This window comes from Jaculus jaculus, chromosome X, assembly GCF_020740685.1.
Source record: "Jaculus jaculus isolate mJacJac1 chromosome X, mJacJac1.mat.Y.cur, whole genome shotgun sequence".
Taxonomy (NCBI): domain Eukaryota; kingdom Metazoa; phylum Chordata; class Mammalia; order Rodentia; family Dipodidae; genus Jaculus; species Jaculus jaculus.
Genome location: NC_059125.1, coordinates 108,841,263 through 108,913,351, shown reverse-complemented (window position 1 = coordinate 108,913,351; position 72,089 = coordinate 108,841,263). Strand labels below are relative to the sequence as shown.

General features: G+C 41.9%; 1 protein-coding gene and 1 pseudogene across 1 annotated transcript; both read left to right on the top strand.

Annotated features, from left to right (window-relative positions):
• The first annotated feature begins 42,939 nt into the window (after positions 1 to 42,939).
• Positions 42,940 to 47,648, top strand: LOC123456565 (40S ribosomal protein S27-like). Its single transcript, XM_045139926.1, has 2 exons — positions 42,940 to 43,245; positions 47,565 to 47,648. Exons 1-2 carry the CDS (start codon positions 42,940 to 42,942, stop codon positions 47,646 to 47,648), a joined length of 390 nt encoding a protein of 129 aa, XP_044995861.1.
• A 7,982-nt stretch (positions 47,649 to 55,630) lies between these two features.
• Positions 55,631 to 69,502, top strand: LOC123456564 (annotated as a pseudogene).
• Positions 69,503 to 72,089: the final 2,587 nt, after the last annotated feature.

Below are 72,089 nucleotides of genomic sequence, written 5' to 3'. Positions count from 1 at the left end.
CCAGGACACAGAACACACGGGACCTGCAAGGCACCCTGAATTGGTCTTTAGAATTTCTCCAACTTACTGTTGTCCTTTTGCTAGAAAATGGGTAATTCAGTGTTTGAAGACACCCTGAGACTACATAGTGAAAACTGAGCTAAAGTGAGATCCTACCTCAAAGAGAGAGAGAGAGAGAGAGAGAGAGAGAGAGAGAGAGAGGGGGGGAGAGAGAGAGTTTCAAAGTAGGGAGTTATTAACCAGATAAAATTAAGAAATATAAGATTTTTTTTGTTATTGTTAATTTGTTTTTTTTTTAATTTTTATTAACATTTTCCATGATTATAAAATATATCCCATGGTAATTCCCTCCCTCCCCACCCCCACACTTTCCCGTTTGAAATTCCATTCTCAATCATATTACCTCCCCATTACAATCATTGTAATTACATATATACAATATCAACCTATTAAGTATCCTCCTCCCTTCCTTTCTCCACCCTTTATGTCTCCTTTTCAACTTACTGGCCTCTGCTACTAAGTATTTTCATTCTCACACAGAAGCCCAGTCATCTGTAGCTAGGATCCCCATATGAGAGAGAACATGTGGCTCTTGGCTTTCTGGGCCTGGGTTACCTGACTTAGTATAATACTTTCCAGGTCCATCCATTTTTCTGCAAATTTCATAACTTCATTTTTCTTTACCGCTGAGTAGAACTCCATTGTATAAATGTACCACATCTTCATTATCCACTCATCTGTTGAGGGACATCTAGGCTGGTTCCATTTCCCAGCTATTATAAATTGAGCAGCAATAAACATGGTTGAGCATGTACTTCTAAGGAAATGAGATGAGTCCTTTGGATATATGCCTAGGAGTGCTATAGCTGGGTCATATGGTAGATCAATCTCTAGCTGCTTTAGGAACCTCCACACTGTTTTCCACAATGGCTGGACCAGATTGCATTCCCACCAGCAGTGCAGGAGGGTTCCTTTTTTTCCACATCCCCGCCAACATTTATGATCATTTGTTTTCATGATGGTGGCCAATCTGACAGGAGTGAGATGGAATCTCAATGTAGTTTTAATCTGCATTTCCCTGGTGACTAGTGACGTAGAACATTTTTTTAGGTGCTTATATGCCATTCGTATTTCTTCCTTTGAGAACTCTCTATTTAGCTCCTTAGCCCATTTTTTGATTGGCTTGTTTGATTCCTTATTGGTTAACTTTTTGAGTTCTTTGTATATCCTAGATATTAATCCTCTATCAGATATATAGCTGGCGAAGATTTTTTCCCATTCTGTAGGTTGCCTCTTTGCTTTTTTCACTGTGTCCTTTGCGGTGCAAAATCTTTGTAATTTCATTAGGTCCCAGTGGTTAATCTGTGGTTTTATTGCCTGAGCAATTGGGGTTGTATTCAGAAAGTCTTTGCCAAGACCAATATGTTGAAGGGTTTCCCCTACTTTTTCCTCTAGCAGTTTCAAAGTTTCCGGTCTGATGTTAAGGTCTTTAATCCATTTGGACTTAATTCTTGTGCATGGCGAGAGAGAAGAATCTATTTTCATCCTTCTGCAGATATTTATCCAGTTTTCAAAACACCATTTGCTGAAGAGGCTGTCTCTTCTCCAATGAGTATTTTTGGCATTTTTATCGAATATCAGGTGGCTATAGCTACTTGGGCTTACATCTGGGTCCTCTATTCTGTTCCACTGATCTACATGTCTGTTTTTGTGCCAGTACCATGCTGTTTTTGTTACTATGCCTCTGTAGTATAGGTTAAAATCAGGTATGGTGATACCACCAGCCTCTTTTTTGTTGCTCAGTATTATTTTAGATATTCGAGGTTTTTTGTGATTCCAAATGAATTTTTGGATTGTTTTTTCTATTTCCATGAAGAAAGCCTTTGGAATTTTGATAGGGATTGCATTAAATGTGTAGATTGCTTTAGGTAAGATTGCCATTTTCACGATATTGATTCTTCCAAGCCAGGAACAAGGGATGTTTCTCCACTTTCTAGTGTCTTCTGCAATTTCTCGCTTGAGTGTTTTAAAGTTCTCATTGTATAGATTCTTTACTTCCTTGGTTAGGTTTATTCCAAGGTATTTTATTTTTTTTGATGCAATTGTGAATGGGAGTGATTCTCTGATTTCATCCTCTGTGTGTTTGTTGTTAGCATATATGAAGGCTACTGATTTCTGTGTATTTATTTTGTATCCTGCTACATTGCTGTAGGTTTTGATCAGCTCTAACAGCTTGCTAGTAGAGTCTTTAGGGTCCTTTATGTATAGAATCATGTCATCTGCAAATAATGATAACTTGATTTCTTCCTTTCCAATTTGTATCCCTTTTATGTGTGTCTCTTGCCTTATTGCTATGTCTAAGACTTCCAAAACTATATTAAATAGAAGTGGAGACAGTGGACACCCTTGTCTTGTTCCTGATTTTAGTGGAAAAGCTTCCAGTTTTTCCCCATTTAGTAATATGTTGGCTGTAGGCTTGTCATAAATAGCCTTTATTATATTGAGATATGTTCCTTCTATTCCCAGTCTCTGTAGGACTTTTATCATGAAGGGATGTTGGATTTTGTCAAATGCTTTCTCTGCATCTAATGAGATGATCATGTGATTTTTGTCCTTCAACCCATTTATGTAATGTATTACATTTATAGATTTGCGTATGTTGAACCATCCCTGCATCTCTGGGATAAAGCCTACTTGATCAGGGTGAATGATCTTTTTGATATACTCTTGTATTCTGTTTGCCAATATTTTGTTGAGAATTTTTGCATCTATGTTCATGAGGGAGATTGGTCTGTAATTTTCTTTTTTTTGTTCTATCTTTGCCTGGTTTTGGTATCAGGGTGATGCTGGCCTCATAGAAGGAGTTTGGTAGGATTCCTTCTTTTTCTATTTCCTGGAAAAGCTTAAGAAGCAATGGTGTTAGCTCTTCCTTAAAAGTCTGGTAAAATTCAGCAGTGAATCCATCCGGGCCTGGGCTTTTTTTAGTTGGGAGATTATTGATAACTGCTCAGATCTCCATGTTTGTTATAGGTCTATTTAAGTGATTAATCTCGTTTTGATTTAATTTAGGTAGGTCATATAGATCAAGGAAATCATCCATTTCTTTCAGATTTTCATACTTTGTGGAGTATATGCTTTTATAGTATGTCCCTATAATTTTTTGAATTTCTCTGGAATCTGTTGTGATGTTACCTTGTTCATCTCTGATTTTATTAATTTGTGTCTCTTCTCTCTTTCTTTTGGTCAGATTTGCTAAGGGTTTATCAATCTTGTTTATCCTTTCAAAGAACCAACTCTTTGTTTCATTAATTCTTTGGATTGTTCTTTTTGTTTCTATTTCATTAATTTCTGCCCTAATCTTTATTATTTCTTCCCGTCTACTACTTTATGGTTTGCCTTGTTCTTCTTTTTCCAAGGCTTTAAGGCGAAGCATTAGGTCGTTTACTTGCGACCTTTCTAATTTCTTAATATAGGCACTTAAGGCTATAAATTTACCTCTTAGAACTGCCTTCATTGTGTCCCAGAGATTTTGGTATGTTGTGTTCTCATTATCATTTGACTCTATAAATTTTTTGATTTCCTTTTTGATTTCTTCATTGACCCACTCATCATTTAGTAGTGTATTGTTTAGTTTCCATGATTTTGTGTATGCTCTATAGCCTTTCTTGCTACTGATTTGTAGTTTAATTCCATTGTGGTCAGATAGAATGCAAGGAATTATTTCAATTTTCCTGAATTTGTTAAGATTTGCTTTGTGTCCTAATATATGGTCTATTTTAGAGAATGTTCCATGTGCTGCTGAAAAGAATGTATATTCTGCAGCCTTTGGATGAAATGTCCTGTATATATCTGTTAGGTCCATTCCTTCTATGACCTCATTTAGTCCGGATGCCTCTCTGTTTATTCTTTCCCTGGATGACCTGTCAATTGATGAGAGTGGGGTGTTAAAGTCACCCACCACCACTGTGTTTGGTGTTATCTGTGACCTTAGTTCTAATAGTGTTTGTTTGACGAATTTGGGAGCCGCCATGTTAGGTGCATATATGTTTAGGATTGTAATGTCCTCCTGTTGGAGTGTGCCCTTAATCAATATAAAGTGACCTTCCTTATCTTTTTTGACTAACGTCGGACTAAAGTCTACCCTGTCTGATATTAGGATAGCAACCCCTGCTTGTTTTCTAGGCCCATTTGCTTGAAACACCGTCTTCCATCCTTTCACCCTAAGATAATGTCTATCCTTTGTAGAAAGGTGAGTTTCTTGGAGACAACAAATTGTAGGATCCTGCTTTTTAACCCAGTCTGCAAATCTATGTCTTTTCGTTGGGGCATTGAGACCGTTGATATGAAGAGATATTATTGAAAGGTGTGTATTTATGTTTGCCATTTGTGTGTGTGTGTGTGTGTGTGTTACTTGTTCTACCTGTGCTCTCTTCTGTTAACTGGTATTTGGGTATAGCTGGTTTTTTCTAGGTTCCTTATATGTGTGCTTTTCCTTTTGTTCAGCATGGAGGATTCTATCAAGTATTTTCTGTAGAGCTGGTTTTGTCTTCAGATACTCCTTTAACCTGATTTTGTCATGGAATGTCTTTATTTCTCCATCTATTTGGATGGATAACTTTGCAGGATAAAGTAACCTTGGTTGACAGTTGTTATCTTTCAGAACTTGGAATATATCACTCCAAGCCCTTCTGGCTTTAAAAGTTTGTGTTGAATAATCTGCTGTAATCCTGATGGGCTTGCTTTTGTAGGTAACTTGATTTTTCTCTCTAACTGCTTTCAATATTTTTTCTTTGGTTTGTGTGTTTGGAAGTTTGAGTATAATGTTGCGAGGAGAGTTTCTTTCTGGGTTTTGTCTGGCTGGGGTTCTAAAGGCTTCCTGTATCTGTATTGGCACCTCTTTCCCAATTTGGGGAAAATTTTCCTCTATGATTTTGTTGAAGATGCCTACTATGCCTCTGGAGTGGAGTTCTTCTCCTTCTACTATGCCCTGAATTCTTATATTGGATCTTTTCATAGTGTCCCGAATATCTTGAAATTCCCACTCATACTTTTCTATAAGTTTGTCTTTCTCTTTGTTGGACTGCATTAGGTCTGCCACCTGATCTTCTAGCTTAGATATTCTGTCCTCTCCCTCATCCATCCTACTGGTAAGATTTTCTACAGAGTTTTTTATTTCATTAACTGTGTTCTTCATTGCTAGTAATTCTGACTGGTTTTTCTTTATTATTTCTATTTCCCTATTTATGTCTTGTATTGCCTTCTTTATTTCATTAAATTGGTGTCCTGCCTCTTCTTTGATTCATTTGATTTCCGCTTTGATTTCCGCTTTGATTTCTCTTTGATTGTTTTCATGTGTTCTTTGACCTCTTTGACCATATTTATAATTATTCTTTTGAACTCTTTCTCAGGCATTTCCTCTAACTCTTTCTCACTGGAGGACATTTCTGATGCATTAATACTTTTAGGTGGATTTATATCGTCTTGCTTTTTAGTGTTTCTTGTGTTATAATGTATATATTTTTGCATCTTGGATTAAGTTAATGCTTGGATTTTCTAGCTAGCTGTGTATTCTTAGCTGTATCAATTGATTTGATGTAATATATTTTCAGGGTAGGACCTTAAGGTATTAGGTGTGGCTCTTAAGACTCTCAGAGTATCTACAAAGATGTTCTTAGGGGTTGAGTTTCCCTGCTATAGGAGTATTCAAGCAGGCTGAGTGGAATAAAATACTGGTAGATTCTAAAATTTAACTAAACACTGTACACATTCAATCAAAAACAGCCCCGAGTATGTATGCAAGAGTAGTTATTATAATGACCAGATCCTCTATCAACAAAGAGGTTTAGATTTCTGGTCTGTTGAGGTATCCAAGTCAGATTGTGTCCAAGTGAGACCCTTCCCTGGTGCAATCCCAGTTACCTTGGGTGATTGTGGTCTCAGTCAAGTTGCTACCTGGGTCGTCGGGCTGCTGTTCTGATTTCTGGAGCTGGGCACTTGCTTTTCCTACGGGGCAAACTGAGCCGCTGCTGCTGCCCCGAAGCCGCTGCTGCGGGATCTGCCGCAGCTGCCGCTCCTGGGTCCGCTGCTGTTGGGGCCACTGGTACCGGCGCTGGAGCCGCTGAAGTTGCTGCCGAACTCTGCTCCTGCTTGGGTCCCGCCGTCAGCCCAAGTTGGTGTGGCCGGGTCCCGGGCCGCTGCTGTGTTCGCTGGAGCTGGGTTCAGGCGGTGGGAGAGGGGAGGGAGCCGCGGCTGCTCTGGTTGTATCGCTGTTCCACGTGTGCTTCTACCTCACGGTCTGCTCTTCCCTCCGGTGCTCGCTGCCGCTCTCCCCTCACGTTTCCCGAGTTGCGGAGAGCGCGGTGTGGGGGGAAAATCCCGCACCTGGCTTGTCCTGCGGCTCGAGCCGAGAGTCCGGCGGCTTTCTGCCGCTCCGTGGCTGCGGCGGGTGGCCGAGCCGCCCCGGAGCCGCTGTTCCCGCCTGTGCAGGCTCTGGATGCTCTGGAACTCTTCTACTTCTCTGCTGCCGCCTCAATTTCCTATACACCTCACTTTTTAGTAAAAGTGTGTATTTTGCTGAGTTTTTTTGGTCTTTTTCCCCCCTAGGCTGCTTTGGCGTGGTACCTACGCCGCCATCTTAACCGGAAGACAAGAAATATAAGATTTTAAGACTTAAGAGAAATGGAGGCCTCCTAATACCCAGTGCTCAACACAACTGGGTGTAGGGGAAGCTGGCCCTCAGCAGGACATTCTGTGGAAAGAGAGAGGAGAAAGGCATGTCGATCTCAATAAGAATCCATCCTCTAGCAAACGTACAGTTCAAACATCTGCAAACCCAAGATCTGCATAGTGAGACAAGGCTTGGTGAACTTGGTATGTTCATATGTGGCCAACTGGGAGCCCTCTTCAAGGGTTCTTTGTCTTCTGACCTTACAGCTTGGAGATTCAGAAGCCTGTGTATTTTTCTACCATTATGATCTGACACAAGTTCTGGAAGTGGATTAGATGGTGCACAGCAAAGCATGGGGGACAGCTGTTCATAATTAGCAATTCAACCTCTGTGAAGAAGACTGAGACCTGCTATAAGTTTTGGAGCCTTAGAAACAAATGAAAATATAAACCCAACATACTAGAACATGTGGGATATGGCTAAGACAAGTCTAAGATGGGACTCTATTTATTTATCTACTTACATTCATTTACTTGAGGGAGGATCATATGCCTACTACAGGAGAAACTTGGATGCAAGTTTTTACCTTCCACCTGGTTTGAAGTGGTGCTTGGAGGAGGAAGACGCAGGGGCACAGAGAAGGGAGAGAGGACTGGAAGGTTTGGGAGGGGAAGAGGAAGGGACTGCCCCCAGTCTAGAGGGGAAGCACTTGCACATGCATGCTCAGTTCCTTGAGCCACTATGCAATTAGTAGCTTTATTATATAAACTGATAGAGGAAAAACCAGGACAATAATCCTATTCATAACAGCCACAAATAAATAAGAAACACACAAAAACAGATTGAGAATGTAGTTTAATTGCCGAGCTCTTGCCTGGCGTATATGTGTCCCTGGATTCAGTCCAGAGAACTGAAGAAAAAGACATCCAGAGCCTTCCAATAAGCTTACCAAGGAAACTGAAAAACACACTAAAAAAGACCTACCCTATACACAGACTGCCAGAATTAATATTGTAACAATGGTTGTATTACCAAAAGCACTTTACAGATCAAATGCATTTCCACCAAAATACCAATGATATTCTTCAGAGAACTATGAAATCTTGAAATACATATACATTCCAAATATCTACTGTAATCTTGAGCAAAATAGCAATTCTCTATGTATAAGAATATATGATTTCAAAATGTATTGAAAAGCTATCATAACAAAAATAATATGACAATGACATAAAAACAGGCATGTGAACCAATGAGTTACAACATCCAGAAATACCCCCCCCACACGCAATTATAGCCATCAAATTCTTAATAAAGTTGATGAAAACACATTACTTGTACGAAGTTCTAGGTTCTGTCCCCAACATTGCAGAAAAAAAAAACATGCATCAAGGAATAAACCTAACTAGGAATATGAAAGAACAAATTGCATTTCAGGCCATTAAAAAGCTTCTGCATAACCAAAGAAAAAATCACCTTAAGTACTCAATCATCTCTCCAGCCCTATTTTTAATTATGTTCATTTATTTATTTGAGAACTGGATTCTTCAAACTCACACTAGACCTGCAAAATCAAAACAATGTGAAGGAGGAGTAACTACAGAGCAATAGTAACAAAAATAGCATGTTACTTGCACAAAACAGACATGTAGATCAATTGAATAGAGAATCCATATATAAATCTGGGAAGCTACAGTCATCTGATTTTTGACAACAATGCTAAAAGTATTCAGTGGAGAAAAGACAGCCTCTTTAACAAATGGTGCTGGGAAAACTGGATATCTATATGTGGATGGATGATACAAGATCCTTCTTTCTCTCCATGCACAAAATTTGACTCCAAAATGATCAAGGACTTTAATGCCAGACCTGAAGCTTTGAAACTGCCACAGAAATTAGTATCAGAAACACTTCAACATCTAGGCATAGGAAAAAATACTTTCTGAATAGAAGCCCAGTTGCTCACAGAATAACACAACTAAACAACCTTTAGAACCTCATGAAATTACAAGTTTTTGTATGGCCAAGGACACCGTGAATAGAGCCAAGAGGCAGCCTCCAGAATAGCAAAACATCTTTGCCAGCTATGCATCAAACAGAGGATTAATATCTATGGTATACAAACAACAAAATAGGCAGGTGTAGCATGCTTTTAATCCCAGCACTTGGGAGGCAGAGGTAAGAACTTCACTGTGAGATCAAGGCCACCCTGAGACTAAATAGTGGATTCCAGGTCAGCCTGAGTCAGAGTGAGACCCTACGTCAAAAAAACAAACAAACAAATAAAAAACACCTCAGTAATAACACATTATAAAACTGGAAAATAGCTTCACAAGGCATTTGCCTGAAAAGCATAAGGACACTAGTTCAACTCCCCAAGGAACCATGTAAGGCAGTTGCACAAGGGGGTGTATGGGTCCGGGGTTCAATTACATTGGCTGGAGGCCCTGGCTTGCCCATTCTCTCTCTCTCTCTCAAATAAATAAAATATATTTTAAAAATATGGACTGTTCCTCCTCCTTGTCATTGATTGAGGAATTTGGGGGTGTCTTTAAGAGCACTGGGGCCTCTCTTGGATCATAAGTGGGTAATAACACAGGATCTGAAGTGCCAAAAGGCAATGGCCACACACAGCTTGCATTGGGTCAGTGACCTCTAGTTTCTTGTCTTATAAATTCAACAAATGAATTTCACATATCATTGGAGGGTGAAATTTATTTAAAACACTATTATAACTTGGAAGGTAGGGCTCCTGTGAGACAGGAGGAAGTCTCCATAGATGAGGAGGGGAACTCCCCTCGTGATTCTGATTGGGATTCGTAAGGAAAAGGAAATTCCTTTAGGGAAGGAAAAGGCTGGTCCATCAGATTTCTGTTTGTTTTTGAGGTAGAGTCTTGTTCTAGCCCAGGGTGAACTGGAATTCACTATGTAGTCTCAGGGTGGCCTTGAACTCATGGCAATCCACCTACCTCTGCCTCCACAGTGCTGGGAATAAAGGCGTGAACCACCACCCCTGGCTTCCATCAGGTTTCTGGAGAAGGGGTCTGGTACATGAGATAAGGGGCAATTTTCAAGAAATCTTAACTCTCTAGGAAAGAATGTGATCTCCTCAAAGGGCCTATTTCTAGTAAAATCATAGTTATCAAAAAAAAAAAATGTAGAGAGATCAGGAAAGGAACCAAATTGTCTTTATAGACTCTAACATATTACCCATATTTAGGCAGTTTGGAGATCCTGTTACCCTCTGAAGACATAGCCCTAACTACTATTATGGAGTTGGAGTGATGATTGATAGCGTCTTTGGGCTGATTGGGTTGTTGGGTGTGGCAGTTGGTGTGCCCTCCAGTAGGCCTTTCTGTAGGACCACAAAAGTGTATTGGTGATATTATTTGTGAAGTGCAAGAGGAAACCCTCTGATTCCTGGATAAAGACATTGAGGGGGAGAATAAAGGTGGGAAAAGTCAGAAAAAGTGAGCAATTGGTAAATGGGGACACAGAGAGGTCTTTAATGTTCCCATTCTTGTAGTTTCAGACCTTGAGGGGCAATCCAACGGATGCAGGTAGATGGAGCTAGATTTTTCAGGACCATCTGAGTGCAGAAACACTGTAAATGAGAACAGATTTGGTTAAAAGAGCAATTGAAAGATGGTGACCGCCTAGCTGCGCTGAAGATACTGGGGAAAGAAAGGCAAGAAATTAAGGGTTATCAGGGTCTTCTTGCCAGTGGGAGGGCACAGAGTGTGGAAAAACAGGGAATCACGGATCCCGTCTCAGGTGTGTAGTCTACCCCACCCATATAGCCGCCGAGCCCCACACCCTAAGCGGCTGTGCTCCAATGGCGCAACTGCCAGCCCATTGCACACCCACCAGCCTGCTGCGCTGACCACATGGGGACCTCCACCGTTGTGCTCTGATCACACGCGTGCTGACCCGCCATGCTGTGCTCGGTTTGCACACCCGCGGGGGCCACCTCTGCTTTGATTAGGTGGCTGCCAGATACCCGCTGCTGTGCTCCAATTGCTTGCCCACCGGCCAGCCTCTGCTGTGTCCTGATCCTGTGCCCGGATCAGCTGCCTCTAAACTACAATTGCACGTGCAGCAGGCCCAGTCCCACAGCAAGGGCCACACAAGCCCACACTGACTCACTAGCACCAGCTCAGGTGCCATCCCCTACCTGTCCGTCGCCACCCATCCCCCACTCCCCTGAGGCGGGAGAGTGCAGACTGTTTGTAGGTCCCAGTGTTCCCAGCCAGAGTTTGGGCAGCTTCAGGGCTCGGTACCTCAGTCCCCTTTCAAGCTCAAAGGCAGGCAGCTTTGGTGCATTACTGGGTGAGAATTCAGGCAACTTTGGCACCCCCGTCAGGCAGTAGATAGGCGGCTTTGGCAAGAGAGAGCAAAAACCAAGGCTGCTTGCAACTGCCCCAGGATGCCTTGGATTCTCATTGAGCTAGAGCCCAGGCTGCTCCACCCACCTACCTGCCCATACACTGACATGGGTAGACCACAGCGCAAAAGAAATAACATGAAAAATAAAATGCAAGAAAATCCAGACAGATCACCCAGTCCAACAAGGATTACATCTAACCAAAACATAGAAGAGTGTTTAGGATCAGAACATCAAGTGGAAGCTATGAGCAATACAACCCTGACCAACCTACTGCTAGAACTTGCAGGAAAGCTACAAAGGACAGATAATCGTGTGGATGCTACCATCACTAAGCTAAAGCAATATGATAAGACACTGGAAGGAATTCAAAGAGAGCTAAGAGAGTCGAGGGAAAGTGAAAAAAAAAAGAGGACCTTAAAAATCAAGCCGGGCTTGGTGGCGCATGCCTTTAATCCCAGCACTAGGGAGGCAGAGGTAGGAGGATCGCCGTGAGTTCGAGGCCACCCTGAGACTACATAGTGAATTCCAGGTCAGCCTGAGCCAGAGTGAGACCCTACCTCGAAAAACCAAAAAAAAAAAAAAAAAAAAAATCAGCTGGCCACACTAAATGAAAACATAAAGAAATGCAATGATGATTTCCAAGAATCATCAAGAAAATCAGAAAATGAGGTGAAAACGGAACTGGACAGAGCGATGGAAGTGATACATAGGAAAGTAGTAGAAAATGCAAACTTAATTGAACAAGTCCAAAACTTGCTAGAGGCTCTCAAGAATAGTCAGCGAAGTGGAGGATAGAAACTCTGATCTGGAAGACAGGATGGAAGAAACAGTTCAAGAGTCCAAAAATTTCAGTAAGTTCAAAAGTTCCTGTGAACAGAACATAAGGGAATTATGGGATACGCTTAAACATCAAATATCAGAATCATTGGAATACCAGAAGGAGAAGAATTTCAGACCAAAGTCATGGAGAACTTATTTAACACAATAATTGAAGAAAACTTCCCCCATCTCTTAAAAGAAAGGCCCATCAAGATACAAGAAGCAAACAGAACTCCTAACCAACTAGACCAAAGGAGAAACTCCCCCAGACATATTATCATTAAGACTCTAAACATTGACACCAAAGAGAAAATCCTAAAAGCATCTAGGGAAAAACAGCACACCACTTTCAAAGGAAACCCCATTAGAATTACTTCAGACTTCTCAATGGAAACCCTGAAAGCTAGAAGGGCCTGGAATGAAGCTCTCCAAACTCTAATAAACTATGGCTTCCAACCCAAACTACTCTACCTGGCAAAAGTCTCCCTTATAATAGATGGTGAAAGGAAAACTTTCCATGATAAAACTCAGCTTTACAATTATATGAACACAAAACCAAACCTACAGAAAGTATTCCAGGAAATTCTCCACAGAGAAGAAAAAATAACCAAACACAAATGCCTACAAGAAGCAGATCACAACAACCAAACCCAGACTAGACACAAAAAATTTAAAATTCCATGAAAACACCAACATACCTCTACCACCACAACACGGCAGGGATCAAATCAAATCTCACAGTCATCACCCTAAATATTAATGGCCTTAATTCTCCCATCAAGAGACACAAGCTAACAGGGTGGATCAAAACATTAGACCCCTCAATCTGCTGCCTTCAAGAAACCAACCTTACCACTAAAGACAGAAACCTCCTCAGGGTGAAAGAGTGGAAAACAATATTCCAAGCAAATGGGAATAAGAAACAAACAGGTGGGCTGGAGAGATGGCTTAGCAGTTAAGCGCTTGATGTGAAGCCTAAGGAAGCCGGTTCGAGGCTCGGTTCCCCAGGTCCCACGTTAGCCAGGTGCACAAGGGGGCACACACATCTGGAGTTTGTTTGCAGAGGCTGGAAGCCCTGGCGCGCCCATTCTCTCTCTCTCCCTCTATCTGTCTTTCTCTCTGTGTCTGTCATTCTCAAATAAATAAATAAATAATTTTAAAAAAAAGAAACAAGCAGGTGTAGCTATATTAATATCGGATAAAATTGACTTCAAACCAAAAACAATCAAAAAAGACAAAGAAGGCTACTTCCTACTTATAAGGGGAACAATCCATCACATGGATACTACAATCATAAATCTGTATGCACCAAACACAGGGGCACCACAGTTCATAAAACAAAACTTACTTGACAATAAAACAGAAGTAACCACCAACACCATCATAGCTGGGGACTTCAACATACCATTATCAGTAATAGATCATCCAAACAAAAACTCAACAGGGAAGTAAGAGAGCTCAACAAAACCATAGAACACTTAGAACTAATGGACATCTACAGAACTTTCTATCCCAAATCCACAGACTACACATTCTTCTCAGCAGCCCATGGAACATTCTCTAAAATAGACCATATACTGGGTCACAAAGACTGCCTCCACATATTTAGGAAAATCGACATAATTCCCTGTATGATATAAGATCATAATGCTATATTCCTAGAAATCAACAACAAAAAACCCACCAAGAATCCCAACGACAACTGGAAACTGAATAGCACACTCTTAAACAATAAATGGATAGTGGATGAAATAAAAAATGAAATTGCAAAATCCCTGGAATTGAATGGCAATGAGAACACATCATACCAAAACTTATGGGACACAAAGAAGGCAGTCCTCAGGGGAAAATTCATAGCAGTCAATGCCTTCATAAAAAAGACAGAAAGATTCCAAATCAATAGCCTAACCATCGACCTAAAGGCACTGGAAAAACAAGAAAAATCCAACCCAAAGAGCTCCAGAAGGAAAGAAATGTTAAAATAAGAGCAGAAATTAATGAATTGGAAACCAAGGAAACAATTAAGGCAATTGACAAAACAAAGAGCTGGTTCTTTGAAAAAATAAACAAGATTGACAAACCTCTGGCCAATTTGAACAAGCAAAAAAAGGAGAGACTCCAAATTAACAAAATTCAAAATGAAAAAGGAGAGATCACAACAGACATAAGTGAAATCGGGAGAATAATCAGGACTTATTTCAAAAACCTCTACTCCACAAAACTGGAAAATGTGGAGGAGATGGATAAATTCCTGGATGCATATCATCTACCAAAGCTAAACTCAGAGCAGATTAACCACCTCAATGAACCCATCACACTCATGGAAATTGAAAAAGTAGTAAAAAACCTCCCAATAAAGAAGAGTCCAGGGACAGATGGATTCCCAGCTGAATTTTATCAAACCTTCATGGAAGAACTCAAACCAATCTTTCTACTACTGTGCCACACAACTGAAGAACAGGGAAAGCTACCCAACTCCTTCTATGAAGCTAGTATGACCCCAATACCAAAACCAGGCAGAGATGCCACAAGAAAAGAAAACTACTGGCCTATTTCCCTAATGAACATAAATGCCAAGATCCTGAACAAAATACTCGCAAACTGAATCCAACAACACATCAAAAGCATTATCCACCTTGACCAAGTGGGATTTATCCCAGGAACACAAGGGTGGTTCAACATACGAAAATGAACACATAAACAAGCTTAAACATAAAAACGACTTGATCATTTCGATAGATGCAGAAAAGGCCTTTGACAAGATACAACCTCACTTCATCATCAAAACATTGGAGAGAATCAGCATGGCCGGTTCACATCTTAACATAATAAAGGCGATATACAAAGCTCCAAAGGCCCAAATAATACTTAATGGAGAGAGACAGGAGGAATTCCTATTGAGATCAGGAACAAGACAGGTATGTCCTCTCTCACCTCTGCTTTTCAATATAGTTCTGGAAGTCCTAGCCCAAGCAATAAGACAGGAGAAGGAAATAAAAGGGATACAATTTGGAAAGGAAGAAGTTAAGTTGGCTCTATTCACTGATGACATGATTGTATATGTCAGAGACCTGAGAGACTCCATCCCCAAACTCCTGAAGGTGATTAACTCCTATAGCAAAGTAGCAGGATACAAAATCAATGCACAAAAATCGGAAGCATTTCTGTATGCAAATGACAAAGATACAGAAAAAGAAATAAAGGACATAGTCCCATTTTCAATAGCAACAACAACAACAAAAAACCATTGGAATAATGTTAACCAAGGAAGTAAAAGATCTATACAATGAAAATATAAAAACTCTCAAAAAGGAAATTGAGGAGGACTTGAGAAGATGGAAAGACCTCCCATGCTCCTGGATAGGCAGAATTAACATTGTGAAGATGACAATCCTACCAAAGGCAATATATAGATTTAATGCAATTCCAATTAAAATCCCTACAGTGTTCTTCACAGAGATAGAAAAAATGATCTCAAATTTCATATGGAAAGGCAGAAGGCCTCGCATATCCAAACATATCCTCAGCAAAAGAAATACCTCTGGTGGCATCACTATACCTGATCTAAAGCTATACTACAAAGCCATAGTAATAAAAACAGCATGGTACTGGCATAAAAACAGGAGTATAGACCAATGGAATAGACTTGAGGACCCGAATTTTGGGTCAAGCAACTATAGCTACTTGATATTCGACAAAGGCCTGAACAATATAGGCTGGAAAAAAGATAGCATCTTCAACAAATATGCTGGACAAACTGTATAACCACATGCAGGAAACTAAAACTTGATCCACACATTTCACCATGCACTACACTCAAATCCAAATGGATCAAAGACCTCAACATAAGACCAAAAACTTGAATACTACTGGAAGAAAATTTAGGAAATACTTTCCATGATATAGGAATGGAAAAAGGCTTCCTGAACAAAACCCCAGTGGCTCAAGTTCTTAAATAGTCACTCAACCAATGGGATCATATGAAGCTGAAGAGTTTCTTTACAGACAAGCATATAATAAGCAAAGCTAACAGAATGGGAGAAAATATTTGCGGATTATCCAACTGATAGAGGCCTAATCTCTGGAATCTACAAAGAACTCAAGAGTCTAAACAATAAGAAGACAAATACCCCACTAACAAAATGGGGTGCAGAGTTGAACAGGCAATTCACAGAGGAAGATATACAAATGGCAAACAGACACTTAAGAAAATGTTCATCATCCCTAATCATCAGAGAAATGCAAATTAAAACAACTATGAGATTCCACCTTACCCCAATAAGGATAGCCAAAATCAAAAAATCAAATGAAAAAATGCTGGTGAGGATGTGGAGAAGCAGGAACACTCATTCACTGTTGGTGGGAATGTAGGATGGTACAACCACTTTGGAAAGCAATATGGAGAGTCCTGAAAAAGCTGACTATAGAAATACCAACAGACCCAGTTATACCCTTACTGGGCATCTACCCTAAAACCTTCAAACCACAGGCCAGAGAGATTTTCTCAACCATGTTTGTAGCAGCTCAATTCGTAATAGCTAAAAGCTGGAATCAACCCAGATGTCCATCATTATAAGAATGGATAACAAAGATGTGGTATATCTACACAATGGAATTCTAGACAGCATAAGAAAAAATGACACAAAGAAATTTGAGGAAAAATGGTTGAACCTGTAACAGATCATTCTTAGTGAACTTACCCAATCACAGAAAAACAATCGTCACATGTCATCTGCAGCACCTAATCTGAATCTACCCAAGATACCTTACATACCCAGTAATCACCTCATGGACTAGACAATAGGATGGATGGGGAGGGCAGGGAGGGTATCGAAGGGTGGAAAACAGTAATCTGGACCCAAACGGCAATGGTACCATAAAATTCTACTTCCTAAAAGACAGACCAAATGGCTGAACCTTCCCTAGACAAGTACAGGAAACACCTGAACCACAAGACACTGGAGAGGGTAGGATCAAGACTAACCCAAATCTTCTATATCTTCCCTCCCTCCCTCTCCACTTCTCCCCTCTCTCTCTCTCTCCTCTCTAACTCTTGTATATTAATTATGTTTTTCCTCAATTTCTTAGTGAGCACGGACCTGTAACCCCCACTACCAGCTTGGGGCTACCATCCACAATGAGCTTTTGATCAGAGAAACCTACAAGGTTTCCTAAAACAATGACAAACTTCTGTCAGAGTACTTGATGACCCAGCAAAGTCCAGTGGTAAGACCCTATTGCTGAAGACTCCATACGCAGCTGACACGTAAAATGGAATGGCATGGCTGGAAGCCAGGAGAGAGTCAGTTCCCAGACAGTCAGCGTGTCTCATGCCAGAAGGTGCTACATGGGCGACTAGGGGAAATGACCAATATCTGTCCAGCAACACATTGTCTAACCTAATTAGCAACAAATAACCTGATGTGATGCCCACACAAATGCAATAGTGGTACACAGCCATGGTGGGGAACCAACTGCTCTTGATTTGGCTAACTGATCATCTCAGTTGTATGAGACCCATAGCTGGAGTTGGGAAACAAGTCAGAACCATACCTAAACATAAGCCCACTCTCCAATATCAAGCTACCATCAAACATGGGGTATAAGAGTGCCTACATCTATCGTACTGTCTATCAAAAAAGTGTTATCTCAATTTTCTGGGTGCTAACTTACTCTCCGTTGGAGAATCTGCTTCTCTTTTTCAGATAGATGCAGATCCTAAGGAGAGAGCTACCCCCACATACCTCAAAAGGGGCCCGACTGAAACTAAGGACAATTGGCGAAACAAGCAAGGGTGCTGTTTTCCTGATGAACCAGATACCAGCACAAAGGGGAAGGAGACCAACACAGAGAAAAATCAACTCCTACAAAATCTGAGAGCCAGAGCCTCAGAGGCCCCCAACACCTCAGCACTGAAGCAGACCAAAAATGAACCCAACATGGCTCAGGGAAATTTTGCGGAAGAGGGGGCGGAAAGAATGTTAGAGTCACATGTTGGGTCATGATATGCAGAGACATTTGGCATACCAATAACAATGCACGACCCAGTTACATCAACAAGGAAGGTCCAATGGGAGGGGGTAGATCATGGATGAGCCTAAACAATGGTACCAAACTGCCTGTATTTGCTGAAAAGAAAACTAATAAATTAATTTTTTAAAAAAAGAGCAATTAAAAATTAAATTAAATTTAAAAAAAAGAGCAATTTGTACCCAAGACCAAAATTTAGGATTATAATACATATGATTCACATCCAACATGAAGAACTGGAAATCCACTTCCAAATATGTTCCCCAAAGGGCACAATATGTCTGACATAGTCTGAATCTGTTCTGGAAAATCATGTAAACAGAAAAATTAGGAAGATATACACAACATTCACCTGTGATGATGGCACATGTGCCATATTGACCTGCTATCAGAATGTCTAAAGCCATATGATTTTGTATCATTGCATTTCTCATCACTGTACATTCAGAATTAAAAAGGAAATTCCCAGCCAGACATGGTGGCACATCCCTTTAATCCCAGCACTCAGGAGGCAGAGGTAGGAGGATCACTGTGAATTCAAGGCCACCCTGAGACTCCATAATGAATTCCAAGTCAGCCGGGGCTACACAAACCCTACCTCAAAATAATAATAATAAGACGAACAAAAATTCCTTGGATTGTGACTTTTAAATCATTCTTTGAGTATATTTAGGGAGAGTTTCCAAATATCAAATGGCAACTTTTAGAAATATTGATGGGATAAAAAGTGTAGCTTAATGATCACACCAATGAAAACCACTTTGGGTCCAAAGGTTTTGCAACATAGGGAAATTGGCAGCGTGATCTAGAGTTTCTATTTACTGTCAACTCGGCATCCAAAAAAATCCTAACATATATCTTCCAATCCATCCTGGGGGAAGCCAAGGCCAAAGTTTAGTGCCACAGAGCCATTGGGTATCATTTGAGGTTTCCAATGCCTTCTTGGCCGCAAGATCCACTCAGTAGCAACCCATCATTAATTTTGAAGGACAATAATGTTTTGGTATGAGTCAGGAGGGACACATCCTAGGTAGAAAACATCACTGGGATATTTTGATCAAATAGCATTTTTTAAAAAAATTTTTTTGTTGTTTATTTTTATTTATTTGAAAGCGACGGACAGAGAGAGAGAAAGAGGCAGATAGAGAGAGAGACAGAATGGGCACGCCAGGGCCTCCAGCCACTGCAAACGAACTCCAGATGCGTGCGCCCCCTTGTGCATCTGGCTAACGTGGGTTCTGGATAATTGAGACTTGAACCGGGATCCTTAGGCTTCACAGGCAAGTGCTTAACCGCTAAGCCATCTCTCCAGCCCTCAAATAGCATTTTGTTAGGGCCAGGTGTGGTGGCACATGCCTTTAATCCCAGCACTCTGGAGGCAGAGGTAAGAAGACCACCATGAATTTGAGGCCACCCTGAGAATACAGGGTGAATGCCAGGTCAGCCTCGTCTAGAGTGAGACCATGCCTTCACAAAACAAGAAAAGTAGCATTTTGTTGTTTCCAGCTTACAAATGTTTTCTGACTTAAGTGACCTTTAGCGGAGTCATTCACATATATCTATCCCAGATTTGAAAACAGCCATCCTGATATCTATGGTTGTATTTTTTGTTATGGTGGGGCTAGAATTACTAGAGAGGAGGAGGTCAACATAGTTTTGTGAGACTTTGTCAGTTTACCCTGTGGAAAAGCACTTTCTATGTCCCTTTTCATCCCTTGTTGAATAAATAGACCACTGAGAAATATGCCATCAGTAACCTGATTAAAGGCGGAGAGATACGTTCTGACCCAGTTAATGTACTGTATTAATTGATTCCAGTCATCTCCTTGAAGATGAGACACCCACCTTCAGATTTCTCTTCTTCTGGCCTTCAAGGCTTGTCTGTAGAGTAACAAGTCCAGGATTTGATTCCAGACATTTTGATAGCAGTTGGGGTGGCTGAAATCACAGTATGGGTCTCCTTGCAGTTAGTTTCCAGAGAGGAAGAGAGAGAGGGGAGGGATTTGATCAACTCCTGATCTTCAGGATAGAACACTGTTGACCCAGTCTCCCAGTTGCAGGCCCCACTTAGCTGCTGCAGTGTTTGTTGAAAGTGCGCAAGTGCCATGATATCTTGTATCTGAGCAGATGTTTCCTTATTAGCAAGATAATGATTAGTGAGAAATGGTCATCCATATATTATTTCCTATGGGATTAATCCTAGAGTCTGAAGGGGATATATGAACTGTAATGGAGCTATGCGTAGGTAGCAAGGTTATCTATGGAAAGTGGGTTTCCTGAAATAATTTTCTCAGATGTCTCTTGAGAATCTCATTGATTTTCTCTACCTTTCCAGGAGACTGTGGTCTATAGGCATGGTGTAGGTGATACAGTATCCTCAGGGATCTTAGAGATTCCGTGATTGACAGTTGCCTTGAAGGACAGGCTATTGTCAGTCTAAAGACACTTGAGTAACCCAAAACTTGGAATTATTTCAGTCACTTATGCCTTTACAACCTCTGAGGCTTTTTCCTGTCCTGCAGGAAGAAGCTTCCATGCAGCTGGTAAAAGTAGCTACCCATACTAAAATCTATTTGCCAGTCTTCCCATGGGTACCTTTTGTTGCATTATAGGTCTGTGAAGTCTGCCTTTTTATGTAAGGGACTATATTTCTGGCATATTACACAGGCTCTGGCAACCTATTTAATCATCTTCAAAAAATTTTCCTCTGGGCAGTAGACATGGCTCAGCAGTGAAGGAATTTGCCTGCAAAGCCTGAAAACCCACATTTGATTCCCCAGTACCCACATAAGCCAGATGTACAAGGTGACACATGCATCTGGTGTTTGTTTCCAGTGGCTAGAGGCCCTGTGTCACACATCCTCATTCTCTCTCTCTTATAAATAAATAAATAAATAAATAAATAAATAAATAAATAAATAAAATATTTTTAAAAAGGTTTTCCCTTAAAATAGCATTTGTGCCATCTTATGAATTGAGTGTGTTTCCAGGTGAAAGTTTAGAGAAAAGTTTTTAAGTATTTTCTATTGATTAGTACCAGGTAGGAGCAAGTTACTTTTTTCTATCTGGAGACACCATGTAGGTATTAAGACATGGCCCCATGCAATATTCAACTCATTTTCCTGTTGGGAACACTGGGGACAAGTTCCCCCTAGGGTACCTTTCTAAATGAGGAGTTCCTCTATTAACTTTGAGAGAAGGGGCTTGTTAGCAGCAGCCTTGGCAGCCTGGTCAGTCAACCTAATTATTTTTATGGGTCCACCTATCATGCTTTGATGCCCTTTGCAATGAGTTACTGCTTGTTCAGAAGAAAGAATGACTAAAGTCATATGTAGCTTGATCTTTGTAGTGGTTTAAATGTATGGTCTCATAGACTCAGGCTTGATTCCTGAGTCTCCAGTGTTCAGAAACCTACTTGGTTAGAGGTATGTCACTGGGGGCGGTTATTGGAGTCCAGCCCTAAGGTGTGTTTACAGGGGTATCTTGAGTCCAGAACTAAGGAGTATGGAGAGAAATTTTGAGCTCTGATTGTTCATGCTTCCTGATGTGGGCATTTGTTGGCTATTGGTGGTGAATCTCTGCCTAAATATATGGAAGTGAGCCAGCTTCTTCCAACATCTATGCTATTTCCCCTGGATTCTGTAAGTCTAAAATACACACTTCCCTCCATAAACTGTTTCTGGTTGGATGTTTGTCCCAGCAACAAGGAGCTGGCTACAACAATCTCCTTATAATATTTAATAGGAGACTGAGTGGTTATCAGATTTCGTCTGTCTTTCCAAATAGTGGAATAGTGGTATGAGCATGGAGAACTAACAAGAAATGTTAAGAATCAGCATGAATATTAATTCTTATTTTTTGCTTAGTTCTTATGCCTTGGTGAAAGCTGTAAGTCCTGCTAGCTGACCATTACTGCTTGAGGTAAGGGGTAAAATTTCAATTATTTATTGAGGGCAACTACTGACTTGTTGATCCTATTCCATAAAGGAGCTTCCCTCTGTAGAAAGAATCTGGTCTGGTAATTTTTAAATATATTCGTTTATTTAAGGGAGCAAGCGAGCAAGAGTTCCATGGACTCCAGCCACTGAAGGTGACCTCCAGACACATATGCCCCCTTGTGCATCTGGCTTATTTGATTCCTGGGGAATGGAACATGGGTATATTGACTTTGCAAGGAAGTACCTTGATTTCTAAGCCATCTCTCCATTCCCAGCCATGTTTTTTTTCTTTTTCTTTTTCTTTTTCTTTTTCTTTTTTGTTTTCTGTTTGGTTTTGTGAGGTAGGTTCTCACACTAGCCAATGCTGACCTGTAGTCTTGGTTGTTAAGGTTTGTTGAGAACTTTAATATATGAACACATTGCAGTTGAATCATATTCCCATCAAGTCATACTCTTATATTCCTTCCTTACCCCAGTTCCACTGAGGGCCCTCCTCAGTAGGGTAATCCATAGTCATAGTGATGTCATGAATGCAACAGTCAGTCTTTGTGAGTGGAGGGAAACAATGTCTCAGGATATTCCTTTCCACTTTGTGGCTATTATAATCTTTCTGCCTGCTGTTCCGCAATACTTTCTGAGCCTTGGAAAGTATGTCATAAGTCCCCCTTCATGGTGAGGTCTCAGCAGCCTCTAATTATCTGTTTTAATGAGACTTGAGTCTCCTTAGTATATAACACTATATCCCTAGAGAAATTTCTCAGACTAGCAATGAGAGCGGCAATCAGGCTTAATCTGTCATTTCTTTAATGTTTCCTGGGGTGATCTCCCAGTATTTGCTGCCATCTGTTAAAAGCATTTTCTCTAACCAAGAGTGAGGACAGCTTTGATCACAGGAGATGAACATAGAGATTTTTATTTTTTAAATTTTTTGTTGTTTGTTTATATATTTGAAAGTGACAGACAGAGAAAGAGGCAGACAGAGACAGACACAGAGAGAGTATGGATGCACCAGGGCCTCCAGCCACTGCAAATGAATTCCAGATGCATGCTCCCCCTTGTGCATCTAGCTAATGTGTGTCCTCGGGAGTCGAGCCTCGAACCAGGGTCCATAAACTTCACAGGCAAGCGCTTAAATGCTAAACCACCTCTCCAGCCAGAGGTTTTTATTTTTTGATGGGCATAACCTTACCATTTAGACAAAGAATTGTAGAATCTTTCCTATAAGGTCAATGTTCTTCCAAGGCATAGATTTTGACTTTTTTTTGTTGTTGTTTTGTTTTGTTTTTCTGGTTTTTTGAGGTAGGGTCTCACTCTATCCCAGGCTTTCTTGGAATTCACTATGTATTCTCAGGGTGGCTTTGAACTCACAATGATCCACCTGACTCTGTCTCCCAAGTGCTGGGATTAAAGTAGTGTGCAATCAGGTTAAGCTTAATAAAATTTTTTGTTTGTGTGTTTGTTTGTTTTCAAGGTCGGGTCTCTCTCTAGCCAAGACTGACCTGAAATTCACTACATATTCTCAGGGTGACCTTGAACTCATGGCAATCCTCCTACTTCTGCCTCTGAGTACTGGGATTAATGACATACACCACCATGCCTGGCCTCCCTTATTCTCAGGCATGAACTCCCTTCCACTGAATGGGCCTCACATCCAATCATAGAGGAGTTGATTGCCCCCAAAACCTATGTGCCACTATTGCAGTGGTGAGTACCTCTGGCCTGCTGGGTTGATTTGGTTGATTTGGTAGCTTGGAGGATCCACTGCTTATCCATGCAGGTTTCCATCTCTGTTCCAGTATAATCTCTCAAGGCCCTGGGGCTGCAGCCTGTGGTATCTACAATAATGGGGTCTTTTCATTTATTTCTGGCCTATATTGTTGGGGGCAGGTTCACAGGCCTCCCTTACCAACAGCTCATATGGAGGTAGCCCAATTCTGGTACTGGGAATACCAGGAATAGAATATGATTTTCAGGTAATGTTTTCTCCACCCCTGCAGGGTACAACCACATCCCATTCTCTGGTATCAATTCCTGTCACAGTCAGCTCCATGCTGCTGGGATGAACTTCCAAACCAGACACAGTTTCAGGCTAAAAATACAGGGGAAGTTCCATAATGGTGGAAGAAGCTGGCTCCCTTTACCAAATCAATACAGAGAGGAAAAACAACACCAGCACCACAAGCAAGCACACACTGGGAATCCCAGGCAGAGCTCAAGCACTCTACATACATATTGTCAGGATGGAGTTCATACCACCCCTAGGAACACCGTAGGGCTGGAACCCAGAGTCTTCCCACAGTGATACCTCTCAGTCAGGTGGCTGCATATCCAAGTTACACCTTTACTAAAACATTTGAGTCTATTGGGGGACATAAATTCAAACTGCCACATCTGAACAGCCAGGCAAGATATGCCCATTGCTGCACTATCTGCATGACTGTCATGGGAGTAACCAACCTCTATCTTAATTTGAGGCCCACTCCACAGGAAGGAATTCATGCCTAGTACTGAACACCTAGTCTAAAACCTATAAGCTTCTATTCAATGGTAAATGGATATGTTGTGTCCTTTAAATTGCCTAGTAAATATTTCTACCTTTGTCCACAGGTTAGTGCTGCTCCCACCTTTGGTTAGAGGAGCCTGTTCTTCCAGTTGAAAGTGACTCATAATTAATCAAAATGCTGAGAATAAGTGACTGTGGAGTGCTCAGTTTTAAATGAGATATCTGTGTCACTCCAAGTCTCATGGAATACTGCAAAAGTGGGCTCCGAAAGAATGGGAGAGCTAAAAGAACGGGTGGAATGTTGTGGAAGGTTCTCTTACAGGCATGACATGGTTGTTACATTTATGACCTTACAGAAGTGTGGTTACCTGTCCAAGATCTGCATAAGAGTTGGCCATATTATTAACATTGCATTATGGATGGTGGAGGGCTCCTGAGGACTCATTCCTCCCTGAGGCGCTCTTGGAATATGATTGCTGGAGGATGGGGAGTCAAGTTGTTCATTGATGTACCCACTGGTAAGCTGCCCATACTCCAGTAAGTAACCTACCCATGCTCATACAAGCAACCCTAGTCAAACTCAGTGGATCACAAAACAAAAAGATATCAAAATAGATCGGGAACTTAGGAAGAAGGAGTTCAGTGGAAAGGGGAGAGCACAATAAAAGTTAATGGGGGTCAATGTAAACAAGATATATTATATACTTGTATAAAATTGCCAGCACTTACATTGTTTTAATGTTTATTTATTTATTTGCAAGCAGAGATACAAAAAGAGAGAGGATGAGAGAGGAGGTATTGGTGGTGGTTGTGGGGGAGGGATAACCATGCAATTTCTTCCTGCCACTGCAAACAAATTCCAAAGGCATCTGGATTTACAAGGATACTTGTAATCTGAACCCTATCTTCCAAGCTTTCCAAACAATCCCCTTAACCACTGAGCAATCTCCCCAGGCTGTTTAATCATTCCTTTTTTATATGAAGGAGTTTTAAAATATTTATTAATTTGAAATCAGAGAGAGAAAAAGAGAGATCCACTGCAAATGAACTCAAGATGAACGTGCCCGTTTAAGTGGGTCCTGGGGAATCAAACCTGGCTCCTTTGGCTTCACAGGTAAATGCTTTAACTGCTAAGCCATTTCTCCACCCCCTTAAATCATTTTTTAAAAGTGCTACTCCACAAGGTGGTACATTCATCTGAAGTTCTTTTGCGGCAGCTGGAGGCCCAGATTCATCCATTCTCTTTCTGTCTAGCTGCCTCTTTTCTTCCTCCCTCCCCCTCTCTCTCTCAAATAAATAAATTGAAAAAAATCACATTTTATTAAAGTGTCTAATCGAATTGTGTCTATCACCTGGAGACAGAACCACCCTTCAGGAAATCTGTCAGTTCCAGAGACTTTACAGAAATTGTATAAAGCCCACATCAACATGAAGGTTTGTTACTGGAGTTGTTAGGATCAATGCCTGGTCCCTGGTGGCCCAAATAACCACGTTCAGTCACCTATCCACTATATGCCCATTAAAGAGACAAATAATGAAAAACAGAGGGAACAGATTATTCATTGTGGCCACACTGGGAAGAGGAACCAGTAAAGGGACCAAGTCACCTCTTATTTCCATTTTCAGGGTTCTGATGCAAGGTTAAGTAACAGGTATGCATAACTACCAAGAAGTTCTGGTCAAGATGATCCCACCCACCAATTACATGCCATTATGAGACTCCAGAGGAAATTCTAGTTCCCTGGAGTCCTTTGTCTCAATAGTATGATGGTCAAAGTGGTGGGCAAACCATCTTTCTTTAGAATATCTTCACTCCTGCCAAGATGGGTTATGGATTGGCACAATGGTCTCTTTGGATATTATCTACTCTCACATCTTGCGAATACCTTCCACAATAATCCCATTGGCTATTTCCCATTCTTAACCCTTAAAGATACCCCACATTGTTTTTTAGTAAGCTCTTATTTTCTACTCTATGCCCTAAATGCTTGTGGCAGCAAATACAAGGCCTAGGGAGCTAAGGGCAGGGGATATCCAGAGTAAGATCCTGGTAAGAATCCCAGGTGAGCCCTTTGTTATAGATGGTATTAATGCAGGGCCATTCATTGACATAGAGGTGCACAGACCAGCAGAGGGAACAATAAGTAATAGAGATTTTCAGATTCAAGAATTGAAGTCCACATTAGCAGTTTTTGTATTTTTGTAATTATCAGAAGAAATTACATTGCCAAATAAACTAGAAGCTGGTCCTTTCAAATTAATGAATTCTAACCCAAGACCCCAAAACTTGCACCAGTTATAGACTGCCAATACCTATATAGCCTCCAAGAAGATGATGGTCTCAAATGTCCATGTGGGAAGTAGCCCAGCGGGCTAGATAGCTAGACTCCAATAGCAAAGTCAGTGACTACAGAAGACAATGTGAGGACTAGTGAGTCTTTTTCAGAGGCTGGATCCAAAGTCTGCCTGATGACCCAGCCAAGAACTCTGTTCCACTGCTGAGGGATGACACTCATATCATTCTTCTTCAAAGGAATTCACTGCTGTGGAGCACAGCCTACAGATTCTCATTCTCCCCTTCTTGACAACCTCAAATTGCCTTCTAGGTACTCACTCCCCTTCATTCATTTAGAAATGAAACCTTGGTGCTCGGCTCAGTGGGCATGCCTTTAATCCCAGCACTTGGGAGGCAGAGGTAGGAGGGTCATGGCCTTGAGTTTGAGGCCACCCAGAGACTACATAGTGAGCTCCAGGTCAGCCTGGGCTACAGTGAGACCCTGTTGGGCACTGCTAAACATTGGCTGAGACTCTTGGAAAGTTGTCCTGGGCTGTTCGACATGGCCCCAGACCTTGGGCTGTGGGGGTTGCAGCCAGCCTTATGGTTGGGAAGACAGTCTGGCACCAGAGCTTGTCCTCCCTCCTCGTGAGGTCATAGTGTGCCTCATCTTCTCCCAGAAGAAAGGGGACAAGAGGGCCCTCCCCATCCCAAAGCACCTCAGCATTGCATAGTCTAAGGTCCCCACACCCCCTCCACCATAGTTCGTGACCTATGGCCAGCTGCCCAAGAGATCCTGATATGGTCCTAAATAGTGTCCAGGCTGCTGTAGCCATCCAATATGTGGCTGAAATCATGAAGCTTTCCACGCTGCTTTTGTTATCTCCCTTGCAACTTTTCTGTCACAACTGCCTTTCAACACCATCCAATAAGATAGCAACCCATAAACCTTTCCCAAGTGTTTACAAACACACTCCCTTTTTGAATAAAGGAGAAAAAGTGCTACCCATCAGACTGTCTCCCAGGTGGTTCACTTCCCGTCACACTCACCCTGCTCTCCCCAAGTCCTCCTGTGCAGGCAACAACTGTGGCCAAGAACCCCTGGGGATAGTAAGGACCCTCAACACCCTACATCAAAAAACCAAAAAATAAAAGAGAAAGAAACAAAAACTTAATTATTCCCTGTGCACACAATGGGTTTGCTGATTTTACAGCCTCTGCCATTTGGTACCTTCAGATATGACCAGGGCCAGCACCCTGAGTATGCAACCTCTATATGGAGTCCTATACTCAGAAAACCCTCACATTTGGCCTAATACTCTCTGATCACCATCTGAAATCCATAGTCATTTTATAATTGAACTTGTGTAAGTGGAATACAATGAGCCAATAAAGCAAAGGTGATACACTGGTCTTAGCATGAAGCTGTGAATGCCACAGTGGACAATTCAGAGGCAGTATTGGGTGGCAGGGTAGCCAATGTATGACCTGGACTACACTGGAAGTTGAATAGGACATGAGACTACTCACCCTTTTACCATAAATTTGTAACATCCTATAAAAATTTTACCCCAAATCTGACAGACACACCAGAACAGATTCATGTCTCCCCTTCTGATTCACAGTGCACTATGCTGGGATTTGTGCCTCTAACTCTCTACTGGAACTAAGGAAGCAGAAGTTGCAGAGGAAATGAGAAAATGAGTAGCTTCTAGCTCCATTGTCCATAAAAATGGTAGCACTATATATATATATATATATATATATATATATATATATATATATATATATATATATGAGTTATATATATATATGAGTTCTTTAAGACAACGATGTACCTTTAGGAGGAAGTTCAGCTGTTTTGCTGAGGTACTCTATAGGAGATGCTGACCACCATCAGGCCAGGGAGAGATTCAGGACATATCCATGACAGAGAAGTTGAGTGGAAAGGTCAGAACTGGGGTTAAGATCCTAGTGAGAACTGTGAAGACAGAATGGTGCTGTGGAAAGGCCAGTGTGTTCCTGCTGGGAGTTGAAAGTTATCAGTGATAAATGGGATGTGTGACACAACAAAAACAGATGATAGAACTGTATAGTGAATGGAGGAGCAGAGACACATTGCCCTCATGCCTAGGTCATTCTGTCCAGGGTTACTGCCCAGAGAATTGCCCAGGTTCCCACAGAGAAACAGACAGACAACTGAATCTTAATATTTTAATAACAATCTGCATCACATTTGGAGGAAAAGCAATGCTAAACCTCAGGGAAAAGATCAATCCCTAGCAGGGAAGCACAAAGGTACTTTTCTATGATATGTAGGCCAAAACGACGTGGTGTGGCTGCAAAATCTCAAGTCAAAAGACATCAGCTGCTTCTGTGTGGGGAAGATTCTTGATTTAACCTGTCAAAAGTGAGTAGAGTCAGAAAGAAGTCTGCAGTGGGGCACAACCCCCAGCTCTCCCCAGGAGTTAAGATCTGGGGACAGGGCATGGAATATGTACCATTCATTTCAAGAGATCTGGATCTTGTCAATGACATGCTGCATGGCCACTGAAACGGAAGTAGATACGATGGGCCATTCCAGGCACAGAGAAGTAGAAACCCTCATATCTTCGCGATAAACCTAACCCAGCAACCTCAACCTAGGTGGTGCTCTCTGGCCCTACACTTGACCATTCTACCTATTACTCAATTAAAACACAAATGTGTTTCTAAGTAGAAACTCAGTGCATGAATATTTCTCTAAATTTGGTGCTTATCAGTCATCTAGAACCTGTAAAAATATGTATACTTCCTGACAAGTGACAAAGATATTACAGTTGAAGTGTCTTTAAATATAATAAAGATATAGAGGACTGATGGGAAAAGTATACATGAATATAGTCAAATAATGTTTCTTTCCTTTTTCTTTCTTGTTTCTTTTTTCCTTTTTTATTTATATTTTATTTATATTTTTATTATATTTTATTTTATTATATTTTACTTATATTTATTTTGCTGTATCCCAGGTTGACCTGGAATTCACTATGTATCTCAGGGTGGCCTTAAACTCATAGCAGTCCTCCTTCCTCTTCCTCACAAATGCTAGGATTAAATGTGTGTGCTACCATGCCAGGCTAAGGAATATATTTCTAACCAGATATAGATGGACGAACAGATGGAAGCATGGGTGAGTGTATGGATAGAGGCTCTAGGGCCAGGCTTGTCAGAATATGCCCCCAGGAGTGGAGATCCCTAAGCACCTGCCTGTTCCCCAAGCCCCATCCTTGTGTGGCGCTAGCTTCTGCACAAAAATACCCTGGTCCTCCCCTGCCCTAGCTTACCAACTTTGTCTTTAAGGCTGGCCATCTGTTTCTGTAGCACAAGGCACTATCCAGCAAACAGGGGAGAAAAATAAAAGGTTAGCATGTCCTTGACTCTTCTCTTCATTTCATTCTCACCCATCTTGGATACCTATCCCTGCATACCATAGCCCAGTGGTTAGACTAGAATGAGTTTTTAAGGGGAAGGAGGCACCCTCCCTCCATGAGGGTGGGAAAGGGACATGAGTGAGTTTAACTTGGAGGAAAACCCCACTGCTTAGTTTAGAGGCCATTACTTGAGGGCAGCACCACATTTCAGCAGGTGACTGACTCTTTTCTTGTCTTGAAAAGTGAAGAGGTGGTTCCTGATCCCCTGAAAGAGAACACAAACATATAGCTCATATTGTCAGAGGAAAGGCTGAAGGGGCATGACAATATCTGCAGTAGGACTGCCTTAAGCTCTGTAGGAAACTAGTTGCCTTCTCTGCCCAGAAGCCATTCCCTTCTCTCTTAGCTGCCTCCCTAGGAATTCTGGCTTAAGGCCTTCCTCCGTACACCATCTCCTATGGGAGAACTATCTGAGGAGGTAGAGATGCTTGAGAGCAAGGTTGAAACTCTGGGAGACAGCCAGTTTTCCATACCCAACCTTCTCAACCAAAGTCTCTAGACTTACCTGACGATAAGTTCACTCTGGGCCTGACACCTTTCTGGACCATTACCACATGCTGAGACCTTCCTGGAGTTTGAGAGATCTTGGTGTTGGAGTCCCTACTGTTGCCTACTCCACGATGCACAGACGGGCAAGATGGTCCTGGCCTGCTTGCTGGAACCTAAAGTAGGAATTTGTAACTGATATGCCCCTCTCTCTGCTGGAGTGATGCAGAAAATAGGGATTTAGAAGTAAAAAATGTAACCTAGTGGCCACTTTATTCCTAGGTTAGTCTAGATCTGAGAAGGCCCAGGACCACTATGAGAAAGGCAGCAGAAATCAGGAAAAGCCTAACCTTTTAGGTGGTGGACAGCCCAAATAAGCTGCCAACTACACCTCTTTGCCAGTTCCCCTCCTCCCAACTCCTTGTTGAAGAAGTGGTAAAAAAAAAAAAATGCACAGTATAGAGAAAATTTCATAAGCCATATTAAACATTCCATCCTATTAAAATGGCCCAAACATGGCATCTTAATGGCATTAGAATATGTGAAGAAAATGAATGTGTTTGGGGCATGGCATGGAAAGGGTAAGAGAAAAGGGAAGGGAGAAGATGAGGAAAGTCTACTCACTTGGCCCTTTGGAGCTGCCTCTTTCTTTGGGAGGGTTTCTTCCCGGAAGTCTTGATCACACTCAGTTGGTCTGTTTTCCACAGTCTCCTTCCCAGCCTGAGGCTTCAGCTGTATGGGGAAAGAGGCTAACGGATTTCTCCGAGCTCTGTCCGCCACAGGAAAACCGGAGATAGGAGGAAAGGTTATTGGTTTTGGAAGATAATATGAACGATGCTCTTGCGACTTCATTCTCATGACAAATTTTGAGATAATATCATCAAAAGATTTTTTCTTCTGTGCCATTTTTTTTCTGGGAGTGGCTTTGGGCACTTGGCTAGGCACTTGCTTAGGCACTTGGCTAGGCACTTGCCTAGGCACTTGGCTAGGCTCGACCCGTTTTTTCGCTGTGGCCATGTTTACTATCTTCATTGATGAAGGTTTGGAGCAGGGGACGATGTAATTGCCAAAGAGCTCACATTGCAGGACTGCGGCTAATGCCCGAGGCACATCCCATGGAGCTGTTCCTGATCCATCAAGGGCATCATGTTGGGGTGTGACTCCAGAAATTTTCTGGCCTCTTGAACTGATTTTGGGCCCTTTGGACAAAACCTTCACTTTCAACATACGTGTTACTGGAAAATCATCTGACGACAGGTCAGAGGACTCCGGGTCTTTGGGTGGCTGGCCTGGCCCCTGGATAATCAAAGGTAATATTTAACTTTCTTTCATTTTCAGATTACTTATTCTTGACCGCCCTTGGGTCCACCAAAGGTAAAAGGTGTGGCATTAACCTTAGCATCTTCATCCAGGCTACCCTCCCCTCTCCTTCAGGCCTCCCTGGCCCTACCACCCAGAAAACTCCAACATGGGTTCCCCTGATCTCGCTAGCCCAGGCAGCCTCCATCCCTGCAACCCCTGGGAACAGTCTTACTTAGATTTCTGCTTTACCACTGTGTGAGGATCTCCCACGAAGGGCATCTCCCCACCATTCCGTTACCCCCTTGGAGACGCTCAGGCAGCCCTCATCCCTGCCACTGCCCTCCCTGTATCCAGGACTAAGATCTGCTCCCTAAGAAGATACCTCATCATCCGAGGAGCTCATTTCTGAATAGTATCTGGACCGGTCAATAGAGACACTGCCAGATACTCAGGGCCTCCATTGCCTCCCACGAACAAATGCTTTAGAATGTTGACAGTAGCTCAGGGCAACAGGCAAGCTTACCAGTCACACCAATCAGCGTGAGCCTTGTAGCCTGGGCTTTGTGACTCCAGCCAATGAGAGCCCAGCACTGTTACCAAGGGGACCAGCAGTTGAAGATGCTATTGGAGGGTATAGATGGGGGCGGGGCTAGAGCTCAGGGTCCAGGACTAAGGCACTACCACCTCTGTGCTTCTACCACACGGCTTCTATTTGAAAGAAGGGAAGTAGTAGTACCTCTCTGGAGTTTATGAGGCATAAAATCAATAATGAATGTGAACAATGCTATGGCTAAACAAAATGGTTTTGTCAATCATTTTAAAAACTCATTGTGAACTTTGCTGTACAAATAAATAGCATGTTCATCACTTTCCCCTTTTGTTATTCTATTATATCCCCCCTCCCCTGTCCCCATTGCACTGAGAGCCCTCTTCAGTGGGATTATTTATATTCACCATGGGGTTATAAGCCTATATTCCCAGAGACTACTAACCCTACACTAGGGTGAAGAGACAGGGGTTTAAACCCTTTGAAACAAAGGTGAGAACAGCTTTTCAGATGTATCCATAAGATCTATCAAGACTCACCTAGGTCACTAGCCTATATGTTTTATATATAAAGTAATCATCCGGGATGTGCACTGCTTTGCTTATGTTGCTTTGCTGGATTGGGGCCTCATGGTGTAGTTTACCAGTGCTAGAGTTAACACAATGGAAAGAGAATTTTACTAATATAGAGATACAAACTAAAGCTACAATTCATTCTTGTATGTCATATTTGCAAAACGTAAAGAGCACAGCATGCCAAGTTATGAGCAAACCAGGGCTTCTGCATACAGATAGTGGGCATGTTTGTTGCAATAGACCATTTTGCAGAATGTTTAGAATACAAAATACAGGCTTCTGGCATTTTTGTAATGAAAACAAGGAGTTTATTTACTGCCTTCTTGGTATTACTTTTTTTTGTAATATTTATTTGAGAGACAGACAGACAGACGGAGAGGCAGATATAGAGAGAATGAGTGTGTCAGGGCCTCTATCCACTGCACATGAACTCCAGATGTGTGTACCACTTTGTGCATCTTGCTTTATGTGTGTATCAGGGAATCAAACCCAGGTCCTTAGGATTTGAAGTCCAGCACTATAACTGCTAAGCCATCTCTCCAGCCCATTGGTATTACTTTTAAAATTTATTATTATTTATTGATAATTCGCTGCTTATTTTTAAGTTTATAGAAATCATTTCCATTTATTTATATGAAAGCAGAGAAATACAGAGAATGGGTGTGCCAAGGTCTCCAGCCCACTACAAATGGATTCCAGATGCATGTGCCATCTTGTGCATCTGACCCTACATGGGCACTGGTGAATTGAACTTGCTTGCCAGGCTCTACAGGGAAGCACCTAAACCACGGTGACATCTCTCCAACCCTTTATTTTTTTATTATATATTTTTAAATTTAATAATTTTTTATAAAAACGTGCTCACAGACCCCTTCTACACTGCCGTAATTCTTCAGAGGGTCTTCAGTGGGGTTATTTGTATTCATAGTGGAAGCCAAGAACCTTTAGTCTCTGCAGAGATGGGGGATATGTGGTGTCTTAAGGTATTCCCACTCACCCTGAGGTTCTTACAACTTTTCCATCCCCTCTTCCATCATGCTCCCTGAGCCTTGATGGGAAAGGTAGAGATATATTATCTCTATTAGTTACATTTTAAATCATAGGTTATAGTCTTATATTCCCTCTCCACCAGTTCCTATTTCCCTGAGGACCCCCTTCTGTAGCATTCTTGGTATTCAACATAGGATAATAGGGGCTCAGTCAGTCTCTGAATGAGGGGTTTTGTGCCTCAGGATTTTTCTACTCAACCTGTGGCTCTTACAGTCTTCCTTATTCCTCTTTCACAACAATCCCTGAGACTTAGCAGATATGTTAGTAGTTTGGTTTAATGCTGAGGTCTTTGTAGTCTCTGTATTTCTACCTGATGTGTTTTAATTCATCACAGTGCCTTTCACTATTTCCATGGGGCGCATTGTCAGGCTACCATTGGGAATAATACTGTGTGTCACTGCTTCCTCCAAAAAATAAAATACATTCTTTAACCAAGAGTGAAAGCATATTTGATTAAGGGGGTAAAGAATTTGCATAGAATTTTGAGAGAGATTTTGTTGTGATTATGTGCATTTCAACTTATCTACAGAACAATCGGAGCTCTTGGGCCTGTGAGTTTTCAGGTCATGTGATTCTGGCATGGTTCCCAGTACCAGCTATGAGTTCTCTCTCACTGAGAAGGACTCATGTCCAACTGGAAGACAGCTGGCTACCTATAAAGGTTGTGTGTCACTATTTGATAGGTGTGCACTTCTTGTTTGGCTGGTTGATTGTGTAGCTTGCAAGGTTCTCTGTTTGTTCATGCTGTTGCTCACCATTATCATCCAACAGCTCCCTCTGTTCAGGCGCCACCTGCCGCGGACTGACTCTTGGGGAGATCAGGACCGAGGGAGAACAAGGGCGAAGGCTCAAGGAGAACTCGGGATTCGGCGAGGAAATGACAGACAGACACACTCTAGGTAGGATATGCTGCTGCAATTTACTGAAGGTTTCATGAAGGTTTTATACAGATTGAACAGGGGAACTTAGTAAGCCAACAAGTGATCTCAGAAATCATTAATCTAAACAATCTTAAGTATTGTTCTATTGTAAGCATACATGTAATATTTATCAGGCAGGAATGTACCCATTTTTTAAGAAGGACGTCTTGTATCATTGACCACAGCTTTACATGAATAGAAGCTTGGGGTAAGGGATGTAAGGTGAACAATAGGTTATTTATTTTTTATAAACCGAGCAGAGAGTCATCTCTTTTCACTTATTAGATTATTTATATAATCCTCATATTCATTATAAAAGTGTTTCTATCCAAAAGACCACCAATATTTTAAGGCTGGTTTAATGTTTTCCAGGAATTCTTTTCTTTCTTGTCTAGAGTATAAGCACCAAGGCTTACGTGTCCTTGCTAAGCATTTCATAAATGGAAGAGAATGCCATAGCCTCCTTATTCCTTCATAATTCATTCATCTGTTACCGAATTCATCATATTCTCCCTCATAGGGGAGTGGATCTAGGTAGTTCCCAGCCCTGGGAGTCTACTATCAGCCCTTGATCAAGTACTGAACATACCCCCCAGGAAGTTTCCTGGTGGGAAAGCCTAAGTTTTACAACTCCTTATCTGTAGAACTGTCATACTTCTAATGAACATTACCAATTAACATTTCTACTTTCACTTTCTCAGGATCAGTATTGTTCTAAAACATCATAAGCTGTTTTTACTCTACACCATCTAAAAACTGTTCTAGAGTTAATTTTTTATTCCTAGTAGAGTTATACATTTCCTCCATTGCCCTAATCATAGGAGGGGCACATTCAATACTCAAATTGTTTTTTGTACTCTGACTGCATGCAAGATTAATAGTAAGTGTAGCATAGAAACTAGCTGTTCTTTGACAAACAACTAGAAGGAAGCAGGAGAGAAACAGAGCGCAGAAAACAGCTCATTGGCGCCAGCAATTAGGTCGTCGTGACTTCATGGGCAGCAGGAACCTTTACAGTAACCGACTGCCAAGGGGTCACCGGGGGCATCCCTCCGAAGAGTGCTGGCCCTCTGTCCTCAGCTCTCATCCAGTACAGAAGCATCTCTGCTTGCTACACAGGCGAGGTCGCCGTGGACGTACCACCATAGCACTATCCAGTGGCACAAGGGTTTAGCAAGAGGAGATTTGTCTTCTTTTCAGTTCCCATGTGTCCTAAGACAGTGGCCTGTGGTGGTGTCTTCATCAATAGGCTCTTACATTTAAGTTCTAGCAGGGAATCAAGTGCTTTGGTAATGGCCTGCATTGTTTTAGGGACCTCAGGGTATCCCTAGCAAACTTCTTGCAGTGGGAGTATGTAGCCACATGTTGCTGAGATGAACATTCAGACCAGACACAGTTTATGGGAGGAAGAAGGGGTTTATTTGTAACTTATAGATCCGGGGGAAATTCCATAATGGCAGAAGAAGTTGGTCCCCCTTTCACCTATGCAAGCAGAGAGAAAAGCTACTATCAAAAGTAAGCAAACACACTTCAGGAATTCCAGGCAAAGCTCCCACCCTTTGCATATCTTAGGACTGGAATTCCATGTCCATCCCCATACCTTAGGTGTGGACCCTAGAATCCACCCACAGCCCACAGTGACATCTACTCTAGTCAGGCTGCTGGAGATCTAAGTTACAAGTTTGAATAAAACTCCTGTATCTTTTGAGAGTCATCCATTCAAACTACCACAGGGGGGAACTCAATCTGGCCCTGACACTCACCACCCAGAGGCAATGGCTTTTGATTAGGTTTTCTCCACCTCCTAATGGAGACTTGTTCTGGGTCATCCACCTCCCTTAATCGGGGGTTATATCATGTATGCTAGTATCCAGGAGGGAAGTTTTTATCATATTAATTCCTTTAGTTTTTAATTTATTCATTTATTTATATTTTATTGACAGCTTCCATACTTACATACAATAACCCATGAGAATGTCTTCCCCTCCCCCACCTTCCCCTTCACAGATCTACACTCCATTATATTCCCTCCCTCTCTCCCTTAGTCTCTCTTTTGTATTGATGTCATCATCTTTTCCTCCTATTATGAGGGTCTTGTGAAGGTAATGCTAGGCACTGTGAAGATATGGGGTCAATTTCTGTCTGGACGATTGCATTGTAAGCACTCCTACCCTTTCTTTTGCTCTTACATTCTTTCTGTCACCTCTTCCACAATGTACCCTGAGCCTGGGAAGTTGTGATAGAGATGTTTCAGTGCTGAACACTCTTTCTCACATCTTCTCAGCACTACGGTACATTTTCGGTCATCCCTGTGGTCTCTGCCACCTGAAAAGAGAAGCTTTTCTTTGTTAAAATATATTATTTATCTGACAGAGGAAGAGGGGGAGAGAAAAAGAGAGAGAGAATGGGCACGTCTGGATCCCTTGGGAATCTGGCTAAAGTGGATCCTGGGGAATTGAAATTTGCAGGCAAATACCTTAACCACTAAGCCATCCCCTCCAGGCCAAGAAAAACTTTTCTAACCGGAAGTGAGAGTAGCATTAATATATGCATATGAACATTAAGTAAAGGGCTTGAAGGGCAGTTTGGTGAGCATAATATATGCATTTAGCCAGACATGAGTAGGCATTACACTCCTAAGGCTCATGATCCTCCCCCACACCATAGGCTTTTGATTAGGTTTTCAGTACCAGGCATGTAGTCCCTCCCATACGGCTGGCCTCCAGTCTAATTAGAGAGTAGCTAGTTTCCCTCAGAACAGACATGCCACTATTGCACTTGTTCAGTCATTTGGACTGACTGGCTAAACATGAGGCTTGCAGTGTCCACTGTTTTCACCACTGATGACTATGTCTCCCATAGGGCTGCGTGCAGTGCAGCTTTTTCCAACTTCTGTGAGCTGGTCTACAGGGAGGAGACTTTTAGCTCAGCCACAGTTTGATTTCTCAGTGACCTTGGAGCCCAGGCATGTGGAGCATCATCAATAGAATCTCTATCTATCTATCTATCTATCTATCTATCTATCTATCTATCTATCTATCTATCTATATTTGACAGAGAGAAAGGGGGGGGGAGAGAGAGAAAGAGATAATAGGCATGCCAGGGCGTCTAGCCACTGCAAACGAACTACAGACATATGTGCCACCTTGTGCATCTGGCTAATGTAGATCCTGGGGAATACAGCCTGGGTCCTTTGGCTTTGCAGGCAAGCCTGAACCATTAAGCCATCCTCCAGCCTGAGCAATAGGGTCTTATCATCTCTTTCTTCTGTGAAACCAAGAGTCTTGGCAATAGCCTGTAGTGTTTTGAGGGCATCAGGGACCTCCTTATCCAACAACTCACTGGAAGGTATCTGATCCCTGGCATTGACGTTTTCTCTAGTAACAATCTATGGCTTATCAGTCTGCCTTTATCAAAAATGTAGGTTTCCATATGCTTATTCACAATATCCTGAATTTTTATTAAACCTCCCCCATACTACTTTTACTCAATCCCTTTCCCTAACCTTGTTTAGGCCATTCCACCCCCAGTACTGGAATTTTCCCTTCAAAAAGCTGTTGAAATTTACATTCTCCTTCAATAATACCTTCTTAAACCCACATCAGCACTATACACTAAATAATTTTCATATTCATTAACATAATAAGTAAAAAGTGCCATTTAGTAAAAAGTGTATTTCTTCCTTCCAGAATTGAGCATTTGTACACTTTGGCCATTTTCCAAATGAATTCTTTATCTTCTGTATTCATTATTTGCAGTAAGTTTATATCTGAAGATCATTGATCAATTTGTTATGCATGTCTTGCTCCTCCTATAGAGCTGTCATTTTATTTTTACTTAAGATACATAATCAGCAAAAACAAATTGTGTTTGAAGATGCCAGAAAGAATGCTACCTAAATTTCTGTATGTCAACTTAAAGATACATGCAACATATAGTAATTTTATACTTTTGTCATAAAACTGTTGTCCTTGTGTGCATTCCATTATTCAGATATTTTGTAAGTCCTCACCCATTTCTAAGCAAGAGCCTTTAAGTGCTGAGTCATTCTCCAACCCCTTACCTATTTCTAAAACAGCGCTCACAGATATGAAGTTACCAGAACAACCAAACCCATTGAGCTATCCTATCACCAAACATGCTATTGTGTGTTTAAGGCACTAGACTTGAGAGCAGCTTTCACATCCTTATTTCTCAGGATGTAGATGAGTGGATTTAGCATTGGGGTCACTGCTGCATAAAATATACAGACCATTTTGTCCCCATCATGGTACTTTTTGTTCTGAGGTCTCACATCAATATGTACTAACGTTCCAAAGTAGATAGTTACCACTATCAGATAAGGTAGGTGCAGGTACCATTTTAGTGCAAGCTTATATACCTGGATTTGGGGTATGTATTGCCATAGAGAAATATGTCAGTTGTCTTACAAAGTGACTTTCTGTCTCAGCGTGGTATGCGTGTGAGGCTGTTTCATTGTTTGGTACATCCTGGGCTTAACTCAGCTGTTTAGGAAGGTTTAATCTTCAGATCAACTGTCCTTGATGCTGTCTTAAATGTAATAACACTAAGTTCATGTGTGTTAATTAAACAAAAAATTGGCAACTCAGACTGAGAATAATTTTTATACCACCACACTTTATTCAGATATAAAGGGACATAAGAGAAAGAAAGAGAGAAAGGGAGAGAGACAGCAATGGGTGGATAGTTTGAGGGCTAAGGAGGAAGGGAAAGTGACTGGTGAGACCAGGGGAAAGACATGATATGGTGTCGGAGCCCATGAAAATGAAGATGGGCTTTGGGACAAAGCAAAACAAGCAAAAGAAAAGAAAAGAAAAGAAAAGAAAAGAAAAGAAAAGAAAAGAAAAGAAAAGAAAAGAAAAGAAAAGAAAAGAAAAGAAAAGAAAAAACAACTGTGAGGACAGGCTGAAGAAATCATGCACTTCCAAAAGGATTAAGTTGAAAACAGTCCTAAAAAGTTTCCCATAGCAGCCTGGCAGGAAACAGTGGGCAAAACTCCACCAGTTATTCCAGACAACTGGCCTAGGCTCAGAGGAGGTGTCCACCCACACTTGGGCAGGGTGCAAACTTGAGAGAGGTCTGACTGGGTGCACTAACTCCTGTGACTGAAGCAGGTGGAGTGAGCTGACATAACAAGCATGGCCACGGTGTGATGCAAGAATGTAGGAACCCTGCCTTAAGGTCTGTCCTGCCTTTCTGTGGCAAACCAAGCCTCTCACACAGTGACCTGTCTACCTGATATTTCTGCCAGTGTGTTTCAGAAGTGCTTTGGTTTAGGAATTTCTTCTGTTCTATAAATATGAAAATGTCACTAAACCCTTTATACGTTAGAACATCCTATTTTGGTCAACCTGAATATGTGTCCTTAGGACATGCACATTCATATTTGGTCCAAGAATAAACTTGTATCCTTTGAGATAAGGACTGTGCTTTGCTTTCCTAATATCTTAGGTAATAAATATATATCATGGTCAAGTAAAATCCTTGCTTTGGGACTAGAGAATTGGAATAACATTTAACATGCTGGCCAGAAAAAACAAAGAATCCAGGTTCATTTCCTGAGTGCCCACGTAATGCCAGATGCAAAAAGTGGTACATGCATTTGGAGTTTGCATACAGTGGCTATAGGTGTTGTCTCTCTCTAACTCTTTTTCTCACAGATAAATTAGTAAGTAAAAATTTTCAAAATATTTGTTTGTAAGAACCAGTCTCTCTGCTGCTAATTTTAAGTTTTGAAATGCTATATTTTAAAACCTTTAAAATGTTTTCTTTACACAACATAAAATTCATCATCTTCTTATTCTAAAGAGTTTTAGAATGTTACTTGTGCTACTAGGATCTGTCATTCTCATTTAACCATAAACACAATTCCTTTTCTCAGTCCTAATGAATTGTTGATTCAGTTTCTGTTATATACTTGCTAATTCTGGGGTTGGAGAGATGGCTTAATGGTTAAAGACCGTGCCTACAAAGCAAAAGGACCTAGGTTTGATTTCCCAGGATGCACTTAAGCCAGATTGACAACGTGGTACATGCATCTGGGATTAGTTGGCAGTGGCTGAAGGCCCTCATGTTCTCTCTCTCTCTCTCTGTCACCAAATAAATAAATAAATGAATAAATATATAAAAATTGAAGACACGAGCCATCATGCCAACCCAGATGAGGATTAAACAATTTAAAAAACAGAAGAAAAAGTTTTGCTGATTCTGGATGTTTCACATAAATATGAACATACAATATATAATATTTTGTGTTTAGCTTTTTTCAGTTTATTTTCAAGGTTCATAAATATTTCAGCATTATTAACGCCACATGCATTTTCACTGCCAATGTTCCATTTTATGTATATACTTCAAATTATGTTCTATTTGTCAGTTAATGGATGTCTAACAATTTACAGTTTTCTGGGCTTGAGAGATGGCTTAGCAGTTAAGGTGCTTTCCTCTGAAGTCTAATGACACAGGTTCAGTTTCCCAGAAACCATGTAAGCCAGATACACATAGGGCGGTATGCATCTAGAGTTCATATGCAGTGGCAAGAAGACGTGGCATGCCCATTCTTGCTCTCTCTGATAATATAAATAAATAAGTAAAAATAAAAGTTTCCAATTTTCTTTTTCCTAGTACAAGTACTCTTTCTATGCATGGCCATAGTGTGACTTAGGTGATTAGGTATTATCAGTCTTAGAAGTCACTGAGGAAACATCTCTTCCTCTTAATCAGCTTTGGACCTCACCTCCTGTTAATTCAAGAATTTTGAGTTCTTTACTGATGCAACAGTAACTTGGGGTTTTCCTGGATCCTTGTTGTCAATTTGAAAAATGAAATTCACAGACCAGAGGATATGTTACAGAAAGATTTTATTATAGCTTAAAGATTAAGGAAGAGTAAGAGAAGGAGTATTAAACCTAGAACATAAAAGAAGGGAGCAAGTTGGGGCTCTTTCCTAGGGACCCAAGAGAGGATTTGAGACGCCCCATAAGAGAAGTAGGCAGAACATTTACCCAATGTGGCAAGAGGGGTTTTTGAGAAGTGCACCTAGAGACACAGATCTGTTTATTTAATTTAATTAATTAATTTATTTCTAAGCAGAAGTGGCTATGTGAGGAAGATCAAGTCCATGGGTTACTATGGAGAAATAGCAGAATTTATAGCTTTTCCAGTAATATTAGATACTGATCAGAGTTTCTATCCTCTAGGAAGGGTGTAAACTTAATCTAGAAATCCTTCCTAGAGGATGTAACATCCTTGCTTCTGCAAGCATAGTTACATATCTGGCTTTTCATTAAGGAATACAAAGACATTGAACTTTGGGGTTCAATTGCCCTGAATACCTAACCAGTTTCATTGTCCTATCATTTCCCCTCCTGAAGAAGTAGCCAGGGCTGGCCCCATGGATCTGGGCAATAAATGTTTCTGACTTCTTCAACCCAAGTGGAGACAATAGTTCCATCACTTTCCATGCTTCTCCAGTGGGCATATTTTACACGACCCCAAAAGTATATTGGTGGACTTTTAATGTGGGAGGCAGCTATAGATCCTGAAAAAGGCCATTGGTGGGGAAAGAATGAAAGCAAGAGAAATCAGAGAAGTGGGGAGAGGAAAGTTTGAGCTTTTTAAGGTTTCCAGTTGTGTAGATGTTCAGGCCTTGGAAAGCCATGAGGGAAGCCAGGTAGATGGAGTTAGTTTGTCACAGGTCTATCTGAGTATAGGTTGACTGTAGGCAAGAGAGTATAAATTTAAAATAACAACTAAGCACACAGTGTCACAAGATTAGTAGAATTATTAACATAAAGGATGGGAATAATTCCCTGTCACCATGAAGATTCTAAGCCTGTTTGCCAAATTGCATGGCCTATACCTGTTCTCATAAAGTAGATGAGATAGTAGCAGAATTATCAAGAATAAATACACCAACTTTCCTGCAGTGGTGACCTCCCTGTGAGAACATGCCTCTCGCCAATGATCTCCTTCACCCCTCTCCAGAAGAGGAAAGGAGGAAACTCAAGAAGAAGCACCTAATGCAGAGCCCCAATTCCAACGTAATGGATGTGAAATTCTCAGGACGCGATAAAATCACCAGGGTGTTTAGCCATGCACAAACAGTAGTTTTGTGTGTTGGCTGCTCCATGGTCCTCTGTCAGCCTGCAGGAGGAAAAGCAAGGCTTGCAGAAGGATGTTCGTTCAGGAAGAAGCAGCACAAAAGGCAGCCTGATCAAGATGAGTGGGAAATGATCCCAATAAACACGTTTTGGGTAAAAAAAAAAATACATAAACTGTGTTTTACTTTTAATTATTTTATTTAATTGAGAGAAAGTGATCAAGAGAGAATGGTTGCACCAGGGGCTCTAGGCAGTAAAAGCAAAATCTAGACTCACACACCACTTTGAGTATCTGGCTTATGTGAGTACTAAGCAATCAAACCTGATTCTGAGACTTTGCAGCCTTAACTGCTAATCGATCCTCAAACACCTTTTGGATAAATTTTTAACCCGGTCAATAACTAATATACCTAGATAGTTACAAAAATAGGTAGCTGAACAAAATAAAACTTAGAACTGTTGTTCGAGGCTGCACTTCTGTTTATTATAACCAGGACAAGGAAAGTGAGATAAAAGAACAGAAAGAGAAAAAAAGGAACATAGAAAGAGCAGGAAGGGAGATTAAGAGAAAAATAGGAAAAACTTCACCAGGAGATTATAACTATAATGATGGTTAGGCAAAAGTTCTTACGCAAGGCATTTTCAGGGCCTGCTATCTCTGTGGTTAGATGTGGCACTTTTGTAAAAACTGTCCTAAGAAAAAGGCTGCTTGGCCTCCACCAGAACCATATCCTAAATGTCAAGGGAACCCCAATGCCTTCTGACTCAAAAAGACTTGAAGTGATTGCACTTACCAGAGTATTGATGGACCTTGAGGTTTCTTGGACAGGCTCCTGTAAAGGTGGTCTACCTTGAAAGGAGCCAGGTAATCTTATGGGTGGCAAAATATAAAATAACTCTTCTCATTGACTAATGTTTTTGGTTTTCAGTGCCTCATTTTTACTTTGGGATTAGAGTTAACAATAACACTGCCTTTAGGGCATTTCAGTTCACATTCAGAAAAACTATTGTTTGCTCCCAGAGAGACTATCGCGTCCATCATTCCTTACTCATAGTCTAAGAGACATCATCCTTTTTACCAGAATGTGTTGTTCTCTCTAAATACCTACAGGGGAAAACATATATTTTTCTTTGACAGGAGATAACGTAGGTCATTTAGTTCAGACAGATGGTGAAACTATAGACCGATCTGTTCCTGCCACTCCTGTAAATATACATCTCAAGGATCCCTGTTATTTACTCCCTTCAAAAGCAGTATCCACTAATGTCAGATTATTTTAGGACCTCAAAATAATTAATGACTTAGTGGTCCTCCTTCACCCTGTATTACATATACCTTATCCACTATTAACTCAGAATCATTCTGAAACCACTCACTACTCAATCTAAGACCTAATGAAAGCTTTCTTTTCTATCCCCCTATATCAAGATAGCCAGACATTACTTGTGTTTGAAGACCCAACTCATAAAACAGGACAAGTTATTTTAGAGGCCGCCCCTATATGTTTTGATTGGCCATAACTAAGGACCTCATAGACTTGAAGAGTGGTAATATCACCCTGTTATAGTTTTTGGCTAATAGTTTACTTTGTCGGGCTTCTGAGAAAATGGTCTCTTGAGAAACTAAGGCCCTCCTCAATATCCTGGATAAGTGGGGATAGAAAGTGAGTTATGTCTTTCTAAGATAACCTATCTGTGAATTCCAGTAGAATATTAAAAATGTATTTAAGATCCCAACAAATTGAGCCTACTTTAGCTTATTCCCTCACTCAGACTTTAAAACAACTGAGGGCCTCCTTCAGAGTTACAGGCTTATACAGGCTTCGGGTCCCACGCTTTGAAAAACTGACAAGACCACTATACCAACGTGTTCAGCAGACACAGAGGCATCTGTCACTGCTATTAATATGGGAACTTGAGGCACATTGCTCCTTTCAACAACTTAAGGATGCATTGACTCAGACCCTGGCTGTGGGATTACCTACACATATAGTGGTTTTCTCTTCATGTAACAGAGAAAATAAGTGTTGCAAAAGATGTCCTAACCCCACTTAGGGGATCAACACCACAACATGTGTAATATCATAGCAAAGAGTTTGACATAGTAGATAAGATCTGCCCTGATAGTCTAAGGACAATTGAATCAGTAGGATGGTTATTCTCTGAGTCACATAAACTAACCTTAAGAAACCATCTTTCTGTACATACTCCCCATGACATTGGGAGCATTCTTAATTCAAAGAAGCAAATGTTGTTATCAGATAGTAAAATAACAAGTGGTCATGGTGGAGGTGCCTGAAATAACCCTTAAATTTGCCTTTCTCTCAACCATGCTACTTACCTCCCAGATGATAAAGACCTTGAACACTCCAGTTAATGGTCTTATGAAAAACTAATGCTGCTGGAACATAACTTCAGGACAAGCCCTAAGTAACCTTGATCTACAATTACACACTGATGGGAGTTATATTTTAATTTTTAAGTGGTTTTTGTTTGTTATATTTCATTTATTTATTTATTTATTTATTTATTTAGGAGAGACAGCTAGAGAAGGAGGCAGATAGATAGAGAGTGGGTGTGCCAAGGTCTGTAGCCAATGCACATGAACTCGGTACTGGGTTATTGACCATGGGCCCTTAGACGTTGCAGACTAGCACCTTGACTGCCAAGCAATGTTTCCAACCCTGAAGGGAGTTCTTCTTACCCAGGATGAAACCAGAAGGGCAGGATGTGAAGTGATAACTGCGAATAAGAGATTCATTTTTTTTTAATTTTTATTTATTTGAGAGTGACAGACACAGAGAGAAGGACAGATAGAGGGAGAGGGAGAGAATGGGCACGCCAGGGCTTCCAGCCTCTGCAAACGAACTCCAGATGCGTGTGCCCCCTTGTGCATCTGGCTAACGTGGGACCTGGGGAACCGAGCCTCGAACCGGGGTCCTTAGGCTTCACAGGCAAGCGTTTAACCGCTAAGCCATCTCTCCAGCCCGAATAAGAGATTCTTAAATCAGACCCACTCCCAGCTAATACCAGTGCCCAACTAACTCTGCTGATTGGACTGACTAGAGCTCTAAACATTGGCAAAGGGAAATGAATAAATATTTACACAGACTGTAAATATATTTACTTAATACTACATGCTCACGCTTGTATTTGGAAGGAGAAAGATTTGTTAACTACCTTAGTAATCCAATTTAACATTGTAAGGAAATTTTATTCCTTGTAGGGGCATCCGTCCTTCCCCTTACCTTTTACACTGCCATGAGCATCAAACTAACATGACAAAGTGATGGTAGGCAGCCACTTGGTAGATTTTGCAACTAAAGCTGTAGCTCTACAGACAGAAGGATTGTTCACCTTCTATGGGAGGATTCCCTCCAAGACACAGTATACCTCTGGAGAAATCACAGAGGCACAAGAGGATGGCAGCAACTTAGACCAATACCATGAATGGTGGATTGCCTCTGGTAGCTCTACGTGGATGCTTCAGTCCTGACAATGTGAAATCTTGAAGTCTATCCATGTCATGCATCAATTAAGGAGAATAATCTCAATTCAACTAATGAGGAGAATATTCACAGGTAAGGAAATACTTTCAGTTTAAGGAAGTGGCATTTTTTTTCCTCAGGAGACTTTATAGGAATCCATGACAAAAACAAGCTCCTATGCCTGTGAACACATAAAAGATCTCAAGCTGCTTTTCAAATGTCCGATGGCTTAAATGTAAAATAAATTCTTAAACCTGATTCTTATATAACTTCCTTTTTGAAGGTTTTGATAGCCCATGTAGAATTCAAAGCTAACTGAAATCAAAAGTACATAAAGGCCAATATTTTAGCCTCTACTATCAGGTCATAAGGCCACAAGAGATAATGGGACACTGCTAATATGTTTATACTGGCAGTGAAACAGATAAAAAAAAAAGTTGTACAATTTATAATAAGAGAGTCACAACAGAGGAAAATCAGTCCTCAAGTTTTCCCAATAGAGGGAAGAGCACTTGGTCACCATGGACCTGACTCATCCTAATAGATGACTCCAAGGCTGAGGGAGACATATAGAGCTCTCCCATGTCCAGAGAGTCTCTTGGAGAGCCATTTTGACCTCCAAATGTACATCTTTGGGGTTCACCTACACTGAATGTCTTGCCATTTTCTGCCTCTTATCATTGTGCCCCTGGTAACGGCAAATTTCATGGCTTTTTTGTGATGAGTCAGGTCATTCACTTGTTTTTTTTTTTTTTTTTTTTAGGTCCACTGATGAGCAGTTTACAAGACCAAGAAACCATGCTTGCTTTTGAACACTCAGAAGGAAATATATAACCAAATACACAAGGGCACAGCAAAGACTAGGACAACACACACAGAGATAAAATTTCTCTCTCTTTCATCAAAATGGCTTATTTTCTATACTTCCTCCAGTTTGGTTTTCCCACTATACTCATTACCCATTTCATCTCTCCTCATTTTCAGGCAGCTCACACTCAGATTGGCATGCAGCAATTCACCTACATCAGTGCGGGTCCCCCCAATGAGCTGAACTCTCACCATTTCTAATCAGACTGTCAAACATCACTTACTGATAATTTTCAGATAGTGACATAATAGAATATCTGACTTACAGATTTCTCTCTTGGGTCTTTAGATACCTCCTGGGGGAAAGACTATAATTAGTCTAAGACTCTGATCAGCATGAAGCAGTTATAGACTGACCAGTCATCAACCTCTTCCTCTAATAATATTGAGAGTTTTTTCTCATGAGAGGGAGGAAAATGAGAGGGTCATAGGTAACACTGGGGAGAGGCAGTTAGATAGGAAGGCCCACAGGAGAATTACGGATCTGAATTCCTGCAGAACAAATGGAGGATGCTGAACATCACGCATCAACCTTGCTTTCTGCAACAGCTGCCACAGAGCAGGAACTGATCAAGTGGGTGTTATCTTTAGCCCCAGCATCTACCAAGCAGTGAACCAAGTTGTGGTGACTTCTGGATTCAGCTCCAGACACAGGATAAAAGCCTGGGTGCTCATGAGATTTTTATCTCGTTTCCTGCCCCAAGGATTTTTCCTCTCCCCTGAGCATTCAAGGTTTTCATCACTACTAAGTGCTTAACAGTTTCCTACTTTTCTTGAAGGAATTAAAAGGGTTCTTTTACCCTGACCTCTTAGCTAATTTTGGTCTCATATCTCTCTGCCCTTGGTAGCAGTAATTTTCATGGCTTTTTGTTTGGTATTATGTGAGTCAGGGTATTTAATTGGGGTTTATTCTAGGACCATTGATGAGTAGTTTACATGATCATGAAGAAGAGACCAATTTCTACACTACTGAAGAATATGTCTTTCCCTCCAGTAGCAAGAAGTAATTGCCTATGGACCTTTGGGGAGGGTGTGTATGTATGTATGGCTCTCTCAGATTTCACAATGGAATAACTTGAAGTCTTTCCATTTCATGCATCATATATATAGAGAAAACTCAATCCCATGAACACAGAGAATGTCCACAAGTAAAGGAAGAAATATATCTCAAGGGTGGCGGGTTGTCTTCTCAGAAGACTTAATAGGAATCCATGACCAATACAAGTTCCTATGCCAGTCAAGTCATCAAGGGCCATTGATGAGAAGTTTGCAAGAATAGCACTGAAGAGCAAGTCTTTCCCTCCTGTAGCACACAGTAACTCCCTAGGGATCCTCAGGAAGGGTTTGCCTTCATGAGACCCTCACTTTTTGCAACTGGCAACTATATAGATCCTCAGGGAGGCTGTGGGCTCATGAGAACCACCCTTCCAGCAACTGTGAACTGCCTATTAATCTGCAGGGAGGGGTGCTGCTGCAAAGGCCCCTCCCTTTCAGTAAGTATTAATTGCCTATTAATCTGAAGAGAAGGGTGTGGCCTAATGGGCCCTTCCCTTCCTGAAACCCTTAATTGCATATTAATCTGCAGAAAGACTGTGGCCTCATGAGACCCTCCCTTCCAGCAACATTTAACTGCCTATTAATGTGCAGGAAGGGGTGTGACCTCATGGGACCCTCCCTTACAACAACTGCCAATTGCCTATTAATCTGCAGGGAAGGGTGCGGCCCCATGGGACCCTGCCTTCCAGAAACCCTTAACTGCATATTAATCTGCAGGGAGACTGTGGACTTATGGGTGCCTACCTTCTAGTAACTCTTAACTGCCTATCAATCTTCAGGCAGGGTGTTGCCTCCTGAGCCCCTCCCTTCCAGCAAATGTTGTCTTCTAATTAATGTGCAGGGAGTGGAGCGGCTTCATGAGGCCCTCCCTTCCAGAAACCCTTAACTGCCTATTAGTCTGTAGGGAGACTGTGGCCTTATGAGCCTCTCCTATGCAGCAACAGTTAACTGCCTATTAATGTGCAGGGAGGGGTGCGGCCTCATGGGCCCCTCCCTTCCATCAACTGTTACCTGCCTATAAATCCTCACTATGGTGTGGCCTCACAAGCCTTTCTTTCATACTGAAGGTACGTTGATGGAATTGATCTTATGTAGTTGTTATTGAAGATAATTGCATCTGCTAAACATTCAAGAAGACAATGATCATACATGTAGTGTTTAAGGACTGTGACTCTTAAGATCTTTTTACCCTCTCTTCCATGATGTTCCCTGGGATTTGGAGAGTGAGATATAGATGCACCATTTAGTGTTGGATACTCAAAAGTGACTTAGTTTCAATATTATGGCTAGTTAGGACCCTTTGCAATTAGAAAAGAAACCAAAATAAAAGCTATCAGCTAGAGTATTCTATGGGCAAACCAACAAATATTTAGAAGGCAATTTGAAATCATATCCAAGTTACAAATCGGCAATAGTAATTCCCTCATGAGAACCTATGTCCTCTCTAGCCAGAGGCTTTGATCCTTCCTAGTCTCAGGAATACACTACCAAATTCTGTAAAATTCTGTATTCCCCACATTTCTCCCAAAAGGAGAAAAGTATGAACATCAGTGGGAAAAAAAGTTGAATCAAAGCAGCACCCCAAATCAACTTGATACTCAGGAGATGTACAATGTTTTCAATACCCTACAAATTCAGAGGAATTCAGTTGTAATTAAAATTGTAGAAATGATGTCTGAGAGTATATAGGCTTCATACTAATTTTAAGGAAGGATAACATATCATAATGGCCCATCCATAGAATTTGAAATATTGAGGCTACAGAGATGATTCAATGGTTTAAATACTTGCCACACAAGAATGAGTACCCAAGTTTGCAACCCTTACACTCATGTTAAATCCTGCATGCTATAGGAGGCAATTTTAATTCCAGTCATGCTTATGAGGAAGAAGGTAGACAGAGGTATAAGAATCCTCCAGAACGTAAGGGGAACAACTACTGTGGTGAAAATTTGTGAGGCTGATTCAATATTTCGTGAATTAGGGGGGAACTTGAGGCCTGCTAACCCAAAGTTTTAGGTTCTTTTTCATCTTAACAATGAGTTAGGAAACATATTCTAAGAAAATTAAATTTATTTTGGGAGAATTGCTATCCAGGGGAATATTAGAAATACTCAAACAAGAAAGAAATTCTTTTCCTTGCCCAGCTGAAGAGGGACAGAGGAGAAATAGGGAAATCTCCAGGAGAAGAGGCTGTAGAAATGGCACACTCACACACACACGATGCTCAACAGGAGAGCCAAGCCCAAAAGATTTACAAGGCACCAATGAAACTCAGGAATGGAATTTGTGTCTCATCAAATCTGGTCAACAACAGGAATAATGGCCCACTCCACCTGCCCACACTCTATCATGACTCAAGTGGGTGCCCCTGGAGCCTGCCTATTTAAATTGACAAATCAATCATGTCTTTCCCTTTACATACATGAATCTAACTAAAGAATACATTTCAGTTGACTATAAAGGCTGTTCCTTGGTCTTCTGTCTCTATGCCTCACTTTCACCTAGTCACAGGGACAAATGTGAGTGTGGCTACCACACAATATACACACCAACTACCCTAGAAGAGTGGGGTTTGGAAGGAGGATATTTTTGCTTGGCCTGGACTGATTTCTGCATGCTTTGTACTTTTAGGTAAGTTCTCACTTTAATTTTTTGTCTGATTTTCCTTTAGTCTCTGAATCTAACATGTGCATACTTACCCTCTAGATCTATAACAAGGGTTCTTTCCCTAATTCTAGGCCCGCTATATGTATAATTTCTATAACTTAGATAACCCTTGTTAGAACTCTCTTTAATACTCAGTTATCACTGCCTGATTCTCTTGTTTCCAAACCACTACCACTTTTACTTTTCTTCCATGGGGAAGATGAAGATGTATGCTTTGTCATCCACATCTAAATCTTCTAAATCTCCCTACATAAGCACATACATTCTGTCATCCATGTACTTGTGGTTTCTGCACTACATTTCCATTTCGTACACTGACTGACAACATTCTAAGCTTCCTGCTACACTTATGATACAGGTGTTTATATTATCATCTAAAATGCTTTCTGGTATACCTGAGGAAACAAACTCATGGAAATCCTTAGCAATGTTTTAAAGATAACACTGTGAAATATGGACCTGGTGTATCAAATCTTTAGTCTCAGCACTCAGGAGACTGAGGTAGGAGGGTCATTGTGAGGATAACAACAGCCTGGGATTAGAAAGTGAGTTCCAGATCATCCTGTGGTAGTGTGAGACCCTACCACTCACCCACCAAAAGATAATGGTTTCAAAACTCACCTGTGGTAGTGTGAGTTGTTGTCATATTCCACAGATAAAATTTTGACTTTATATACTGACAACATAGCTTCCTTTACATATTCCACACAGCTTCCTCATTAGAAGCCAGAGGACACATTCACATTACAGTGTACCTCCTGGCTCACATGTGCTTATGATACAAAATAAGTCAACACAATGGACAATACAGGTATTTTTAGATAATAGATGTATTCTACTATTATATAAGATCTTCAATTACTGCAGAAAGAACATTTGGAAAAAAAAATATCACCCATTCATATTAAAGCTTTTGCTTTTGAGGCAAGGTCTCCCTCTAGCACAGGCTGCTGGAGACGGCAAGCATGCCATTTCAGGATTACGAAGAATTAAGTGCTGAAGAGCTGCGTGACACAGTTCCAGCACAGCTGTTTCTTCCTTGAAGTCCAATGTGGCCCCTCTATAGAAAAATCTTTGCCTCTCTACACTACAGAAATATGTGGTTTTCTGTATAATGTTTGTCTTTCTCTGCATTTCACTTAGTGTCCCAATCTCTAAGTTTACTTTTCCAGTAAAAATTGGTGTTGGTGAAGTGCTGCTCAATGTATCTGAAAGAGGCTATGGCATAGAATTGGAAAAACAAGAAAATGGGTCAGAGAAAACTGTTTTCCTTAAAGGCCTTAAAGAAAGTCAGGCATGAAGTACAGTACACTTAGGAGGAAACAATGAACCTCCTGGAACAATGTAAAAATTGTTCCATGACTAATTTTTCTAAATGGTGCCAATTGCAATTGACTCTTAACCAAGAATCATTACATAAAAACAACGAAGGAAGAAATAGTTCAATCGGGGGGACCACAGTCTAAGTATTGGAGGGACGTGAAAAGGAAAATTCAAAATAAATAATTAAAGGATAAATGGATCTGCTGGATCAGTGATTAATGAAGAGAAGCCCCATTTGTGGTTGGTTTGCCTCTCACCCTTAATATAGTAATTGAAAGTAGAAGCTCAGGAAATCACAAGTGCTTGACCACACATACATGGGGAAAATGTGAAAACAGTTAATCATTATAGGGGCCTGACGACTTTACATGAGGTGAATAATTATGGGATTGTTTGATAAAAATAAATAATAAAATGTTTCTATGAATTCTGTGAAATTTTACCTTTCTTGAAGTTTGCTCTTCATGACATGATCAGAGAAAAAAAGACAGGCTAAGAGGGGTGGCAGCACAGAGGTAGAAAAGGAAAGAAACATAGAAACATAGAAACTAAAAACCCGCAAAAAAAAATAGAAAAAGAAAAAACAGGAAAATAGAAAAAGAAAAAAAAATAGAAACAGAGGAGGAGGCACTGAGAGAAAGATGGAAAAACTCAGCTCCTTACAGCAATAGCCTGTCAGCTTACACAAGAAATTGACGTCCATTCCCTCACAATTGGAGAAATTCGCATGTGAGGGGGAAGAAAAAGGGAAGGCGTGACAATACACTATGGTGACATTGTCAGAGACACTGCACACCAGAGTCTCCAGTTTTCCAAACAGCTACTTGGGTATTGCACTGGATTGATATTTTTGCTAGCTAGGAAATGATAGCAATGTCTTTAGGTCGTGGGAACCAGGAAATGGCTTGACGGTTAGAGACTTTGACTCGAAAGCCAAAGGACCACGGTTTGAGCAGACAGGATGGGACGCACCCAGGCCCGAGACGCAAGGGGGTGCTCATGTGTGCTAGGGCGCCTGCTGTGCCCATTCCCTGTACCTGTCCCTTTCTCGTCCCGATCTCTCACGTTCTCTCTCATAGTTCAACTAGTCAAAATCTCCCCTTGCGTGGGGGATGGAGGGGGTGGCGGGTGAAAATCTGCTCAACACAGCTTCCTGAATTGAGAGGGCCTCCTTGGCCGGCTCCTGTCACGTGTACTTCACAATTTTATTCCGGTATTCGCTCTCTCCCTAGGTTAGAGAATCGGGAGCTATTAGGTCAAAGAGAAGGCCATGACGATGCAGGGAATCTCTGTGTGCAGGGAAAGGAGGCCCCTGACACACATGTGACTCAAGTGGTCACATCTGCATGGGACATGCAGAGCTTCCAGGTGAAGCGAGAACCTACCAGTGAGTCCTGAGCCCCTTTCCAGCAGGAGGACCGACGTCTGTTTGCGGCACTAGGCACACAGGAGTCTCCCAGAAATATGAGTCATGTCAAACCCATGCGCGGGTATCAACATTCTTCATGCTTTCCAGGCCCAGGGCCAAAATTGCTGAAGCCAGGAGAGAAAGAATTAGGAGTGTCTGGGTCCAAATGCATATTGGGAGGGATTGGGAGCCCCTGCTCCCAGGCACCTGACAGCCCTCCTGACCCGACAATCGATGCAGGTGGAATGAAGGGCCAGATGGGTGTGTAGTGGATCATCACGCACTTGCTACCCCACACCCCTCCCATTCATTGAATCACGTTCACAGCTATCCAGGGAAATACGGGAAGTACGTAAGTCACGGTCCACTGGGAACACAGTGAGAATGTGTTGTGGCGGTACAGGCCCCTCACAATCATGAGAAATTCCCATGTGATGTGAAAGGAAAAGGTGGGCGTGACAATGCACTATGGTGACATTGTCGGTGATGCTGCTCACCAGTGTCTCCAGTTTTCCAAACAGCTTCTTGGGTATTGGACTGGAATGTTATCTTTGCTTGCCAGGAAATGATAGCAATGTCTTTGCATCAAATGGAAGTCATGTTCATATTTCTGTCTAGGGTATCCCTGTCGAAGGACAAACCTTTAGGCCTGTTTGTGACCGTTGATTCATGTGGCATAGTTTTCAGAGAATGTCCGATTTTCAATGAGCAGAGCAGCTGAGTATCGTAAACACAGGGAGCTTGAAGTCATGGCAGACACCTTTACTGACAGCAGAGGTAAGAGGATGAACACGACAAGACCGCCACCCTGTGGCTATATCCTGAATCGCAGGTCACCGGCTACTAGAATGCAAGCCTAGCTGGAGAAAGAAAGGGTAAAGGAATGCAGCCGTGGGAGGCATGGGAACCCCGTAAAATGGCTTGGCGGTTAGAGCCTTTGACTCTGAAGCCAAAGGACCATGGTTACAGCCGCCGAGACGGGACACACCCAGGCCTGAGATGCAAGGGGGTGCTCGTGTGTGCTAGGGCGCCTGCTGTGCCCATTCCCTGTATATGTCCCTTTCTCGTCCCGATCTCTCACGTTCTCTCTCACAGTTCAAGAAGTCAAAATCCCCCCTTGCGTGGGAAATGGAGGGGGTGGGGGTTGAAAATCTGCTCAACACAGCTTCCTGAAGAGAGAGGGCCTCCTTGGCTGGCTCCTGTCATATGTACTTCGCAATTTTATTGCGGTAGGAGGTAAGCACATCAACTCCTATTCAAGGCAAGTCAAGAAGGAATTAAAGGACCTGGAGGAGTGGGGTTCAACCCCCAAGCGAGAGCCCTGCAGCCTCTGTCATTGGGTGGAAAGGAAACAGCGCTCTGGACAAGTCCTACACTTCACAGGCTCTCTCTCAAGGCACCTGGACCAGCACCCCCACACGTTTCAGGAGAGGTGGCACCTAATCTTCACCAGTGACAAGGCTAAGTGAGCAGCCCAAGGAAGTGGACTCAGACGTTCCTGACGATTTTCAAATCTCTGGATGTTTGATATGTGAGGCAGGCTCTCGTGCTCCAAAAGCCGGCTTGGTGCTCAGGGAGGACCTTCTCCTCCAGCCAATTCAAGGAGAGTTTCTGGAGCTCTCCTATTCCCAGAGAAACACACCCTCCGCGCCCTGCCCCCTCACATTTCACACAGCCCCATCGCAGTAGGACCACCACTTGGGAGTGAGGGCCTGAACCCGCAAAAATGGCTCAGTATGAACAAGAACGACTCGGGCTGGCCCGTGGCCGTGCGTCCGCCATCTTTGTGAATTATACCAATCTGACCCTTTTTCTGAAGAGAGCCGATTCTCTAACCTACGGTGATAGCGTTCACTCTCACCTTAGGTTAGAGAATCGGGAGCTTTTAGGTCAAAGAGAAGGCCATGACGATGCATGGAGTCTCTGTATGCTAGGGAAAGGAGGCCCCTGACACACATGTGACTCAAGTGGTCACATCCGCATGGGACATGCAGAGCTTCCAGGTGAAGCGAGAACCTACCAGTGAGTCCTGAGCCCCTTTCCAGCAGGAGGACTGATGTCTGTTTGCGGCGCTAGGCACACAGGAGTCTCCCGGAAACATGAGTCATGTCAAACCCATGCGCGGGTATCGAAATTCTTCATGCCTTCCAGGCCCAAGGCCAAAATTGCTGAAGCCAGGCCAGAAAGAATTAGGAGTGTCTGGGTCCAAATGCATATTCGGAGGGCTTGGGACCCCTGCTCGCAGGCACTCGACAGCAATCCTGACCCGACAATCGATGCAGGTGGAATGAAGGGCCAGATGGGTTTGTAGTGGATCATCACGCACTTGCCACCCCCCCCCCACCCCTCCCGTTCATTGAGTCACGTTCACAGCTATCCAGGGAAATACGGGAAGTACGTAAGTCACGGTCCACTGGGAACACAGTGAGAATGTGTTGTGGCGGTACAGGCCCCTCACAATCATGAGAAATTCCCATGTGACGTGAAAGGAAAAGGTGGGCGTGACAATGCACTATGGTGACATTGTTGGTGATGCTGCACACAATCGTCTCCAGTTTTCCAAACAGCTTCTTGGGTATTGGACTGGAATGATATCTTTGCTTGCCAGGAAATGATAGCAATGTCTTTGCGTCAAATGGAAGTCACGTCCTGATTTCTGTCTAGGGTATCCCTGTCAAAGGACAAACCTTTAGGCCTGTTTGTGACCTTTGACCCATCTGGCATAGTTTTCAGTGAATGTCCAATTTTCTATGACCAGAGCAGCTGAGCATCATAAGCACAGGCTGCTTGAAGTCACGGCAGACACCTCTACTGCCAGCAGATGTAAGAGGATGAACATGACAAGACCCTGTGGCTACATCCTGAATCGGAGGTCACTGGCTACTAGAATTCAAGCCTAGCTGGAGAAAGAAAGGGTAAAGGAACGCAGGCGTGGCAACCGGGAAATATCTTGGCAGTTAGAGCCTTTGACTCTGAAGCCAAAGGACTCCGGTTCGAACTGCCGTGATGGGAGGAACCCAGGCCCGAGATGCAAGGGGCTGCTCATGTGTGGTAGGGCACCTGCTGTGCCCATTCCCTGTATCTGTCCCTTTCTCTTCTAGATCTGTCACTTTCTCTCTAATAGTTCAAGAACTCAAAATACCCCCTTGCGTGGGTTGGCGGGCAGGGTGAAAATGTGCTCAACACAGCTTTCTGAAGAGAGAGGGACTCCTTGGCCGGCTCCCATCGAAAAATCTCTAGAAATATATGCGAAAACATTTTAAGCATTATTTAATGCATTCATCAATGTCTCAAGATAATTATGCACTCTTATTAAATATTCACAAGCAAACGTAAAATATGTACTATATTAAATTGCTAGAAATGTTAAATATTGAAGTATCTCCTTACAATATGGACTGTACTTATATGCTAAACTTGCACAAAGCTGTTGAAAGTATTTTCAAGAGATAAAGAATATAGATGTGTGATGATGTCACCTTTAATTACAGTAACTTCTTTGAACAGACTCCTGAGGAACCTCAAAATATGTCTCAATGCTGAGATTCGGTGATTATGTAGTGCATAGCACAAAATAGGATATATATCTATATCACCTCCTGCAAGCCTCAGGGGAATTTCAAAAGGGGGATGGGAGAATTTAAAATCTAGAAGATGAGGCGCAGTGCTCTGGATGCTGTCAATTGGACACACCATGGCAGCTGCATTTAAGATCACATAGAAGCTGTTTTAAGTAACTTGCACAAGACCTCAACAACTTTAGGGCCATGAACATTCCACTATATTTAATGGAGGCAGAAATGAGGTCCCATCCACCCCTGTGGGATTTTTGGCTTGTAATGGTTGCTTTTGAAGCCAGAGATATTTTCATTACTATTATAGCAACTAGTAGGTTTTGTGAGCTTTAGCTAGTAATCACCACCTATATTCATGCAGACATCCCTAATCAAACTCACTGGTTCAAAAGGACACACATACACTTAGACTCATCCACAAAAAAGGCAAGAATTGAGAAGAGGAACTAAGTAGGAAGAAAATGGGGCCCATTCGAAGGAAGTGGGGAGGTATATCAAGAGAAAGTGGTGGAGGTAACTTATGAGCAAAATTATGTACATGGTTCAAAAAATGTCAATAATTAAGTTAAAGAAAATCCCATAAGAGTGAAACCTACCAGAAAATTCCTCTACCACCCCAAATAAATATTCAACAGCAGATAAAGAGACAGTGTACAAGCAATGCATCTTGAAAATCACACAGATAGATGGATATGTGCATCTTTTTGAATATTAATTCTGTTTCATTGGTAGTTTTTAAAATTTGGGGGCTGGGGGCTGGAGAGATGATTTAATGGTTAAGGCACTTGCTGGCAAAGCCAAATGATCAAGATTCAAATCCCCATAACTCATGTAAAGCCAGGAGCACAAGTTGGCACATGCCTCAAGTTCACTTGCAGTGGCTAGAACCCTAACATACACATTCTTTATATCTCTCTCTCCCTCCCTTCCTCTTCCTCCCTTCTCCCTCACCTTCTCCCTTTCTTTCTCTCTGCTTACAAATAAATAAATAAAATATTTTTAAAAAATTTATATTGTACCTGAATGAGAATATAGGCATGTCAGGGCCTCTTGCCACATGAATCTAACTCCAGATGCATGTGCCACTTTTTCATGTGGTTTTATATAGTACCTTATAAATTGAAAGTAGTCTTGCAGACTCTGCAAACCAGTGCCATTAATCACTGAACAACCTCCCCACTGCCTAATTGGGGTTTTATGGTGTTTTTCTTAGTAGCCTTTGTTTTTTGTTTTGGTTGGTTTTTTTTTTTTTTACATTATTTTGTTTATTTATATTTACTTATTTGAGAGCGACAGAGAGAGAAAGAAAGAGGCTGAGAGAGAGAGAGAGGAGAGTAGGTGCACTAGGGCTTCTAGCCACTGTAAACGAACTCCATACACGTGTGCCTCCTTGTGCATCTGGCTAATGTTGGTCCTTGGGAATTGAGCCTTGAACCAGGGTCCTTAGGCTTCCCAGGCAAGTGCCTAACCCCTAAACAATCTCTCCAGCCCATTTTGGTTGCTTTTATTATCATATTTCGAGACAGAATCTGATAGTAGCCCAGAATGCCCTCTGGATATACATGCACTATGTTGCAGTCCGGTTCGCATTGCTGGTAGAAATCACCCAACCAAGAGCAGCTTCTGGGAAAAAGAGATTTATTTTGCTTACAGGCTTGAGGGGAAGCTCCACGATGGCAGGGGAAAACGATGGCATGAGCAGAGGGTGGACATCACCCCCTGGCCAACATAAGGTGGACTACAGCAACAGGAGGGTGTGCCAAACACTGGCAAGGGGAAACTGGCTATAAAGCCCGTAAGCCCGCCCCCAACAATAAACTCCCTCCAGGAGGCATTAATCCCCAAATATCCATTAGCTGGGAACCTAGCATTCAGAACACCTAAGTTTATGGGGGACACCTGAATCAAACCACCACATTCCGCCCCTAGCCCCCATAAACTGATATCCATACATGATGTAAAATATGATGCATTTAGTCTGACTTTAAAAGTCCCCATTGTTTTTTATCAATCCCAATGATGTTCATACATCCCCATAGTTCAGGATCTTTTAAGTGAGCCATAATACCAAAATATAACCTCAAAAAACCCATAATGGCACAGAATATTCACACTGCAATAGATGGCATTAGGCATAGCAAAGAAACATTCAACCAATACAAGATTTAAAACAACCAGGGCAAATATCAAACTCTGTAGCTTCAAGTCCAGCAACTCTAGCCAGTGAAAAATCTTCAAGTCCGATAATTCTAACCAGCAACAAGTCTCTGGCATTCCAATTCCACCCCTCCAGCTAGGCTACTCACAGTCCTGGGAAACTTCATCGGGGCCGGCAGCTCCTCGGCAGCCATCTCATGGTCCTGGCATCTCCATTGGGTCTCCACTGCAAGCCACGGTTCATCCTCATGGCCCCATGGGGTCTCTATGCAGGCAACCAGCAAACCTGCTTCACACTGCCCATGGCCATTTCCAAAACTCAAGACCATGTTGCAAACTCAATGACCCTCTTTCCAGCATTTCTTATACTCCACGATATCAGGTAGGGTGCCAATTTGTTAATCCAGGGGGGAATAAAGCAGACTTTGAAGAACAGGACACTCCTTGAGCACTCAGGCCCCTTCAAAAGAGTCGACATTCTTTTTGTTGCCCCAGCGCAGGTCAGCTAGCCCTGTCTCAAAGGTTGTAATCTCTCAGTTGCAGCTGAATGGGCAACAATTCACCCAAAGATTTTTCTTTCTGTGCCATATCCCTCTGCTCACACCAGTTCATTTCTACGCAAAGCAATCCTGCTCAACTTCTCAGGACATAGGCACAAGAGCAAGCTTCTCACACAAAGTGCCAGCCCAGTCCAGGCAAAGCTTTTTCTCACCCTCATAAGCCAAACTTCACAGTCCATAGCTCTTACTGCATTCAGGTCTTGCAGCTCTGACCGGAATAGTCCATCAAGCTGTACTTACAGCACTGCAAGGTGTCTCTTAGGCCAAGGCTTCAACTCCTTCCACATTCCTCTTGAAAATCAGCTCCAAAAGGCTGAAGCCACATAGTCAGGTGTCTAGCAGCAATCCCACTCCTCGGTACAACTTTACTGTTGCAGTCCGGTTCGCATTGCTAGTAGAAATCACTCAACCAAGAGCAGCTTCTGGGAGAAAGAGATTTATTTTGGCTTACAGGCTTGAGGGGAAGCTCCACGATGGCAGGGGAAAACGATGGCATGAGCAGAGGGTGGACATCACCCCCTGGCCAACATAAGGTGGACTATAGCAACAGGAGGGTGTGCCAAACACTGGCAAGTGGAAACTGGCTATAAAGCCCGTAAGCCCGCCCCCAACAATACACTCCCTCCAGGAGGCATTAATTCCCAAATATCCATCAGCTGGGAACCTAGCATTCAGAACACCTAAGTTTATAGGGGACACCTGAATCAAACCACCACACACTACTATACCCAGCAAAGATGGATTTCTGTGTATATTTGGGTGGTGAACATGTGTATGAATATGCATGCTAGTATGTGTGTGTGCACATGTGGTTGAGGAATATATTTTTGAAAATCACAAATATGATAGGTGATTTTTTTCCAAAATAAGTAAAGACAAAAAATCTAAAGATATACCCATGAGAAATTCTACTACAAACACAATAATATATATTGCCAAAACACAGACTAGGATGGATAAAATTGAAAGGCTGATGATATTAATTATCACAAGACAGTAGAACAATTGGAAGCTCCATATACTCCTGAAAGGAATGTAAAATGAAAGAGCTAATATGCTAAGAATTAGCTTTTTTTAAAAAAAAAAAATAAGCAGCCGGGCGTGGTGGCACACGCCTTTAATCCCAACACTTGGGAGGCAGAGGTAGGAGGATTGCTGTGAGTTCGAGGCCACCCTAAGGCTACATAGTGAATTCCTGGGCTAGAGTGAGACCCTACCTTGAAAAAAGAAAAACAAAACAAAAAATAAAAGATAAGTATTTGAATGTAATATAATAAAAGCATTTCACTCTTGACGAAATCCAAGCATATAACCAAACTAAGACTTCTGGACACTGGGCATAATGGCACACACCTTTAATACCAGCACTTGGAGGCAGAGATAGGAGAATCACCATGAATTTGAGGTCACCCTGACATCTCACAGTGAATTCCAGGTTACCATGTACTACAGTGAAATCCTACCTTGAAAAAAACAAACAAACAACAAGCAAACAAACAAAAACTTCTGGACAGTTTTTACAATAGCTCCTTTTGTGATATACAAAGTTTGAAAGACACTAGTTCCTGTCAAATTGATGATCAATATAAGCTATGATCAATTCATTAGAAATCCTCTTCAGTATTTATAACAGAATGATGAGTGAGTCCCTTTTTGTACATATCTTAAGAATGTGACCACATCAGTTGAGCTTTCATAGCCTTGTTATGTCCAGATGCTAGAGTTTCACAGCACTCCTCCAGATCCTCCTAGTCTGACATTCTTTCATTTCCATATTCTATACTGTTCTCTAACCCCTAAAGGAAATTATCTTTATGTGTCATTAAAGCCATGCATTCATCAGTCACTAATTTTCCACACTTCAGCAATTATGAGTCTATGAATTGACAGTCACTAACTGCATTAAAAATAAAATCTTTTCTGTTTGGTGAGGCTGATAGAAGAAATATTCTGTAGATATAAATATGAGTACTTTGGAAAGCAGTTTGACAACAAAACTATTTAGCCATATACCAATGGTAGGTCCTTCCTAGGGTCTATATTCTCTGCAGCCTTGGGCTTTTCATAAATTAAGCTTGTAGGCCAGAGTATTTGTGTGGGAAGAGAGACGTGTGTCAGGAGCCACAAAGCAAAAGCCTCTCCATTTTGCCTGGGCCTGTTCATAAACTGACTCATTACTCCGAAAGCTGGTCCATCCAGCTTTCTGTTAGGTACTTCTGGAACAAGTCAGCAGACTGCTTACAGAATCTTATCTTTTACTAAAGGCCAGTTTATGGTCAGGATGTGAAGCCTGGTGCAGTCAGGATGTTAAGCCAGTTAGGCAAGATTAGATGAACACCTAATTACATCCCCTCTAGGTTTCCTGAAAACTCCTTGCCCTGGCCACATCCTCTTCCCCCTACAACTCCTTGTCCTGACTATGTCCCCTTCCCCCTACAACCCTATATAAACCTACATGTAAGAATAAACTCTCGAGGCTGTGACAATCATCTAGCATGGTCTCCTTCTTGTGTCTGTTTGCCTTGTTTCATTCAGGTTAATTTTCACCTCGCTTCTTTGTTCGACTCCCCACTGGTTGGGGCAGACGTGTGCATAGAGTAGTTAGCTGAGCCTAAAGTCAGCTGTTGGAGGGCAGTGAGAAGCCACTGATGGAGGCCTATGTGAATCAGGTGACTGATTTCACACTGCTGAGCCCATAGGAAGACATTGCATGTGGAGGGCAGAACGTGCAGAGCTGCAGACAGGAGTGCCTGAACTCACACAGGCTGTGAGGACTGTGAATGGCGGGTAGAACTGGTCAGTGTACAGGTATCAACCACAAGTGTCAGAGATGACAGTGTGGGGTAGGGTGGACCAAGTAGACAGGATGCGTAGCCAGATATGATGCGAACTACTAGGATGGTGCACAGAGATTCCCAGGTTTCAATGACTGTGGTTGGTGGTGATCAAGCTCAAGGAGTAGGAACGTGTGACTTGGCTCATGGAGGAGAGTGGCAGCAATGGTGGCATGGAGGGAGGCAGTAGCACATAGGACGGAAAGGACTAGACAGGATGGAAAAGGTGCACGTGCACTCACATTTGGTTCATATGTGGCTGTACCACAGGGAGAATGGAGACAGCAGTGCAGAAGGGTCAGAAAAAATGAAAACACTCAGGCTTACATGGAAGTGGTTGGTGAAGCCAAATGGTGTCCATAGAATAGATGATACTCTATTAAATTAAATAGGAAGTATTATATGGCTAGTTCATTATTAAAGTGTGATATAGACTTACAAAGACAAAAGGGGCTCCAGCTTCAGCAAATTACATTCTCATACTTCAAAAAATCATGCTACTGTGCAAAATCTACTATGAAAGTCACTTAGTATACATTTAAATTATATTTCACGATCTCCTTTATTACACGGAAAAAGTTTACAACACCTCCTCAATGATTAAATATTTTCATAAACAGATTCAAGAAAAAAGGATTGGAAATTCTTGATGAACAGCAGGTGGAGTCTGCCAAATGGCAACTTCCTACATTGCATTCAGTGTGGGATAAATGAATCTGGAATGTACATGATGTATAAAGTCCAAAGTAGATATTATGCTTCTGGAAGGAATGGCAGTTGATGGCTCTAGTGAGTAAAACTTTTTATTTTAAAGTAAGGACACCAATGGATCTTATAACCAGAAGCCTGTACTAGGCCAGCTCCTAAGTAGCCTGGCCACCAAGTGAGATGGAGAAAGGTCTCTTCTGATTGGTTGAGAGTCTGTGCAGGGATAATGATGTCAATAACGAGGCGAATTGTGATGTCACCAGGCAGGAAAGTGCTGGTAACTGCGTTGGCTTCTGTCATGAGGAATACATTATTGTAAGAATGCAAAGTGTAACTTAAAAACATTTGCAACATATGAAGAGAGCTAAACAGAAATTTGAAGTTCAATATCTGTACTAGGACACAGGTATATGGAGGGTACTATTGGAAGATACAGTAAAGGGATAATTCACTCTGTATGTATAGTTTGTGAAAGGGCCTCACAAGCAAAATATTGTGTCAGTTGGGTCTTTCATGGTGGATAGAAGTTTGGCAAATAAAGCGAAATCATTTTTGTAAATGGGTATTTTAATTTACATGTGTTAACATGGGCATAAATACACACACCCAACCCACCCAACCCACGCACACTCACACAAAGGGAGGGAGGGAGGGAGGGAGAGAGAGAGAGAGAGAATGCAAAGACATGAAAAATCAGAAGAGAAAATGGCTAATGGTGACCCTGGAGTAATAGTACGCAGGTTGCCTCTTAAATGTGAGCCCCATAAAATGAAAACATAAGTTACATACTTGTAAATTATAGTAACACACAATAATCATTCTTATTCCAAAGGGGATGCATAGGTGCATGTCAAGGATAGATTTGACCAAATCAAGACTGAAATCCAGTAGGGCAAACACCAAATTGTGAATTTTCATGTTCAGTATGTACAACTCTTATTTTAGGTAATTATTAAAAAAATATACCATGGTCATAATCTCCTCATACCACCCTAATTTACTTATTTCCTTATTGCTTTGATTACCACCCCTGCCCAGCACTGAATCCTTTTCTTTTCCAAATAATCTCTCTTCTATATTGTTTTCTTTTCAAATTTTTTATTAACAACTTCCATGATTATTAAAAAATACCCCATAGTAATACCCTCCCTCCCCCAAATTTCCCTCTTGAAACTCCATTCTCCATAATATCCCCTCCACATCTCAATCAGTCACTCTTTGATTTCGATGTCATCATCTTTTCCTCCTATTATGATGGTCTTGTGTAGGTAGTGTCAGACACTGTGAGGTCATGGATATCCAGGCTACTTTGTGTCTGGGGGGAGCATTTTGTAAGGAGTCATACCCTTCCCTTGGCTCTTACATTCTTTCCATCAACTCTTCCACAATAGACCCTGAGCCTTGGAAGGTATGATAGAGATATTGCAATACTGAGCACTCTGTCACTTCCCTCTAGCACCATGATGACTTCTGAGTCATCCCAAGGTCACTGCTGTCTAAAATGAGAAGATTCTCTACCAAAAGTGAGAGTAGCAATAATATAAGGGTATGAACATTAAGAGAAGTGCTTAATGGGCAGTTTGATAAGCATAATATATACATTTAGCCAGACAGCAGCAGACGTTACAGCCCCATGTTTCATGACTAACCCTGTTTTAAGTTTTCAGTATCAGGGATGTATTCCCTCCCATGGAGTGGGCCTCCAGTACAATTTGAGAGCAGCTGGTTTCCACCACGACAGACATGCCACTATTTCACCCGTTGGCTCATTTGGCCTGGCTGGCTAAATATAAGGCTTGCAGTGTCCCCTGTTGAGTATCTTCACTGGTTATTTCTCTTTCTCCCATTGAACTGCATGCAGAATGGCTTTTTCCAGCCTTCTGTCAGCTCTCTTCTATTAATTAATTAATTAATTTATTTATTTATTTATTTACCTGAGAGCGACAGACACAAAGAGAAAGACAGATAGAGGGAGAGAGAGAGAATGGGCGTGCCAGGGCTTCCAGCCTCTGCAAACGAACTCCAGATGCATGCACCCCCCTTGGGCATCTGGCTAACATGGGACCTGGGGAACCAAGCCTCGAACTGGGGTCCTTAGGCTTCACAGGCAAGCGCTTAACTGCTAAGCCATCTCTCCAGCCCTCTCTTCTATTTTTTAACGATTTTTTTAGTTTAATTTTTTATTAGCATAAGGGGGGGGGGGAGAATATGGGTATGGCATTGCCACTAGCAACTGCAAATGAACTACCCTGCCTCTGACTCTTAAATTTTTTCCATCACCTCATCCTCTGTGATTCATGAGCCTTGGAATGGCCAGCACCAAAAACATACCTCCTCCAACAAGGCCTAACCACCCAAGGGCTCCACTAGCTGTGATGAGGTATGAAGCCTAATCATAAACACATGACACCATCAGGGACATGCATTCAAACCATCACAGTTAACAAGACCAGAAAGCTCTGTCTTGTTGATGGTTTTACCTCCAACATTTAACAGATACTATATTCATCAGATATATACTGAAGATAATTATTTGCAGGTGCTCTGTTTTCTCTTATTATTGTCAAAAATACTTATAATTCCCCTTCCATAGTCACATTCATTTGCCTGAAAACATAGATATGAGTATGGACACCTCCGAAATCTTCAGAGCTATCATTGTATGCATGACAGTTGCTCTGTATGTGGAGCCAAAGATGACAAAATACATTCACTTTTTCTTTCAAACTACATAGCTTCCTGGTGCTGTGTGAGCTGAAGCAATGCTGGTCCCTATTCTGCTCTGTAAGAAGAAAGCAGCACTATTTCATTCTTTCGCACCTATGACTACACTGGTTTTGAGATATTGAACTACCACCTGAAACAGCAGAGGCATTATTCCACATGGTCAGCATTTACTTCATTATTTTACAATTTTTCTGTTTGTAAGCAGAGAGAGAAAGAGTGGTGATGGGTGTGCAAAGGCCTCTTGCCATTGAAAACAAACTTCAGGTGAATATGCCATTTTGTGCCTTTTACTTTACATGGGCTTAGGAAAGAGAACACAGGCCTTCAGGCTGTGCACAATAGCTTTTCCATTACCAAAACACCCTCCTGAATTACAGCAGGAACTCTGCATTCTTGCCTTCTGCTCAATTCCATATGCTATGAATTTTATTTGTCAAAATTCAAAAGACAAGTAACTGGTGGCCTCTGACTCAGTGGAAGTTTTGTGTGGCAGTGAGCATACACACACTAACTCCTGAGTTACAGCCCAACGAAGAAGTGAGAAGACTCCATCATGCTCAAAGTCACTCTAAATTCCCATGTCTTGTCCACATGGCATTTCAAATTTTTCTGATATTTCCTCTTTCTTAAAATTAGCGCATAACCAGTCAAACAAGAGTTGAAGTTCAAGGAAGGTGCATCTTCAATAGACACAAAGCCTGCTAATTTTCTCCCTAGGAACATAACAGTATCTGTACCTCACTCCCTTTCATATATTTTACATTTTAAGGAGGGCAACCGTGACATAGACTCCTTTTACATATACTTCAAACTTTTTTCCTTCTTATGCTAGGTGGTGTGTGTGTGTGTACTTGTGTCATGTGCACATGACCATAGTGCATACATGGAAATCAGAGAATATTTTTGAGGTGTTGGTTCTAGTATTCTACCTTCTTTGAGACAGGGTCTCGAAGGAGAAACAGGAGCAAGATAAGTTTATATGGGCAGTGAGCCAGAGTCTAGGCCCAAGGAACACAAGGAGATGCTGCGTTGACTCTCATGGAAATCTAGCACTCACATCTGATCCAGCCTCATCCAAACTGGCTACCATCAATTCCTCAGCAACAGCATCTCCTACCCCTTCCCCAGTCTAGCACACATAGGTGGACTGGCTCCTTCCGAGTCAGACACTTGAATCCATAAACCAATCAGGACTCTCCCTTACATGACTGAGTTAGGTGACAAGGCTCATTGTAAATGAATATCTGATCTATATAAATGGGCCTACCAACTATGTGATTTGTTTCTTGGCTTTCTTGGTTATATTTTCTAGGAAACTGGGTCTCCTGATTCCTGATTTGGTAATCTCTTTCCCCTTCCCTGCCTGGCTAGAGGAAAGGAATTTCTTATGATCTTGACAGTGTCTTGCCTTACTTTGGATGCTTTCTCACTCTGATATATGTGTGATGCTTCCTTAGACCCTGAGTCCTTTGCTATAGAATTACTTTGCTTTCTTTTATGTAAAGGTGAAGGTCTTGTGTTTTCCTGCTTTATTTCACACCTATGTGTGTGGGTGATTTTTCTAAAACTTTTGGCCTAGGCTGTCCTCTTATGCCTCGTGTGTGTGTGTGTGTGTGTCTGTGTGTGTATGGCTTTTCCATGGCCTTTTCTCATGGAGATTTCCCTATTTCTCCTTTATCCTCTCTATCTTCAGCTGGGCAAGGAATATAATTCCTTTCTGTCTTGACTCTTTCTAGTCTTTTCATACATACCAATTCTCCTGAAATAAATTTACTTTTCTTAGAGATCATTTTCTCAAGTCTTTCTGGTTACAGTTTGAATTGACGTCCCTCAATAGATTCACCAGTTTATTACAGGTTGTTACGCATATCTCCACCTGCTTAGCTGAAGGAGGTGTCACTGTAGGCAGATCCTAGAGTCCAGTCCTAAGATGTATTTAGTTGCAGACCTGAAATACGGTGTTGGTGGTTGTGTCAGGCCAGGGGCAAAGGTGAGCTGGAGATGCATACCATCAGCTCCAAGGTGTTTGGGACATTCTGGGCTTTGCTTACACTTCACACATCTTGGTATGACTTGGTACTACTGGAGAGCTTCCCCGAGCTCAGGACAGCTGCCAAGTTCCTACTGATGAGGTTAGTCATCAAGATCTGCCAGGAAGTCATCAAACAGTCCAACTTGCAGATCTTAGTGCCTACTATCCGGGCTGATATCATGCTCTTTCATCCCCCTGGGACTTCTCAATTGGGCTTTCCTTTGAACATGACCAATGGGGCATTGCCTACCCAGCAGCATATAACCTGAGTAAGAGGATACCATGTGTGATACCATGATGGTTCTGAGGAAAAGCCATACATCTGCCAGAGCTGTGGGAAAGGATTTTCCAGGCCTCATCACTTGAACAGACACATCAAACAAGTGAAAACTTCTGAGGCTCCTCTCAAGCGTCAGACTTGCAATGCTTCCTTTGCCCCCAAGGACCATCTGTTTTCCCAACTGGCCTGTCATGAAGACAAGGTGTGCTGCCAGGTGTGTGGGAAGTACTTATGGGCAGCATACATCCAGACCACCTGAGGAAGCACAGCGAGAGGTCCAGCAACTTCTTCAGTATCTATAACTGGGAAGGCCATAAATGCTCACATCAGGATCTGATTAAGAGCTCTGACTCCCATGATGTGTCTTCTCAGATGCCAGTGACCTGAAGACAGCAGAGAAGGAGAGAGCCAAGGGCTCTTTCTCCTGTGACGCACCAGTCCCTAAAAACAAAACGGAGTCTGATGGAAGGCAGAACCCATGCCCTGAAGGTGGGAGCTTCTTCTACTCTAAGTCCTACTTGAACAAACACATCCATAAGGTGAATTTCTGGTCCCTCGGGGGACCCCTGGGGGACCTGGGACCTGCCCTTGGTTCACCTTTCTCTCCCCAGCAGAACATGGCTATCCTCGAGTCCTTTGGATTTCAGATTCTCCAGTCCATGTTTGCGTCACCTTTAGTAGATCTTGAGGCAGACCAACAGGGTCTGTGGCCCGAAGGGAAGTGAGAAAGAAGCTGTCCCCACAGAAACGGCCACTGGGGACTGCTAAAAGATGCTGTGAATGCAGAGGGAAGTGATGTCCTTGGGTTCTGTAGCTGAGAGATTTTTATTCGTTTTTTTAAAACCCCATTCCCCACCCCACCCCACTCTCACTTCCACCACCATTCCCCCAATTTTCTTTAGAAAGAAATTCCTCATCTGCTACTCAGCAGAGATACCTGTGACAGCCTGTGTGGAACAGGGACAGAAAACGCAACATAGACCTCTAAGGCAGCACCAGTCCTGGTTTCCCTAGTGGCCAGAAGCTAGTATGTCTGGTGCTTGGTTCTTAGTGACCCCAAGGCCCACTCTAAGATCTCAGTTGTTTTTGATCCTTCTCCAGTTCTCTAACTTCTCATTACTCCTTCCTATATCCCTCAAAAGAAATCATAGGAGGATCTCCAGCCTCTCATATAACCTTGATGTCCAAGTCTTTCTTTTTTTTTTTTAAATGAACCCAGAAGCTTACACCACCCCACGTAACATGGGATAAGTCTCCTCCCAGAGCGTTTGGAGCTTAGCCCTTGGCCTAGAGGGCTCCTGGTATTCCTGAGTCCTGTTGGAGGGGTGCAATTTCACTGCCAGGAAGCGCTCAGCTATTGAACACAAGCTCACCTCAAATTCCAGTTCTTACACGACTTTAACTATTCAACTAGCTGTTGGGTTTTTATTCTGTAATTATTAATGTTGTTGTTGTTGTTGTTATTTAGGATCAGTTGTAGTGAATTGCTACAGAAAGTTATTCCAGGTGATACAGAGCTCTTTGTAAACTGCAATCACACATTAGAGTTAGTATTAAACTTTGTTTAGATGTACCATAATTAACTTTTCTAGTTGATTGTCTGAAGTCTATGGAAGAAATTGTTTTATGCAAAAATTTTAAAAAAACACTCTGATCAGGAGGGGGAGTTTTAGTGACTGTGGAGACCAGGACGTTAGGAGAGCCACAAGTAGGGTACATAGTGTATCTTGGTGGTCATACATGAGTAAGCCCACAGCGTTGAACTTGTGATGTTAATTGTTCTGATCAGACTGTATTAAAAACATTAGTACCATAAATAAACATAAAGTACTAAATATATGGAACTGAGGCCAGGCAAGCTGGTGCATGATGTTAATCCCAGCACTCAGGAGGCTGATGGAGAAGGATCACTACATGTTCCAGCCCAGTCCTGAGACTAATTCAGGTCAGCCAGTGCTAGAGCAAGACCCTAACATGAACAGTCCCTTCCAAAACAAGAGACATGGAATTGAGTAATTTAAGGTTTAAAGTTGTAAAAAATTCAAGGAAAATCAAAATTATGGGCACTTTGACTGGTTTTTGAGGCCTGCTATTTGTGGGTCCCTGGATCCTTGGGGTTCCCCAAAGGTATCCAGGGCAAACAGTGGAGAGCAGGGCCTTGAGCGGCGACAGGAAATACACCCAGGACGTGACTTCAGGGAGTAGCTCAGTTTAATTCAATACAGAAATGGGTTTATAAGCATGTTGAGACAGAGTGGTAACTGGATCCTGAGGGGATTGGTGGGTTCAAAGGTTGCTTGTCTAGGAACGTTCATGTCAAGCAAGTAGGGAGTCAGGTGATTCTACATAGCAGTGGGAAGAGTATCACAGGGACCTGGGTTGTGTGAAGGCTGCTGGCTGATAACATACAAGGAGTTTCCTAGACAACTGGCCAAAGGTCACAGGTCCAGGTGTGCCAGGCTTGGAGAGGGAGTGGCCTCCTACAGTATTGGGGCCCTCAGCTATGCCCTAGACCCTCAGGCACATTTTAAACCTTCAGGGACCCAGGGCCCTTCCCTGTGCCCCACAGCTATTGTCAAATACATTAAGCATTTTGAAGGAAGAAGGCCCAATTATTTTACAATGAAACAATATGGAAGTGTGCTTGAGGAAAGATTGAATGATAGAAATGCAAACTGTTGGAAGTAGTTGATTAAAAGTTAGGCACCTTCTCTTTAGGTCACTATTTCTTCCATACCTGATTACGAATTTGGCTGTGTCTTGCACCACAGTATTGGTTTGGCAGCATGAAAAACACATGGAGTGGGTCATGAAGGTTTCAGGAGCTATGGCTGAAGAGCAGCATATAGACAGGGCATGATGACTTCTGACTGGCCAACAAGAGACATAGGAACATGGAACACAGTTTTGCATTGAGACCCAAAGACATTTTAAATGTACCAGGACTATGAAAGGGATACAGTGAAGCACTGTTTGCCTCAGGATGGAAGTTTTCCCTTGCTATTCTGCCAAGCTGGAATGATGGAAATTGGAAAATCCAGAGTTTTGTCACTGGGTCACTGGTTTATGGATATAGGACTTGAACCGTAGGCATTTGATGTTTGCTTAGTTGTTACTGAGCTTGCATTGATCCAGTCCTCTCCTTGTTATGGCTTATAGCACTCAATGCCTTTATATGATGAAAGTATATACCTTATTTTGATTTTACAGGACTCACAGGGTAAAAGACCATCTTAAATCTCAGATGATACTTGGAATGCTAGAATTATCTTAGGTTGGTAAATATGGGGACCTTTTAAAATTGGAATAAGT

What these genes read in the sequence shown, in the direction of transcription:
- LOC123456565 (XM_045139926.1), top strand. Translation starts at nt 42,940, where the DNA reads ATGCCTCTCGCCAATGATCTCCTTCACCCCTCTCCAGAAGAGGAAAGG. An exon ending in TCCCAATAAACACGTTTTGG is followed by an intron (nt 43,246 to 47,564) that starts GTAAAAAAAAAA and finishes CCTCATTTTCAG; the next exon opens with GCAGCTCACACTCAGATTGG.